General features: G+C 43.8%; 4 protein-coding genes across 5 annotated transcripts; 1 reads left to right on the top strand and 3 right to left on the bottom strand.

The window, feature by feature from the left end:
- Positions 1–18870: 18870 nt before the first annotated feature.
- Positions 18871–25509, bottom strand: LOC147862266 (uncharacterized). Its single transcript, XM_087322523.1, has 7 exons — positions 25339–25509; positions 20587–20637; positions 20409–20500; positions 20203–20316; positions 19505–19572; positions 19313–19424; positions 18871–19222 (listed from the first exon to the last, which is right to left on the bottom strand). Exons 1-7 carry the CDS (start codon positions 25436–25438, stop codon positions 19127–19129), a joined length of 633 nt encoding a protein of 210 aa, XP_087178649.1. The 5' UTR covers positions 25439–25509; the 3' UTR covers positions 18871–19126.
- A 1814-nt stretch (positions 25510–27323) lies between these two features.
- Positions 27324–30657, bottom strand: LOC147862267 (pentatricopeptide repeat-containing protein At5g27110-like). The gene has a single exon (XM_087322834.1). The coding sequence runs from the start codon at positions 30428–30430 to the stop codon at positions 27446–27448; it is 2985 nt and encodes a 994-aa protein (XP_087178960.1). The 5' UTR covers positions 30431–30657; the 3' UTR covers positions 27324–27445.
- A 3314-nt stretch (positions 30658–33971) lies between these two features.
- On the top strand, positions 33972–35996 carry LOC147862268 (pentatricopeptide repeat-containing protein At2g13600-like). Of its 2 annotated transcripts, none has more exons than XM_087322209.1 (2): positions 33972–34259; positions 34337–35996. In XM_087322209.1, the coding sequence occupies exons 1-2, from the start codon at positions 34188–34190 to the stop codon at positions 35834–35836; spliced, it is 1572 nt and encodes a 523-aa protein (XP_087178335.1). In that variant the 5' UTR covers positions 33972–34187; the 3' UTR covers positions 35837–35996. The 2 variants fall into 2 exon arrangements, with proteins under 2 accessions (XP_087178335.1, XP_087178336.1); XM_087322210.1 differs by having other exon boundaries at positions 34349–35996.
- Positions 35997–37438: 1442 nt separating this feature from the next.
- Positions 37439–41323, bottom strand: LOC147862269 (uncharacterized). Its single transcript, XM_087322211.1, has 8 exons — positions 41045–41323; positions 40279–40359; positions 39547–39635; positions 39382–39456; positions 39215–39279; positions 38811–38885; positions 38522–38728; positions 37439–37854 (listed from the first exon to the last, which is right to left on the bottom strand). Exons 1-8 carry the CDS (start codon positions 41165–41167, stop codon positions 37754–37756), a joined length of 816 nt encoding a protein of 271 aa, XP_087178337.1. The 5' UTR covers positions 41168–41323; the 3' UTR covers positions 37439–37753.
- Between the last annotated feature and the right edge of the window lie 30766 nt (positions 41324–72089).

The following is a 72089-nucleotide window of genomic DNA, read 5'->3' on the forward strand; positions in this document are numbered from 1 at the left end:
GAGAAGTGTGATCATCGCCGTTTTGTTTTCGGACTTCATCTCCTTGGCGATGTGTACCGGTTTTGCATCATCCGTAGTCCCTAGGTTCACCTCTTCCAGTTGCAACGCTTTTACGCACTGTGAAACGACCATTTCCCGTTCCAACGCTTCCTGCGCTTGCCGTAACTCCCGGATTGCGTCTTTATCCGGTTCTGCTTCAGCCTCTTCCGGTTGTAGTAAGTATGGTGCTACTGCTTCGGCAATGTCAACTTCGAAGAGGGGTATGATCTTCGGGTTTTCTTGCAAGTACTGAGCTTCTTCTTCATCAGCTAACCCTTCTAGCATGTTGACGCACTCTGTATACAACGGTGTACATTCCTTGCCAGTGCTCGTCCTTGGTTGTGTTGGTACCCGTACCTTGGCTTTTCCTCGCCGGAAGGTAATTATATTTTTCCTCCAATTCTGTTTGATATGTGCCGTTTTCAACCACGGCCGCCCCAGCAATAGCGGGTATGCGCCTTGTGCCTGTAATTGTAGCACTACGGCCGAGATGTGAAATGTATGACTGCCCACGGTGACTTCTAATTTCCGTATTAATCCTGTCAGCCGCACTGAGCTTGTATCGGTCATCCGCAACCATAACGGACACGGCTCCCAGTCGTGGATTCCTAGGGCATCACACGTCCGGAGGCTTATTACATTCACCCCAGAGCCTCCGTCTATAACTGTGACGGGAAGTTCTTTCCCTTTTACAATGGCAGTGATTACCGGACTGTTGGTGTCCACCACCGTTGGTCCCTCCTCCGGATTCGAGAATAGTACCGGTGTCGGTGATGATTCTCCTGCCGTCATGGCCGTCTTCAGTTCTTCCGTGAATCTTGGCACGAGTTGTAGGAGTCTTCCTAGTGGCAGCGTAATCTGGCATTCTTGCAACGCCTGCCATGTCTCGTTCTCGGAGTGACTGCCGCCGGCAAGCCCTACGGTGTTCTCCTTTTGCCGCTGTAAGTCTGTGACATTCTACTTGTTTGCTTTCTTCACCCATTCCGTCGCTTGTTTCCGGATGGTCTCCTGCATCTCCCATTCCTTGGCCATGCCCTTCGACCTCGTGGTCACCTGCTGCAGATCTACCACCTCAGGGACTACCATATTTACCGCCAGTCGTTTTTCATAACTCTTCACCGGGCATTGATTACTATAATGGCCTTCCTGTCGGCAGTAGTAGCAGTAGGCTTTCCGGGTATTGCTGGATTCGGCATTGTCTGTTGTACCCGAGGCAGGTCCTGTGGTACGCGCGGGGTTTTGGGCCGGTTGGCTGCTTGAAGCTCCTTGTTCCGGATCCCTTGGGTAGCCGCCTTTTTTAAAATGCCGTTTTTTGGTATAGCTCTTCTTATTGCGGTACTCTTGACGAGGTTGCCCGTTATATCTGCCGTATTCCTCCCGTTGCTGACGATACCCAGGGGAGTGCTCCCGGTCGTAATGTTCGTATCGTCTATTGTAATCCTGGTACCGATCCTGTCGGTCATAGTTATCCCGTCGATCACCGTACCGGACATCATTCTCCCGTCGATCGCCATACCGGACATCCTGTGTCCGTCGGTCGCGGTCCATTCGCCGCCAGCGTTCCTCTTCTTCATCCTGGTTGCTACGTGGCTCAATTTGTCGGACGGGCGGTGCTCGCCGGTTCAATAGATTATACTTGCACCTATCCATCGTATGGCCCTTGGATTGACAGATTACACATTGCGTCCTCATAGTGCATTCTAGAGCCGAGTGTCCGGAATTCAAGCAGGTTGTGCACTGTATTGCTTGCCGAAACCGGAGGTCTTCATCGGATGGCAACGCCCGTTGGAGTGCTCCCAGTGTGAGCCAGGAGCTTGTCTTTTCCATCTCTCTCACCCGGTCAATGACCTGGTCGATGGTACTTGTGCGGAAGTCAATTACCGTGCAAACCGTGCGTAGGGGTTCCCGGAGCGCGTCTAGGAATATAGTCCATAATTCCTCCTCCGGGGGTGCTCGGGCAAGCTGACTATGCATCCGTTGAAACCGGATGACAAACTAGGGAATGCTCTCCCCTGCCTCCTGTTAGATGGTATAAAATAAGCCTACCATTACGGTCTGGTCCACGTCCTTTTGGAAAAAATGCAAGAATTTAGCTTTTAAATCTGCAAAGGTGTTGATGGTAGACGGGTCCTGCGTCCAGCGCCATCTTGTTGCCGGTCCCTCCAATGTGACGCCAAATTCCGCTATCTTAGAGCGTTCCTCTTCATCGGGGGTCAATCGTTGGGACACATGGTTGGCTTCCCATGTCTGTTCAAAGGCGTGCACATGAGCTTCAGCGTCCGGATCATCTCTATACTTGGAGTACTGGAACCGCATGTCGTCGTCCGGTATCGGTGCGCGGGCTGGCAGTGTTGGTGCTCGTTCCAGGATTTTCTCCGGCGTCGGTGGTCTTTCCCGATTTGTTTCCGGCGTCGGTGGTCTTTCCTCTTCTTTTGGTGACGGAGGCCTCTCCTCTTCAACTTCCGGTGTCGGAGGTCGCTCTTCCTCTGCTGGTTCCGGGGGTTCCAGCGTTAGCACTTCCGGTTTCGGTGTCGGTAAGGTATCCGATCCTTCATCCTCCGGTCTACCTGGGGTTTCGTTGCTGCTACGGTAGTTCGTGTGCACGATGTATTCCCCTTCGAAGTCCGATTCATACGCTAAAAAGGCTTCTGCTTCGCCTTCTCCGTTTGCCAACGCCTGGAGAAGGGATTCGGTTTCCCGGAGGCTGCTTAGGCTGCTGCCGTTGTCCGGGTGTGATGTTTGTTGTAACTAGAGGGAGTCCTCCGCTACTCTCCGGATTACGTTGGAAAACGAGCGATCCGCTCTAATTTCCTATGCCGCTTGCTGGAAAGCCTCACGTCTCCTTTGCCTTTCGGCAAGGCGTCGAGTTCGATCTGTAACCAGGTCGTGCATTGATCTAGTCATCCATCCGTGTCGTCGTTCGTTGCAAAAACAGGAATCATGGTCGCCAAAAACTGTGTTAACTCTTAGGGCCGGACAATGGCCTAACACAAGGTGTCTACGGAAGACACTTCACCAAAGGGGTGTTACGGCAACAGGATTAGACTCAACGATTAATCCGACTTAATTAGGTTACTTAGCATGATTGTCTTTAATAATCACACACGTAAGATATAACAATGAATGCTTTATTAATTAACCGTTATTCATTACATTGTATCCGGGCCTTTAAATAGGTTTCCGGTCTGTATTACAAAACGGTGCCATCCGCACCTGTTCGGGATCGGTCCGGATCCGGAATGGCATACCGATTCCGGTCCGTCCGTCCACACTCATAGCTTACTTACAACCATTCCTACTAATTAAATAACTCCCAATTTCACACTCTGGACTCCTTTGCCGGCCGGTAACACTTCAGGTTCCCCCAAGCCTCCTTCGGCGTCTTGGCGTCTCGAATGTGGCTCAGCAGCTGGTCTCCGACACTGGACGCGAAGCAGTACATCACTTTGCTTGCCGATTGTTCCCACACTGGGAAGTCCTTATGTGCCGCATCAGGTGTTGTTTCATTGGCACCTTCGACAAAACTCCAGTAGCCATGCCCAAGCAGGTACTGGTGCATCTTATATGACCAAGATGCATAGTTGGAACTGTCGAGTTTCTCCACATGGAGCGAGCTAGCCATCCCTCTATCCATCACTTCTCTGTCAACTGTTTTATGACCTGTTAGGGTTTGCTTTCAAGTGCTTGTCGGCTGCAGAGGAGGTTCTCAACCCTCGCGCTCTAATACCATGTAAAGGATTACTTGCGGAAGCGTTAGAAAACAGAGAAAGTAGGGAATACATAGAGTACACAAGAGAGACAAAGAGAGAGCAGAAGATAAAAACTATATTCAAAAACGATATAGTCACTCTGTACATACAACTATGCTCAGTAGCATTATTTATACACGTCCTCATGGGACTGACAGAAGTACCGCGTACTTCAATGCTCACACGGGCATCTAACACTTACTACGAGACTATAATTGCCTAGTAGTCTACACTAATACTAGGCTTCCGGTTACTGATTGGATTCGGCTAACCGGCTCTCCAATTCACCGGCTCTGATGCTTGCCGGCTCGGTTGCTCACAGCTTACTGATCCGTCTCGCTTGCCGGCTCAGGCTTAATCAGCCGATCCGGCTCCAGTTGAGCTTGTCGCTCAACAATCCCCGGGTCCTTATCTTTGTTCTCTTTCCATTTGTGTGTGCGTTTCGGAGTACACGAGCCCGTGAGCTCTTCGCTACCATCCGGCACCTAGTCCAGAACAATACTCGGTTCTAAGCCCGTGCACTCACTATCCGGCATCCTGACATCGATCCGTAGTGGATACATGGCCGGAAAACGTTCTAGACAACCTTCTTCTCACACCGGCTACTTGGTACGAGACCTCGGTGGTCCCGACCCATGTCAACCCAAACCCGCAGATATTTGTGACAGCATAATGCCATACAATACGTATGAGGGGCAATATCCCAACTTCAACGAAACAGAAGGAATGTTGCTTGGAATGTTGAATGTAAACTACAAACGAATCACAAGAGAAAAAATTTCTCATCCAATTGGGTAGTTGACATAAAAAATGGTTCAAAATATGGGATGTCGAAGATCTCCCAGAGTTTTCAAGTGTCGCTATGTGTTAGGATTTCGGTCCCTCCAGATGGGATGATGAAGGCCTGGTGAGAACCAGATGATGAGTACCCGGTAAGGAAGACCCGGTGAGAACTAGATGACGCAGGCCCGGTGAGAACCTCTCACTGGATGAAGGGACATATATGTAAATATGTTTCTGTTAGCCCATTGTGGCTATGTTTGTAAATAGCCCGAAAGTCATATTAGTATAAATATGACCTAGGGCAAACAGTGTGTGTATCATTGTGTTGTCATTATTTTGTATAGAGTTATTGGTGTAACTGTTGTATAGAGCGTAACAGAGAGCGAGAGAGAGAAACAGAGTAAGTCTCTGTTGTAACCGCCGCCAAGCGAAGAGTGTGAAGACGAGGTCATTGCCTCTGTGTTCTTCATTGTATTCTCCAGTATGGCGGAGGACATGAATGCCTTCCAAGGACTGATTCACCAAGAAAACTCGCTAGAAGTACCTCTTGCCGATGAGGTACTTGCTCTACTCCTGCTTGGTTCCCTCCTGGACAGCTGGGAGACGTTAGTTGTCACGTTGGGTAACGTCGGGCCAGAAGGAAAACGGTTATCCCTAGCAAAATTAAAGTCGAGCTTGCTAGATGAGGAGGTGTGTCGGAAAGACAAGGATACGAGCTCCAACTCCAAAGCGCTCCTTACCAAATCGGAATGCGAAAGACAAAGGAATCGGAGTTCCCAGAAGCGGGAAAAGTCAAGGACACGGTCAAAGTCAAGGGGGAGGCCCACTTGCTTCTATTGCAACAAGCCGGGGCACTTCTAGAAGAACTGTTGGCATTTCCAGAAAGACAAGGGAACCAACAGTACTGATTCGAAGAAGTCACTGGACCGAAACAGTTCGGATCGGCGAGGACCAGACCGGAAGGGAACGATGGCAATCGCGGGAAGTGAAGAAGAGTTGATGCTCATCACTGAGGAGAGTGAGTTGAACCTTGTCGTTGACGAGACAACGTGGGTTGTCGACTCCGGAGCGTCCAGTTGGTGAGTACGGTTGTGTCTGGATGGGGAATGAAGGGACATGCCGAACCATCGGCATAGGAGATGTGTTGTTGACGACATCAACCAGATGCAAGTTGTTGTTGAAGGATGTCTGACACGTTCCAGAGGTTCGACTAAACCTGATATCAGCCGGTCAGCTAGATGATGAAGGCTACACCGGTAGCATCCCGAACGGTGTCATGAAGTTTTGAAAAGGGAGCCTGATAGTGGCTCGGGCCCGGAAAGTCCACACGTTGTACCTGATGAATGCCCGGTTATGCTAGGAAGAAGTGAATGTTGCATCCGACACTGCCGGTGAGTTGTGGCACAAGAGACTGTGTCACATGAGCGTGAAGGGGATGAAGAGGCTTGCCGATGACAACCTCATTCCGGTGAAAGACATGCATCTTGAGAAGTGCACCGACTGCCTGGCTGGTAAGAAAAACCGGACCGCCTTCTTATCAAGGCCACCGATGAGACGTAATGCACCAATGGAGCTGGTGCATACCGATGTGTGTCAAGTGTACACAAAGTCACATGCCGGATCAAAGTACTTCGTGACGTTCATAGATGACCACAGCCGGAAGCTGTGGGCCACACCGTTGAAGACGAAGGATCAGGTATTATCCGTCTTCAAGGAGGTCCACGCGCGAGTGGAAAGAGAAACCGGCTGGAAGCTAAAGGCGGTTCGAACAGATAACATAGGAGAATATCGGGGGCAGTTCGAGGAGTACTACCGCTCGAAGGGAATCCCACTCGAATTTACTGTGCCGAAGATGCCGAAACTAAACGGGCTCGCCGAGAGGATGAACTGGACCATAATGGAGAGGATTCGGTGACAGGAACTGCACACTCCCTATGCGCAACGCTCGGCCACAACCGAGCTTAGAATCATACACAGAAAAAACAGGTAATGAATGCACGACACAATGGAGAGAAAGAGAACACAGGAACTGCACACTCCCTATGCGCAACGCTCGGCCACGGCAGCCCACAGACTGCAAACTATCACTATGTCAGAATGTACAAATGGTAAAGCACCGAAGCAACGACCTCGAGCTTTCTATCTTCGCCACAAGTGGCGGTTACAACAGAGGCAACGACCTCTTCCTCTCTCTCACTCTCTGTACACTGTTACACACTCTCAAATCTTGCACCAACAAGAATGACAACTACTCTACAAAAGAGTTTGCCCTAAGTCATATTTATTCTAATATGACTTTTCGGCTATTTACACATATAGCCCCGATGGACTCTCAGAAACATATTTACGAATATGTCCCTTCATCCGGTGAGCACTCCTCACCGAGCCTGCATCATCCGGTGCTTGCCGGGTACTCGTCATCCGGTTCTCACCGGGTCTGCACCATCCGGCTCATGCCGGGTACTCCACATCCGGTTTCGGCCTCGGCCAAGTTTGCTCATCAGTACTGTTCTTCTCACTTCCCATCCGGAGGGACCTGTTTCCTAACATTCAGAGTATGATAGCACATGCAAGGTTACCCAAGACATTTTGGGTTGAGGCGCTAGCAACAGCGACGTACGTGATAAACAGATCACCCTCAATGCCCTTGGACGGGGACACGCCGCAGAGAGCGTGGACCAGTAAGGAAGTGTCTTACTGGCATTTGAAGGTGTTCGGGTGTCTCGCTTACGTGCATGTTGCAAAGGACCAGAGAGCAAAGTTGGATCCAAAGTCCCGGCCTTGCATATTCCTCGGATACGGCGATGATGAGTTCAGCTACCAAGTGTGGGATCTGATCGACAAGAAGGTTTTCCGGAGTCGAGATATTATCTTCATTAAGGACAAGACCCTTGTCGACTGGGAGTCAGAGAAGAAGATAATGAACTCCGAGTTGACCAGTAAGGATCGGTTCGATGAGATTCGGACCTACCCGGCTAAGAGCCGGTTGACACTTGAAGAACCGGCCGGTTATGGTGAGGATACCGAACCGGCAGAAGAAGAAGTAGTAGAAACCGAAACCGGCCAAGACCCCGAATCGGATTCAGATGAAGAACAAATAGAGGAGCCGGTTGCCAAAAGCCAAAGATGGAGATATCCTCTCAAAGAGAAAAGGCCCCCCCAGAGATTTCCGGATCCAGAGCATGTGTTGCTAACCGATCAAGGGGAGCCAGAAAGCTTCGAAGAAGCAAAGGAGGACACCCACAACCGCAAGTGGTTGAGTACCATGCAGGACGAGATAGATTCCCTACATGAGAACCATGTTAGGAAACAGGTCCCTCCGGATGGGAAGTCAGAAGAACAATACTGATGAGCAAACTCGGCCGAGGCCGAAACCGGATGTGGAGTACCCGGCATGAGCCGGATGGTGCAGACCCGGTGAGAACCGGATGACGAGTACTCGGCTACGGAGAGCCGGATGGTGCAGACCCGGTGAGAACCGGATGAGGAGTACCCGGAAACAGAAGACCCGGTGAGAACCGGATGACAATTACCCGGCAAGCGATGCAGGCCCGGTGAGGAGTGCTCACCGGATGAAGAGACATATTCGTAAATATGTTTCTAAGAGTCCATCGTGGCTCTATTTGTAAATAGCCGAAAAGTCATATTAGTATAAATATGACTTAGGGCAAACTTTTTGTGTGACAGTGTGAGAGAGTTGTTGTCAGTTCTTGTTGGCACAAATTAGAGCGCACAACTGTGTACAGAGAAAGTGAGAGAGAGGAAGAGGTCGTTGCCTCTGATTGTAACTGCCGCCTGTGGCGAACATAGCAAGCTCGAGGTCGTGGCCTCGGTGCTTGCTTATTGTACATTCTGACATAGTGATAGTTTGCAGTCTATGGGTTGCCGTGGTTTTTCCCGATTTTGGGTTTTCCACGTAAACATCATGTCTACTCTTCTCTCTATCGTGTTGTGTTTCATTCCCTGTTTTCTGTGTTTTATTCTAGGCTCGGTTGTGGCTGAGCGTTGTTCAAAGGGAGCGTGTAGTTCTTGTCAAAGTGGTATCAGAGCAAAACGACACAGAAAATGGATGATTCGTTCGGAGGCATGTTCAAGCTCACCGGCTCCAACTATTCGGTGTGGAAGTCGAAGATGAGGGACATGCTCGTGGTTAAAGATCTTTGGTTGCCAGTTCAGTTTGGGGACAAGAGACCGGACAAAATCGGCGCCACGATATGGGAGGTGATGCACATGAAGACAACAGCGTACATACGGTGCTTCATCGACATGAGCCTATACAACAACTTCAATGAAGAGAGCAAGGCTCATGAGCTCTGGGAGAAGATCGGTGTTATGTTTCAAAACAAAAATGATATTAATCAGGTTTCGGTATTCCGAAAGCTAGTAAGACTCCGGTACCAAGATGGCTCCAGCATGGCGGAGCACATGAATGCCTTCCAGGGGCTGATCCACCAAGAAACATCATTGGAAGTACCTCTCGCCGACGAGGTACTAGCACTACTCTTGCTCGGTTCCCTCCCAGATAGCTGGGAGACGTTGGTTGTCACCTTGGGCAACGCCGGGCCGAAAGGGAAACGGTTATCCCTAGCAAGAGTGAAATCGAGCTTGCTAGATGAGGAGGCGCGTCGAAAAGATAAGGATACGAGCTCCAACTCCAAAGCGCTCCTTATCGAATCAGAACGTAGAAGACAAAGGAACCGTAGTCCCCAGAACCGGGAAATGTCGGGGATGCGGTCAAAGTCAAGGGGGAGGCCTACTTGCTTCTATTGCGGCAAGCCAAGGCACTTCCAAAAGAAATGTCGGCATTTCCGGAAAGACAAGGAAACTGATGGTACCGATTCGAAGCGGACACCGGACCGGAATGGTAAAGATCGGAGGGGAACGGACAGGAAGGGAATGACGGCAATCATGGCAAGTGAAGAAGAGTTGATGCTCATCACCGAGGAAAGTTAGCTAAACCTTGCCGGCGACGAGATGACCTGGGTGGTCGACTCCGAAGCGTCGTTCCACCTTACCCCGGACCGGAAATGCTTCTCATCCTACTCAGCCGTTGATCACGGTTGTGTCCGGATGGGGAATGAAGGTACATGCCGAATTGTCGGCATAGGAGACGTGTGGTTGTCAACACCAACCGGATGCAAGATGCTGTTGAAGGATGTTCGACACGTTCCGGAGGTTCATCTGAACCTGATATTAGTCGATCGGCTAGATGATGAAGGCTACACGGGTAGCATCCGGAACGGTGTTATAAAGTTCAGCAAAGGGAGCCTGATTGTGGCTCGGGCCCGGAAGGTAAACACACTGTACCTGATGAATGCCCGGTTATGTCCGGAGGAAGTGAACGTGGCATCCGACACTGCCGGTGAGCTGTGGCACAAGAGGCTATGTCACATGAGCGAGAAGGGGATGAAGAGGCTTGCTGACGACAACCTCATTCCAGTGAAGAATGTGCACTTGGAGAAGTGCACTGATTGTCTAGCCGGTAAACAAAACCGAACCTCCTTCTGATCAAGGCTACCGATGAGACGTAATGCGCCACTGGAGTTGGTGCATACGAATGTGTGTCAAGTGGACATGAAGTCACATGCAGGATCGTAGTACTTCGTGACGTTCATAGATGACCACAGCCGGAAGCTGTGGGCCACACCGTTGAAGACGAAGGATTAGGTGCTATCCTTCTTCAAAGAGCTCCATGCGAGAGTGGAAATAGAAACCGGCCGGAAGCTGAAGGCGGTTCGAGCAGATAACGAAGGTGAATACCAGGGGCAATTCGAGGAGTACTGCCGCTCGAAGGGAATCCGGCTCGAATTTACCGTGCCGAAGACGCTAGAACTAAATGGACTGGCCGAGAGGATGAACCGGACCGTAATGGAGAGGGTCCGGAGTATGCTGGTGCATGCAAAGCTACCCAAGAAGTTTTGGGTTGAGGCATTGTCGACGGCGACATATGTGATAAACAAATCACCCTCAGTACCCTTGGACGAAGACACGCCACAGAGAGTATGGACCGGTAAGGAAGTATCCTACCAGCATCTGAAGGTATTTGGGTGTCTTGCATATGTTCATGTAGCTAAGGACCGGAGAGGAAAACTAGATCCGAAGACCCGGGCATGCATATTCCTCGGTTACGGCGACGATGAGTTCGGCTACCGAGTGTGGGACTTGGTCGACAAGAAGGTATTCCGGAGACGAGATATTATCTTCATGGAGGACAAGACGCTCGCCGACTGGGAGTCGGAGAAGAAGGTAAAGAACTCTGAGTCGACCGGTAAGGATCGATTTTACGATGAGCAAACCCAACTGGCAAGGGACCGGTTAGCACTCGAGGAGCCAGCCGATTACGGTGAGGATACCGAACCGGCAGAAGAAGAAGTAGAGGAAGCTGAAACCGGAACCGGCCTAGACCCCGAATCAGATTCGGATGAAGAGCAAATGGAGGAGCCGGTTACCGAAGCCCAGAGACGGAGATATCCTCTCAGAGAGAGAAGGCCCCCCCGGAGATTTCCGGATGCAGAGCATGTGCTGCTAACCGATGAGGGGGAGCTAGAAAGCTTCGAAGAAGTGAAGGATGACACCCACAGCCGCAAATGGTTAAGTGCCATGCAGGATGAGATGGATTCCCTGCATGAGAACCATACGTACGAATTGGTGGAGTTGCCGAAAGGAAAGCGGGCACTCCGAAATAAGTGGGTGTACAAGTTGAAACCGGGAGATGCCGGCAACCCCCCGAGATACAAAGCCAGGATCGTGGTGAAGGGGTTCCAGTAGAAGAAGGGCGTGGACTTCGACGAGATATTTGCCCCGGTAGTAAAGATGACCTCCATCTGGACGGTGCGGAGTATAGCGGCAAGCATGGACCTCGAGGTAGAGCACCTGGACGTGAAGACGGCATTCCTTCACGGCGACCTCGAAGAGGAGATCTACATGCAGCAACCGGAAGGATTCATGGAGAAAGGGAAGGAGCACCTGGTATGTCGGTTGAAGAAGAGCCTGTACGGACTGAAACAGGCTCCCCGACAATGGTACCGGAAGTTCGACTCCTTCATGACTGATCAAGGGTACCACAAGACGCAGGCCGATCACTGCGTGTTTGTGAAGAAGTTCGAAAGAGGCGACTTCCTGATACTCCTTCTATACGTGGACGACATGTTGATCATCAAACGGGACCAAGCCAAAATACGGATGCTGAAGAAGGCTCTCAACCGGACCTTCTCAATGAAAGACTTGGGTCCGGCAAGACAGATGTTGGGGATGCATATCATCCAGAACCGGCCAATGAAGTAATTGTGGCTATCACAGGAGAAATACGTGACAAAGGTGCTTCAGTGGTTCAACATGTTAGAAGCGAAACCGGTCGGATCGACACTCTCGGCAAACTGCAGATTATCCGATAAGCAAAGCCCGAAGACTAAAACAGAGAAGGCTGATATGACAAAGGTTCCATATGCCTCTGCCGTCGGGAGCTTAATGTATGCAATGGTGTGTACCCGACCGGATATAGGATACGCAGTCGGAGTGGTGAGCCGATTCATGAGCAATCCTGGCAAGGAGCACCGGAACGCGGTCAAATGGATACTCCGGTATTTGAAGGGCACTTCAAATATGTGTCTCCGATTCGGTTCCGGAAAACCTCAACTTGACGGTTTTACCGATTCGGACATGTCGGCTGATGTGGATACCAGCCAGTCTACATCCGGGTATGTAATGACATATGTAGGGGGAGCCGTCTCATGGCAGTCGAGGCTACAGAAGATGGTTGCGTTGTCAACCACGGAGGCGGAGTATATGGCGGTTGTGGAAGCCGGCAAGGAAATATTATGGATGAAGGACTTCATCGGAGAGCTCGGTATCCGGCAAGATGAATACCGGCTCTATTGTGACAGTCAAAGTGCCATCCACCTTGCTAAGAATGCGGCCTACCATTCCCGGACGAAGCATATCCAACGGAGGTATCACTGGATCCGGGAAAGAGTAGATGACCAGGAGTTTGTGATGACGAAGAACCACACGGCCGAGAACGGGTCAGATATGCTGACCAAAGTACTGATACCCGACAAGTTGGATACATGCAGGAAGCGGATCGGACTAGTAAGACATCCCATGCCGGAGTGAAGGGGGAGTTTGTTAGGAAACAGGTCCCTCCACATGGGAAGTCAAAAGAACAGTACTGATGAGCAAACTCGGTCGAGGCCGAAACCGGATGAGGATTACCCGGCTACGGAGAGCCGGATGTTGCAGACCCGGTGAGAACCGGATGACGAGTACCTGGCTACGGAGAGCCGGATGGTGCAGACCCGGTGAGAACTGGATGACGAGTACCCGGAAATGGAAGACCCGGTGAGAACCGGATGATGAGTACCCGGCAAGCGCCGGATGATGCAAGCCCGGTGAGGAGTGCTCACCGGATGAAGAGACATATTCGTAAATATGTTTCTAAGAGTCCATCGTGGCTCTATTTGTAAATAGCCGAAAAGTCATATTAGTATAAATATGATGACTTAGGGCAAACTTTTTTGTGTGACAATGCGAGAGAGTTGTTGTCAGTTCTTGTTGGCGCAAGATTAGAGCGCGCAACTGTGTACAGAGAAAGTGAGAGAGAGGAAGAGTTCGTTACCTCTGATTGTAACTGCCGCCTGTGGCGAAGATAGCAAGCTCGAGGTCGTGGCCTCGGTGCTTTCTTATTGTACATTCTAACATAGTGATAGTTTGCGGTCTGTGGGCTGCCGTGGTTTTTCCCGATTTTGGGTTTTCCACGTAAACATCTTGTGTACTCTTCTCTCTATCGTGTTGTGTTTCATTCCCTGTTTTCTGTGTTTTATTCTAGACTCGGTTGTGGCCGAGCGTTGTTCAAAGGGAGTGTGTAGTTCTTGTCAAACCACACGTATGAACTGGTGGAGTTGCCGAAAGGAAAGCAGGCACTCCGGAATAAGTGGGTGTACAAGTTGAATCCGGGAGATGCCGGCAACCCCCCAAGATACAAAGCTAGGATCGTGGTGAAGGGGTTCCAGTAGAAGAAGGGCGTGGACTTCGACGAGATATTTGCCCCGGTAGTAAAGATGACTTCCATCCGAACGGTGCTGAGCATAGCAGCAAGCATGAACCTCGAGGTAGAGTAGTTAGACGTGAAGACGGCGTTCCTCCACAGCGACCTCGAAGAGGAGATCTACATGTAGCAACCGGAGGGATTTGTGAAGAAAGGGAAGGAGCACTTAGTTTGCCGGTTGAAGAAGAGCCTCTACGGTTTGAAGCAGGCTCCCCAGCAATGGTACCGGAAGTTCGACTCCTTCATGACCGATCAAGGATACCACAAGACGCAGGCCGATCACTGCGTATTTGTGAAGAAGTTCGAAGTGGAGACTTCCTGATACTCCTCCTACACGTGGACGACATGTTGATCGTCGGACGAGACCAAGTCAAGATACGGATGCTGAAGAAGGCTCTGAATCCAGACCTTCTCAATGAAAGACTTGGGTCCGGTAAGACAGATACTGGGGATGCATATCATCCGGGACCGGTCAAAGAAGCAATAGTGGCTATCACAGGAGAAATACGTGACAAAGGTGCTTCAGCGGTTCAACATGTCAAATGTGAAACCGGTCGGATCGACACTCCCAGCAAACTGCAAGTTATCCGGTAAGCAAAGCCCGAAGACGAAGGCAGAGAAGGCGGATATGATGAAGATACCATATGCCTCTGCCATCGAGAGCTTAATGTACGCAATGGTGTGTACCCGACTGGATATCGGATACGCAGTCGGAGTGGTGAGCTGGTTTATGAGCAATCCTGGCAAGGAGCACTAGAATGCGGTAAAATGGATACTCCGGTACTTGAAAGGCACCTCAAGTATGTGTCTCCAATTCGGCTCCGATAAAACCCAACTTGACGGTTTCACCGATTCGGATATGTTGGTTGATGTGGATACCACCCAGTCAACATCGGGATATGTTATGACATATGCAGGGGGAGCTATTTCATGGCAGTCGAGGCTGCAGAAGACGGTTGCGTTGTCAACCACAAAGGCGGAGTACATGGCAGTCGTGGAAGCCGGCAAGGAAATATTATGGATGAAGGACTTCATCGAAGAGCTAGGGATCCGGCAAGAGGAATACCGGCTCTATTGCGACAGTCAAAGTGTCATCCACCTTGCGAAGAATGTGGCATATCATTCCAAGACGAAGCACATCCAGCGGAGGTACCACTGGATCCGGGAGCGAGTGGAAGATCAAGAGTTCGTGCTGACAAAGATCCACACGGAGGAGAATGGGTCAGATATGTTGACCAAGGTGTTGACGCCCAACAAGTTGGACGCATGCCAGAAGTGAATTGGACTAACCAGACATCCCATGCCGGAGTGAAGGGGGAGTTTGTTAGGATTTCAATCCCTCCGGATGGGATGATGAAGGCCCGATGAGAACCGAATGATAAGTACCCGGTAAGGAAGACCCAGTGAGAACTAGATGACGCAGGCCCGGTGAGAACCTCTCACCGGATGAAGGGACATATATGTAAATATGTTTCTGTTAGCCCATTGTGGCTATGTTTGTAAATAGACCGAAAGTCATATTAGTATAAATATGACCTAGGGCAAACAGTGTCTATATCATTGTGTTGTCATTATTTTGTATAGAGTTATTGGTGTAATTGTTGTACAGAGCGTAACAGAGAGCGAGAGAGGGAAACAGAGTAAGTCTCTGTTGTCACCGCTGCCAAGCGAAGAGTGTGAAGACGAGGTCGTTGCCTCTGTGTTCTTCATTGTATTCTCCTCACATAGTGATAGTTTAGAGTTTGTGGGCTCCCGTGGTTTTTTCCCGTTTAGGGTTTTCCACGTTAACATCCTGTGCATTCTCTTCTGTTTGTGTACTTACTTCCATTTCTCATCTTTCTGTGTTTCATTATCATTAAGTGATCTAAGTCTCGATTGTGGCCAAAGATTATTCCGCGTATTCTCTTCACTATGAAACATGTAGTTATTGAGGAAAGATTAAATGATCCACTAAGGAAGAAATGGAAATATGCTACAAGGAGAAAATTAGAATATTACATTGCAAACATCAATCCTGAATGTTGGGTTCTATATAAGGCAAGAAGGCCTATTGATCGTATTCAACTACCTCATTACTAACATGAGTATTAAATCTCGTAGAGCCCTAACACTCCACACTCTATCACACAACCTAGGTGTTGAAGTTGCATTATGGAATCAAAATCAGCCAAATATAAAGACATGTAAGATATACAAGGAAAGCCTGGTAGAGGATGAATATCACTTGCTTTTAACATACTCTACATATAGTGTAGTTTGTGAAAGCTATGATGATATATTAGGATGGGGTGATGACTTGAGTATCATACTAAAAAGAACCTAGGAGGTTGAGCTCATATGTGTATGCCGTATTCATACATTGTGACTTGGTGCTTCAAATTATCAATATCCCTTCTTAGGAAGGAGACACACATCAAGGTAAGTTTTGTACTTTGGTCCTATGGGTCAATATTGACCTCTCCATGGACGCTAAAATAAATCTATCTATGTATCTATCTAGTCTATGCATCAATAAGCTTGAAGAAATAGTACACAAGGTTGCAAAAGAAAATGGATTGGATAGTTCAACGTCCATGCATGGGTTTATTTTTATACTCCTATATTTTGATGAAGTTGTTTTATTCTCATATAATGTGGATGAAATGCAACAATTACTTGATGTATTGGACACAACTTGTCAAAAAAGTGGGCTAATTGTTAACGTGGACAAAACAAAAATGATAGCAATAAAAGCAAGGCATTTCCCCATGTTTACATACAAGGGAGAACGAATACAAGTGGTGCAAAGTTTCAAATATCTTGGTATTAATGTGCCATCGACAAATAGGTGGAATGGAGGTTATGAGTCTCAATTGCAATCAAGTTGGAATAGTTATTATATGTTTGAGAATTAATGCAACCAAAGCAACACTTGAGGATGAGACGTGAGATTGATGTTATTCAATGCTATGGTGGTCCAAATGTTGCTTTATGGAGTAGAAATGTGGGGTGACGCTACTTCACTTAGTGCATGGAATGAAACTGAGAAAATCCAAAAAATGTTCTTAGGTATAATACTTGGGGGCAAAATCCTCAACATCCTATCCTATCATGCTATTAGAAATAGATGCTCAGCCCATCGAGGTATTAGCCATGCAAAGAGTATACAAGAATATCACAAAACTCAAGAATATGTCTAATCATAGATTGACCAAACAAGCTTGGAACATATGATGTGTAGTACAAAAAGTCAATAAGAGCAAAATCTTCCCATCTAGTCAGGTGCTTGGCATTATGGAATGGTTTCATTTATGGGGAGTAAAATATCGATTGGAGCTCTCACGTGAAGCTATGAAGTATGTGCTAGGATAGATTACTAGAGGCATCAAGGATGAAGTGGTAATATGCTAAAATGTCAAAATTGGAATATTACACTTCAAATATTAATTCCCAATACAAGGAAAAAAAATGCTAGACATATCCAATCTCATTTCACTACCCCCATGAGGATCTTGGAGAGCCTTAACACTTGTTTGAACTCGCTCACACAAGTTAGGTGTTGAGGTAACATTATGACATCATCACACAAACATGAAGATATGCAAAGTATGCAATGAAAACCTAGTGGAGAATGAATGAATATCATTTACTTATCGCATGCTTAGGTTATATGGTAATTGTTAAAGTCTAACTAATTAATTAGGCAAAACATAAGGAATTATACACCAAAGAAAGGAAAGAGGGGTGCCAAAACCACCTGACCACCCCCTAGCAACGGCGTGAGACCGACTTGAACCTCCTCGATGTTCCATACCATCGAGGGTTGATGCGAGTCGTACCTTGGGTTATGCAAGGATCATACATGATTGGCTAAAAAGAGTCATAGCCACATTGTCATGGTCTCAACATAAGTCAAGCCTCCTTTGGTAAGGACATGCATCTATTTGCATAGACAAGGTGCATACCTTCAATGTGAAAGAGTTTACCAAAGTGAGATGGATACTTTGGCAAAGCTGGCAAATGTTAGTGCGCAACTCAAGATGAAGGGGCATTTTCCATTTCTAGATTAGAAAGTTCCATTCAAGAACCTATGGCATAAATAAACAATATGTGGCTAAGGTCAGCATGATCATTGAGTTGTAATTTATAAAGAAGATTGACAATCATTAAGTTGGACTATCCACCATCACATATCATTAACATTGACGATCATTAAGTTGGTCTATCCCCATTGTTAATGACCCTTCGATTGTATGAGCACTGCAACTATCAAGAGGAGCATTTATGGTCTCACTGTTATCATGATTATGATACCATGATCCCTGCTACTCCAATGCTTTGGGGGAGAAAGTGAATGATATGACAACAAATGCCATCTCAATGATTACGAATAACTCAGTAGTTACGTTATTCATAAAATTATATTTTTTTCATTATATTCCTAGTCTCAAAATGGCCCTTAAAAAATGAACAAAGACTCAGGGCAGGTAGGAAATAATACATACAATTGAGCCATGTCAAAGACTGATGCCCCAATTACCCCCTTTTGAATCTTGGCATTTTTTGTCCGCATGCATATTTTATAATCCTGTCTCTTTAGCCTTACAACTTACAAGACCTACTTCAAATAACTTCACTGAATAGAGGGGAAAGGATAGGAGTGACCCTCCATAGCAGAACATAGATTCTCCAGAATCAGTGTAAATAAACTTATCCATGAGGTGCAGAAAGCATGTGATTAAGTTTGTCTTTAACTACATGAATGTAACCTGCTGATTAAAAAGACAAAATAGAAAACTGTTAAATGTGCTAACTCTTATAATATGAACAGAATTAAGCAATACCAAAAAGATGTTGTCTTTATAAATTACCTCCAACTATCAATGAGGATGGGTGCAAACACTTTTATAGTGATAGAAGCCAGTTTTATGGTTCCTAAAATCAACTACCAAATTGAACCTTGAGGTGAGCTTCCTTTCATCAGTTTTCAAGAACAGTAATGTGAGTGGCCCATCACATAGAAAGGATAGTTTGACATCAGTGCCTCTTTATGTTTTACCAGAGAAATAGAAAGAATAAAAAAACACCTAGTTTGGGATTAATATTAAAGTTATAGTGCAGCAAGAGTTGATAAATAGTTACAGCAGCAAGTGTTGATAGATAGTTTACAGCACAAGTTACATCTATCCATGTTTGAGGACTTCACAATGGAGACACTTTTCCCTGGCCAATAACAGCTTTGGTCTTGCAAGAAATAAATCTCTTCATGCAATCCTATAACATGAAGACAGTTTCTCTATTATTCAGATGATGTTCCAATTTCCACATAACATCATGAAGAGATTGTGAAAACATAACAGATAATCATAACCTAAATCCCTAGACACCATGAAGCGGTGAAAATTTTGCAACAAAGATGTAGTGTAAAAAATTCCTGACGATGGCAGCTTTTTTATGGTACGTGATAACAGTATACACATTTTTTATAGAACATTCTTGATAGAATTATGCCCTGAAACGTCAAGACAGGAGTTCATCGATATAAACTCTCAGAATTAATATTCGCTGCAATCTCTGTCTCCCATTTATCCCCATTCTCAAGCAGTTTCTCCTTGTCATAGAGGAGTTCCTAAAATATCCACATTTGGCCAACCTCAGAAAAACAAAACTGATGTTATTGATATCCAGAATTATCTACTTAGGCATGAAGTCGGCATACCTCATGAGTCTCCGTCGCAAATTCAAAATTTGGTCCTTCTACAATAGCATCAACTGGGCAAGCTTCTTGGCAAAAACCACAATATATGCACTTCGTCATATCAATATCATACCTGCAGTTCAACATACATAACCATTAACATAGATCACAAACAGCTAAGCATTCCTTAAATTATGTCTTGTGTCTTAATACCTTGTTGTTCTACGGCTTCCATCCTCTCGCTCCTCTGCTTCAATCGTAATGGCTTGGGCTGGGCATATCTGCAAATTTATTGAAGCAAGCAGCATTACATAATAAGATAGGGATATGAAGATTGTGAAAAGATTGACATGTACAAGATTACACACGTTTGGATGGTGTGCCCAATTAAGACAATCATGTGATGACTGGTTGGCAGCATATCAAAGTTTCTTACTAAAGTAATTTGAGGAGCATATTTCAATCTGGTGACGATTGGCAAAGAGTATGTCAAAGTTTCTCGCTGAGATGTTTTCAATGAGATTTAAGAACAATGCAAAGGGCATGTATCAGTGTCCATTAAAGTACCCTGGCATGTACACACTTTTGTTGCAAACATATTGAATGTGTTCATCCCTATTCCTTTTTCTTTCCTATTTACAAGACCAATGGGCCCACTCAGGTGGATTGGTGATCTCTTGATCTTTGTATCTATTTTTTTACTTTTAGCCGTATAAGGTGTTGATTCCTAAATCTCAACATTTTATTCAAAAAATCAACCAACTCTCAGTCACTTAGAAAAAGTGTAGTTCTCCAATCTACTGTTAAGATTCTAGTATATAAAACACTACAAATTTAGCATATAGTCTAAGAAAAGGATCACCAAGGTATTCGTAATTGGTAAGCCAATCAAGAAGATAGAATATACTAACCGCTTCACATAATTTGCAGGCAATGCAGCGTTCCTCACCCGTTGGGTACCTCCTAAGAGCATGCTCTCCTCGAAATCGAGGACTCAATGGACCTTTCTCAAATGGATAATTTATCTGCATCAAAAGAATAGCAAAAGATTTCCTTCACAAACAGAGCTCCAGATCTAAAACAAAAAAATAAACAAGGACATTAATGAGCAACTTACAGTTACTTTCTTGTCAAAGAAATATTTCAATGTCAGACCCATGCCTCGGAAAAGCTCAGACAAGAATAACGTGTTCATACTCTTGTCTAAAACTGGAATCACATGAATTAAGAATTTTAAATGTGTAGCAATCTTCCTTAACACTTCATTGAGGAGAATTAGTGAACAAGTTGAGTACCAGTACTCCAGTCCTTTGAATACTCATCAACTGCTGATGGAGTAGGTGCAGCTGCATCACACAAGACCAACCATTCATGCATTATAATAAGCTCTAGTTTTTGCTAATTCTATTACCAAATTTAATATCATTTTTTAAGTAAATGCAGAAATATTGTATGCATATTATTTTTTTGTCATTGTGAAAGAAACAAAGTTCTTATCTTGAAAATTTTGCGAAACAAATTAACATTGTGTTTTAACTTTGTTTTTCAATATAGCAAAAATAGCAGTTGCAGTGCCTATATCAGTCCTACATAGTGCAGCCTCCTACTTCACTTTATACCTCTTTTTCATTCCAATTAATCATTGCCAGTTTTTAAACAGCTTTTACAGTGGCCATTCTCACCACCATCCTACATAAATGTAATCTCCCTCTTTTTCATTCTTACCTTTCCTGCTTTGCAATTTTCACATGGATTGGCCAGCCTCCCTACCATCCTACACAGTGGAACGCCTTCTCCATAACTCTTAAATGTTTCTTTGAAATTTCCCGCAGTTAACCTGATTCCTCCTATCACCTAATTTCTAACATGCTTTTCTTCTGTTTTCCAATGACATATATACAATAAAGTTCCTATTGTTTGATGATTTAAATTGCATCTATGTTTATCGTAATTTTTTTCCCAAGAAAGATACTACATTAGTCTTAAGAAACGCCCTAAGGCTGTACATGAAATACATACATATAGGTAATGACCCCCGTGCTAAGTTCTAATTATAGGCTTAAATAAATACTTAGGCATAGAGTAGAACCACTCCATCCAATGACATATATACAATAAAGTTCCTATTGTTTGATGATTTAAATTGTATCTATGTTGACGGTAAATTTTTTTCCCAAGAAAGATACTACATTAGTATTAAGAAACGCCGTAAGGCTGTACATTAAATACATACATATAGGTAATGAACCCTGTGCTAAGTTCTAATTATAGGATTAAATAAATACTTAGGCATAGAGTAGAACCACTCCATCTTGCCAGAAATTCACCTATAAAATATTCCTTTGTCCCATATGGCATGAAACTCCAATCATTGTAAGTCTGCCTGTTGCGTATTACATTTTATGATCCAAAGAACCTCTGAGATTATGCACAATCTGTCCAAATCCCAGTAATTATCTGGGCGGGTCTTTCGGTCACATTTTGAAATACCTTCAAACATCTGGCCTTCCAAATATACCAAATAGTGACACTACTTACCAATTGCCGTATTTCAGGTTTTCCAGTCTCTATTTATGGATTCATAGGTATAATTGTTTTTTGCATCAGACCATGTCTCATAGAAAGAACATCTACAACATCCCCATAATACCATCCCCTTATATACACTGCTCGAGATATGGTGGGATCAACAGCATTACGATTCTTTTCCATATTTCCATCACAAAATCACATCTCCACAAACAATGCTTAGCAGTCTCCACTATATTCGTACAAAACGGACACATATTGTCTACATTCTCCCTTTTTTGCCAACGATTAACTGGTATAGCTCTCTGAATCAACAACCATCGAAAATACACAAATTTCCTATTAACTTTTATACCCCACAACCATTTCCAAATTTCTGCATGTTTTCAAGATGCATGTTTTGATTTAGGCTCAATGTTCACAATAATATATTTCCACATGTTTTACACTCTACATCATTTTCCTGTACCCTTTCTTGAGGGAACTCTGAAACACCATTTCCCACTGTTCCCATTTTTTTGTCTCCCTACTCTATTATTTGCATGTATGGAGCATTTATGTTTCTGGATATTAGATATGGGTGGACATATGTAGAACTTGGATATTAAAGGTATTGACCAGGGTATCTAGCATATTGAAAATAACTATAATTCACATGATTGCACATACAAGTAATGTTCAATCAACAGATATTCAGACACATTATACACTCAATTCTGCACTTTAATATATTGTTCAATGCCTCTCTAGTTGATAGTGAAGTGATGATTTATCTGACTCCTAGTTTCTCAAACACTTAGTGTGATGAAAGCCTTTTGTATCTCAGAGCCATTTCCCTCTACCTTAAATCTTACATTTAATTGCTCTGCCTTGCCATTTTTTTTAAAAATTCCCAGACTAATTTATTAAGCTTCTGCTTTGAGCCCCCTACTCTCTTCCTTGACCATATCATCTGTGTTGTTGGTCAACTGAGAGGGAATTGTTAGTGTTGAGTACTATGCTGCACAAAACAAAGAATAGCAAAGGCTCAAGATTTTGACAGTTTTTTGGAAGCTTGAACTCAACTTTCAATTTTGAATGAGTGTAAGATTGGCAAAAAAGTAGGAATGTTACATCACAAGAAAGTAGATCAAGATCCACCCTGTACTATCACTCTATGCATACCATGTCATTCTCCATCAATAGAGAAGTCTTGCTTTTTCAGCTTTTCACAGTTCCAAGCTATAAAGTGACTGCTATTATTGTGATGTATGCTTCATATGCTGGTATGTCCATCCTAGTTATCTACTGTAATGGAGTGAAACATCCAAGATAAACTTCCAAAAGAACTGTTATGATCAATAACTAAGAACTTTGGCAACATATGGTACAGAATGCATGACATTATTAGACTATATATAAAATGGAGTTCACAGCATATCTATTCACTAAACGCTAGGTTGATACTTTTAGGTATTGCTGAATTTTTTAAATACCTTATTCTAAATTTCTTCCACAACCCAAAATTTTTTATATAGAAAGATTGTTGAGAATTTCCTTTGTTCCATGACTTTCAATCTCTGAGGAAGAATGGCCAAGTGATTTGAAGTGCAGCACATTCAATATCGTCTAAGTTTTGCAGAATTTCTGGTATTTCAGGAATGCTTAAGATGTACCCCCTATTTACCTCCTAACAGACATTATTATCAAATGTCCTTGAAATTCCAGAGAAGGATGGAGGAAAGTAAACGAAAACGAGCAAATAAGGAAAGAATCATCCGATCTGTTTGTCTCTACCAATTCCTGCCTCCAATGACACTGATATACCAACTCAATATAGTTACCCATATTTTTTAAATTTTATTACAATTGAATGAACCTAAATTCACTAATTTTCTTTTCAGAAATTATCTTGTAGTTTAAGATAATGCTTGGCCAGCCATCCATGATTGTGTAATCCAATTCACAGAAAGTTTACTCCCAAATAGTGAATCCAAACCAAAAAAAATCCAATAGAAGCTACCGTGGCAGGTCCTCCCTTTCCCCAACAGCAAAAAAATCCAATAGATGGTGCTGTGGCAGGTCATTCCCTTCCCCAACATTAGGAGTAGCACAAAGGATCAGAGTAAAAATCCACAATTGTTTTGTCCATTGTTCGACTATTCGGACTATGAAAAATATTTTGATATCACTGCAGTGGATGAAGATTTTGGTATCAAATTCATGAGGAGCCAGTAGGGAAGAGATCCCCATGTCTGATTTCGTATGAGATGGAAAGATTTCATTCCCATCGACTGTAACCCCAAACTAACCAATTGTGGTAATCAATTTTCTTTTTGAAAGTTTGCTCTCCAAGCTCTTGAACCAGCGTGGATTACAGCAAGAAAAAAAAGAAACAGGAAGATGGGTGATAATGAGATATGCTCACTGTGACCATAAGACCCACTGAAACACACATGGGGATCAGGCAAAGGATCTCCAGAGTATTGGGTCTCCATATCAAGCCCAAAAAAACAACCAACTTATCTCTCGCAGCAGAAATCTGTTTCAAATCTCATTTTTTATACTTAAAGAGCAGAGTTTTCCACACATCTAATCAGAGCATGTTGTCAAATATTTCAGTCTACTTAAAGATTTCTAGCCTAGTAATGAGGAGTTCTAGTACCACGGATCATCTGAATTCCGAACCTATGAGCCATCTCCTCATTCCCGTCATTAAGAAATGGAGAACTTTTAATAGATGGCGCAGCGGTCGCTGAAGGAAAGTCAGCTTTGGGTATAAACATTTGGTGAATTACATGCCGTGGGAGGGGTATAACTTTGAGGGTGCAGCATTGATCAGCGAGCATTCAATATACAAAGATATTTCCACATTCATTCGCATCAAGAGACACAAGATTGAGGTTCGTGTGACAAACAAAGTTCCAGAAAGGGTTACTAAAGAAATACTTCAGTTCATTAGTTATGCACCTCAACATCTAGATAAAAATGGGGTTGTAAACTTATGATCCTGGAGAGAGACAGGAGATGTTATGGTAGGTCAATTGACATCTCAGAGAGGAGAGCAGGTTTGCCACACACACCCAAAGGAAGGTTATTACAAGTTCATCCTTACATCCATATATACATCGATAAGTGTAATCCACCTATACATGCATACATACATCAATACGTATAGTACAAACATACATACATACATACATACATGTCCGTCCATATCCATACATACATACATGTCCGTCTATATCCATACATACACACACACACATACATTACATACATACATACATACATACATACATACATACATACACACACACACATACACACACATACACACACACACATACACACACACACATACATACATACATACATACAAAGTTTCACCCATACATCCATCCATCCATCCTATCCTTACATGCATATATACCATCTATATAGACATACAGCCATAAGAATGAAGTGAAACAGAACCTGAGGATGCGAGAGCGAATAAAGGAAGCAAGCAATCGAAGGTTTTTGATTCAAGCACGTACCTGTTGGTTTGGAGGTGTGGATCGGGCGGGAATAATTGGCGGTCCTATGCGCGATGGCACCATAGCCGAGGAGACAACGGGAGCTGGCGCGCCTCAACATTCTCTCTCGAGTAGGAAATCGGAAGCAGGGGACCAAAGACAACGTCTTCGACAGAATCTCTCTCTCTCTATCTCTCTCTCTCTCTCTCTCTCTCCTCTGTTTCTCTTTCTCTGTCTCTGTCTCTTTCTCTTTCTGTTCTGAAGAAGAAGAAGAAGAAGAAGAAGAAGAAAAACAATTTGTATTGATTGATCAAAGGGAGCCCTCTTCTTCTCTGAATTTACATATCTGGCCTGCCATGGCCCTTCCTTGCACTTCTTTAGTTTGGGTAACTTTGTTCCTTAACATGTTTACCAATACTCTCTACTAAGAAGAAAAACAAGAACACACCCACCAAGGCCTTTCTCGATACCTCCCATGCGTAGAGCAAATGTGGCATGATCGAAAGTACCCAGCCCATGATATCGCCCATGATTCCATTGGGCTCTCTCAATCATCTGTTTGTCCACAGCCTCGTGCTTCGTTTCGTGTGTCTCGGTCGAATCCGAACAAAATAGTCATAGCTCCAGAAAATGTGTATCTACAGACCCCACAATCCAAGGAACCCGCATTTCCACATGTAACCCCCCCATTCATTCACGCTCTTAATTGATGATTCGCACACACACACACCCCTCATGCTTTGGCGTCGTGCTTAAGTGTGATTGAAAATCTAGCCCCCCCTAGAAATGATAGAAACTCAACATTGTTTGTGATGTGACAGTCAACTGTATAAGGAATCCAATTCACGTGTAATCATGCTTGTATGAAACGTATCGAAATGGCGAAGATCTCTTGCCATTCACATTACTTGACGACTAATGTTTATTATCAAGGAAAAGGGACTATGTAGCCAATTGTTAAATGAGGTCTCAAAATCTCCCCAAAATATATGTTTATGATATCAAACAAGACTCTATGAACAAATACCTTCTCTCCCATTGATATTTTTTTAACTCGTTTGGAGAGTCTTTCCTGAACGAATTTTTTCCCCAGTGTTGTCTTTCTCTGGATGATTGTGAGTTTAGAAACTTATTGGTCTAATAGATTTTTAAATATGTATGAAGTGATGATGTGTCAATTTATTTGAAACTTTTAATATGAGGCTTATTATAGTGAAGTAAGAAGTTACTCGTGCATATATCAAGTAGGTGATTGATGGCCTTTTTGAAGGCCGTATTTTCACTTTCAAACTTATGTGCAACCAGTAACTATGTTTAAGTCTTTTATGTGATGTTTAATGGCAATGTGTTATGTGACGTTTGATAATATGGAAGTACATATAGAGGTTATTACCAACATAAGTAATGGTTGTATTGAGGTTTGTGAGTTACTAGAACAATAAGGGCACATTGATTTTCATGAGACAATTTTTTGAGAGAGGATGTTAAGATCATATGAAGATTTCTAAATCATATGTATAAATCTACAAACAATCTAATTTTCACAATCACCCATGATATGAAGAAACTATAAGAACTTTGTTCTATGGAAGCTTGTGGTTGGCATTGTTGTTTTGCACACCGGTAGTTGATTGCCTTTTAATTTATTGTTTATAGATGTCCCTCATTGTCATTGATTTGAACTGATTTTAGAGGTGCATATCAGTAGTATCTTGAATGCCAAGGTCAAGATTAAGGGTTCTTGCAAGTATAAGAAGATCATCATCACAAATTATATGTACATCAGATTTACAATGCAAAAGACATTGTTTGCTTATATGTTATGAGGATTTATTTGGCAAGGCTTTGTTTTCAACCCACAGAATATACTACACAATGATTAGGATTTATTACATTTGCTATAATGATTCCAATTTTCTTATTTGCCTTCCATCAATTTGTAAAATCTAAGTATAGACAGCTCATATGGAAGACACGGTCGATGATATATACAATTGGCAGAGAGATTAGCGCAATTACAATGGAACTAATTAGTAAAGAGTACTAGTAATGTACATTTGTAATAATTGCCTTAATTATGTATAGTGATACTAATTAGGCATTAATCACATAGCTCATCGGGCACTTGTTAAACTGGGCAAAACATTTCAGGGACATTCGAATCCACAATCCCTTTCAATTTTTTTGCATCCTCTTTCATACCAGAAGCTACAAAAATATTAGCCATCAGTACATATGCAGTGGCAATACAACCACCATGGCTACTACTGACTTGCACCACCTGATCAAAGACCAATCTCCCAAGTTCTAAAGTTGCCCATTTTCTACAAGCACCCAATAGTGCAAGCCAAATTGAAGTATTATGAAGAGATGGCATAATATTAATCATTGATATTGCCTCATCAAAGTGACCACCATGCCCAAACACCATCACCATGCATGTATGATGCTTTATATCAGGAATGAGGCCATAATTTTCAGTCATATTCCAGAAAAGAATACAGGCATCACTCATTAGGCCCGAGTGAGAACACGCACTCAAAACACTTAGCAATGTGACCTTGTCAGGCATGAATCCCTCACTTTGCATGTGTACAAAACATTTCAATGATTTATGTCCTTGCCCTTGTTGAGCATACCCAGAGATTAGTGTTGACCAAGTGATCACATCGCGAATTGGAAGTTCTTCTAGCACTTGCTCAGCTTTCATAAACATATCACATTTCAAGTACATTTCCATCAATGTGGTACCGAGCAAAGCATCTTTCTTTAGCAAACCTCTTCTCACAATCTCGTCATGAATTTCTTCGCCTTTCACTATGGCTCCTATGCTTCCACATGCTTTCAAGGTGCAAATAAATGTGACGATATCTAGACTATGACCCTCAACTTGCATTTGTTCATAGGAATTCAATGCCTCATGGCCTTGGCCTTGATGGACATACCCTGTGATTAATGCATTCCAAGAGACTACATTCCGAAGAGGAAGCTCCCAAAACACTTCCTCGGCCTTCTCAAGAAAACCATATTTGGCATACATATCCACCAATGCAGTGCCGAGTACAATATCCTTGTCAAGCAAGCCCATACAAATAATTTTGCTGTGAACTTGTTTCCCTTTGTTAATAGTGCATTCGCTATTACCACAGGCCCTCAAGATGCAAATGAATGTAAAATCATCTGGCAGAAGGCCTTCTGATTGTATTCGGTCAAGACAGTCTAGTGCTTGATGACCTTGTCCTTGATTGGCATATCCTTCAATCAATGCATTCCATGATATTATATCTCTATCAAGAAGCTCTTCTAGCAATTGCTTTGCATTCACAAGCACACCACATTTTGCATACATATCTATCAAAGCATTGGCAAGAGAAATATCGTCATTCAACAAGCCCCTTCTCACAACCTCCTTATGTATATATTTTCCCTTTTCTATAGCTCCTGTCTTGCCACATGCATGCAAGATGCAAATGAAAGTGATGGAATTTGGAGAGAGCCCCTCTCTTTGCATTCTTTCAAAGCAATCCATTGCTTCATGATCTTGCCCTTGTTGAGCATATCCAGCAATAATCGCGGACCAAGTCACTACATCTCTGAGAGAAAGGTCTTCAAGCACTTGGTGTGCTTTTTCAAGAACACCACATTTCACATACATATCCACTACAGCACTGCCAACTATAGTATCATTCTCTACTAAAAAGCCCCTACTCAAAACCTCAACATGAAGGTATTTTCCCTTCTCTATAGCTTTTGTGCTACCACATGCCTTGAAGGTAGAAATAAATGTGGGTGCATCTGGAGATAAGCCCTCATTTCGCATGCATTCAAAACACTTCAAAGCTTCATAATCTAAACCTTGGTGGACATAACCAGAAATTAATGCATTCCAAGAGACCACATTTGGGATTGGAAGCTCTTCTAGCCCTTTATGTGCTTTTTCAAATTCACCACATTTGGCATACATATCAATCAAAGCATTTCCTATTACTATATCCTTCTCGAGCAACCTCAAACTCAATACCTTTTCATGGATTTCTTGGCCTTTTTCTATAGCCCCAGACTTTGCACAAGCATTCAAAATGCAAATGTAAGTGATTCGATCCGGAGAGAGGCCTTCTCTTTTCATACTTTCATAGCAAATCATTGCTTCATGGTATTGGCCTTGTTGCACATATTTGGAAATTATCACATTCCAAGAGATTTTGTCCCGGAAAGGAAGGTCTTCAAGTAGATCCCTTGCTTTAGCAAGCATACCACATTTAGCATACATATTCACTAAAGCATTGCCTACTGTAATATCCTTATACAAAATACCCCTATTCACTATCTCCTCATAAATCTCTTCACCTTTCTCTATACATCCTATGTTTCCACAAGATTTCAATATGCAAATGAATGTGACTTCATTAGGGGAGAGGCCCTCCTTTTGCATTCTCTCGAAACAGTTCATAGCTTGATGATCGAGGCCTTGATGAACATACCCCGTGATGAGCGCATTCCAAGTGACAACATTCCGGAAACAAAGTCCTTCTAGAACCTTTTCTGCTTCGTCAACCACACCACATTTCACATACATACCTACCAATGATGTCCCAACCATAACAACATCTTCCTTCTTGTTCATAATACAAGTATTTAAAGTAGGCGCATCCGAAGTACGTGCATCCAGAATACATGTATTCAAAATACTTTCATGAATTTGTTTACCTTTTTCCAGAGTTCGTATGCTACCACAAGCTTTCAATATGCATACGAAAGTGATCACATTTGGAGATATACCTTCACATTGCATTCTTTGGTAACAATCCAAAGCTTCGAAACCTTGTTGAGAATTTTGGGCATATCCCGAAATAAGAGCATTCCAAATAACCACATCTCTCACGAGAAGATCTTCAAGAACTTTGTGAGCTTTTGAAACCACAGCACATTTGGCATACATGTAGATCAAAGTAGAAGCCAAATAAAGATTCGATCCTTCCATTAGCAACCCTTTCTTCACTATAGTCATATGCAATTTAGTACCTCTCTCAATGTCTTTTTTCTTGGCACAAGCCTTGAGTAAGGCCACAAAGGTAAGATTTTCCTCTTCCAGTTTAATGTTTTTGTGGAACATATTGGTAGTATTACAAGAGTGGCTGCTCCTCCTCCACCTCCTCTCCTTCTCCTTCTTTTTCTTATTCTTCTTCTTAGAGACCCAGAGATATCATCACCCATTGACTTTGACATAAGGATTAGTCGTCCTCTCTCTGTGTATGTTTAATCTGCGCTCCCGTGTATGAATTTCCTAGAATGACAAAATGGGTTGCTCTGTTTCCTCTCCATTGATAAAGTATTGTTAAGACTGAGGGGGGTATTGGCCTGTAAATTTAAAAGAATGAGAGGGGTATCCTGTAATTTCTAAAAGTAATCATTCATTCATTGGTGTTTTTTTCATGCATATATATATAATAGGAAAAGTACCAGGATACCCCTGGAAGTTCGTCTATTTACCAGAATGCCCCTGGAAATTCCAAATTTACCAAACTACCCCTATGTCCAAAAAAATACACTTTATAAAGTAATTATACACTCAAATCTACAAGCCCTATTTACCAGAATACCCTTAAACCTAAACTTACTTACCATAATGCCACTATATATCTATTTTAACCAATTTATACCACTTTTATTTTTCAAAATACATCATAAATCAAACTAAATTATCAAAAATTTCAATTGAAAGGTCACCATAAAATCCAATTCTATGAATTTACACCAAGTTATACTGGCATAATCCCATAAACCCAAAATTTGTGATTGAAGTGACCAAAATTAAATCTTAAAACCAAAACATTTGATCGCACACCAAATTTTACCATTGGGATGCCATTTTGAAGCCAACTTCCATGAATTTGCGGTAAATTTGGAACTTCCAGGGGCATTCTGGTAAATAGACGAACTTCTAGGGGTATCCTGGTACTTTTCCCTATATAATATGACTTCAAGAGTCACTTAATCCATGGCTTTATTCACATACTACTTACTAAACTACTTAGTTTAATCCATACATTTATATCATATCTAAAAAATTGCAACAATTGGGCACTTCCTACACTCGTGGGTCTGGCAATTCCCATTGAGATCCCATCAGTTCCTAAGGGCACTTTAGTGGATTAGTGTAAGACAACTTGCTATGCATTACATGTTACTTGTATAGGCTCAAACAAGCCCCATAGTACTTATTTCTTGGCCTCGGGCCACTAGTCATTTTCAACCCCTCATCGAATGCGGTGTGATGGGGCCTCCGCTAAAGTTCCATGAGGAGTTTAAGTGAACGCATAAGCTTTGAGATAAAAAAGTGTCTACTGTTTGAATCGAAGGGATTCTTAAAGCTTGAGGTCCGAGCATACCCACTTTTGGACTTTGACCTAAAGTTCTAACTGTGACCAACATTGAGTAGATAAACAAAGGTCCACTAGCCCCACCTTGAAAAAAATTTAGATAATTGAGTCTTTAATCTCGTTAAGTTTAAGGTAAATATATGCACACATGTATCAATATATGTTGCTTGTCTACATGTTTATATTGGGGGAGTTATGCATGTATGTAGGTATGTTGTATCTTGTGCGTGTTTGTATTGCAAGGAGTTACACCTACATTGTATGCAGTTCTAGGAGAATGGTATGATCCAAGCCTTCATGGCATGGTGGTTGGGATCCATAGAAGAGGAAGAACAAAGGAACTTACTTGGATGTCCACAAGGGGTGTGTCGAGTGTGTGTGTGTGTGTGTATTTGTGTATGTGTTGGAGAGGAGTTAGTCACGCATGCATTTATGTATATATGTATGTTGCTTTGTGTGTGTTAGTATATGGAGAGTTACGTACGTACGTACGTACGCATGTATGTATGTATGTATGTATGTATGTATGAATGTATCAAACTTATTGTGTAGAGAGAAAAAGAATATGTCATGCTTGAATACATCCAATCACTTGTCTCTTTACTCCAGACAACCATGGAAGGCTTGATGGCTTCTTAAGGTTAACTAGAGTTAATACACATCTAATCATTACAATAATTTAGAATATGGGTTTCTCAATTAAATAGATTGCTAGATTTGAAATATGGATGTCTTAATTAATTAGAGTGGAAAAGAAATATAGAGGAAAATGGTTGCTCATGGTGGAGATAGTCGAGAGAGGATGATGAGTCACGACCATAAGGTAACTCCAAGGTTTGATCATTATGAGTCTTTTTACTACTAGAGCTCTTGCCCTTTTATACATGCCGGAAACCCTGGAGGCTTCTTTTCACATGACAAACACATTGTGTATTGCCATTGTCACCCAATAAAGGGTATTGAGTAACCTCCCAAACGTCCAATATATAGCCATTTCCCCTTATGTCATTGCTTAATTTATAGGTACTATAAATTGATTAACTCATAAGTGCTCTTATATGTGTATGATTGCCATGTTGGGGTTGAGGCCATCATCATCATCATCATCATCATCATGTAATGAGTGTAGATTTCCCCGCCGGTTTTATTATTATTATAGTTTCAACATGACATTCTATTGATGCATGCAAATATATAGCACAAAGCTTTCCTTTCTCTTAGAGACCGATGCAAACTTTCGCTCTTCAGAAGTGGGTAGAGTACTTTAGAAAACAAGCAGAAGTTGCCTACAAAAAAGTCTCACATTTTGTACCATATTCGTTCATAACAAATCAAGTGTCTAATGGAGCCACAAGAACCAATCTTCCATGGTCCCTTCTTTAGCCACGAAACTGTAAACATTAGCAACCCCAAACGTTGTCAAGCTATCTTGCTCAATGTCTAGCTAGCTTGTTGTGTTGGTCATGATTCTCAATCCCATGGCTATATATAATTAACAATCAGCAATGGTTCTATTAGAGAGTGTCAAACCCAAATCAAACCACAAAACAATGTAAACCAAAATCATTTAAACGGAACCATTACAAAAAATTCAAGATCAAACCTAAGGGTTTTAGAGACTTTCAAACCTTTAAACCGTTAAAACCATAGTTTTGCGGTTCGGTTTTGCTTTTCACGTTAGGTCAAATTTCAAAATATCACATTTTAATTTAAAAAATTTAAAAAATTTCAACAAAATTAGGCTTAAAATGTTCAAAAAATATTTAAAAAAATTATCAAGTGCCAATAATAAACCATCAGATAGTTTAAACCAAAAACTGTTAAACCAATAAAGGTTCGAACCGAACCAGTAAACCCCAAAATTGGACTGAACCGAAGCCAAACCATTTACAAAAACCTAAACTTAAACCGAACCGAGTCAAAATGTTTAAACCATTATGCCATTATGCCGTTAAGCCATCAAATAGTTTAAACCGAAAACTGTTAAATTGATAAAGGTTCGAACTGAACCAGTAAACCCACAAATTGGACTGAACCAAAGCCAAACCATTTACAAAAACCTAAACTTAAACAGAACCGAAATCGAACTGTTTAAACCATTATGCCATTATACTGTTAAGCCGTGGTTTCGTGGTTAGGTTTGGTTCAAACCGAACCGTTGCCGATTGCTACATATAACCACAGCCATTCTCTTAGTGGTAGGTCCTCTGCCTTGGGGGTGGTCCAATACTGTTATTGTCCGTCCTCAGCTGCCCTCTGCCCAGTGGCCTAACCAGTTACTCTTATTTAATGAGAACCTTTGTGCTTGCTTATGCATACACTGCACCACTGTTTGTGTATGCATCTGTTTGGAGAAGCTTTCTTTGAGATTTCATTCCTGATTCATCTATGTTGGGCTCCTGCAGACTAAGGCTACACCATGGAAAGTATTTATATGGGAGGTGAATTGAGAGGAGATGGAGGTTGAAGAAGAAGAATAGCTCTTTAGACATGGGATCCTTGTTGTGGAAGGAGTATTTCAGAAACCCACCTCAGAAATGGTGTAAAAATCAGAATAACCAGGTAAAGAACTACTTCTCACAAATTCAATTTTTGCTCTCCTTTTTTGGGTTCCACCTCCAAAGTTTTGATGGCCAAAGGTTTTCAAACAGTCGTTAGGGGTTGTTCGGTACTCGGATAATCTGCAATGGGTCCTAGAAGAGCTGAAAAGAAGACGCCTAGAAGATGTAGATTTGGATGATGGAAGAAATAAAATTCAAGGTAAGGTAGAGGAGGAAGACCCTCTCAAGGTTGTAGCTTTGCTCAAGGCTTGTGGCAAACAAAAGGATTTGGGCAGAGGTACCCAAATACATGCCTTTATCATTGAGAAAGGGCTACTTCAATCTAATGTATATGTTGGGAACTCATTGGTTAGTATGTATGCAAAATGTGGGGCAATGAAGAAAGCTCAAGAGGTATTTCACATGCTCCCTAGTCAGGATGTTGTTTCTTGGAACTCATTGATTTCTGGATATGCCCGTCAAGGGAGACATGCCGAGGAAGCATTGGAAGCTTATAAAAGAATGCAAATGGATGGGATATCACCTGATGAGGCCACCTTTATTTGTGTTTTGAAAGCTTGTGCCAATGCTAAAGCTCTTAAGAAAGGGAAAGAAATACATGATGATATTATTAGGGAGGGTTGGTTAGAGAAACATATCTCAGTCGGAACTTCACTCGTTGACATGTATGCCAAATGTGGTGCATTATCAAGGGCTCGTGAGGCTTTCAATGGGCTTCCTTTTCGGGATGCGATCTCTTGGAATGCATTAATTGCCGGATACGCACAACATGGCCATGGTGAAGAAGCATTGAAATGTTACCAAGAGATGCAATGCCAAGGATTCTCTCCAACCCCGACCACTTTTGTTTGCACATTAAAAGCTTGTGGCAACATGGGATCCATGGATGTAGGTTGTGAAATACATTCTGAACTCATTAAAGAAGGTCTGCTGAAAATCAATATATTGGTTGGTACCACTTTGGTTGATATGTATGCTAAATGTGGTGCTCTTGCCAAAGCGCAAGAAGTGTTTGATGATCTTGTCTCTCGGGATTTAGTTGCATGGAATGCACTTCTTGCTGGTTATGCTCAACTCGGGCAATGTGAAGTTGTATTTGATTCATTGAACAAAATGATTGGAGAAGGTTCAAGTCCAGATGGCTTCACATTCACTATTTTGCTAAATACATGCAGTCATTCAGGTCTTCTAGAAGGGGGCCAAATGTATTTTGAGTATATGGAACCTTACTATGGGGTTATTCCAACTTTAGAGCACTATACCTGCATAGTTGATCTCTTCTGTCGAGCAGGCTGCTTTGAAAAATCCATTGCTGTCATAATAGATATGCCATATTATGCCGATTTGACAGTTTGGCTTACTCTATTGGGTGCTTGTAAAAAATGGGGAAATGTGAATCTTGGGGTATCAACATTTGAAAAAGCAGTTAAATTGGATGAGAAGGATGCATCAGCTTATCTTCTTATGAGCTCTATTTATAAAGGTGCTGGCATGCATGAGCATGCAAGGAACATCGAAACCATGAGAGTGGAAAAAGAAGCATGGAAGATGGTTAAGCATTGTTCATGGGATGTATAATTGGTTATGTCAGTTTAGAATTCTTAAGCAGACATTGGCCAGAACCTAATAGTGTATAGTTAAAAAAGGTGGTAAGGGGATGGTGTTATTGTGGGCCAATGTTTATAAGTACTATTCTGGAATAAATTAAACCATAATTATGGAATACGGTTTGAGTGGACATTAAACTTTGATTTGTAGGATCAAACTTTAGTGCAGACAACTAACTAAAGATAGAGGTCTCTTCACGAAGACAATTTCCAAGGCCAAACTTTGTGACAGCTAACAAATGCACTCCCTCCCTCCATAATGATATACCTGATATTTGGTACAATTGTCTATCCCATTGATCTTTCACAAAGCATTATTTTGGTACATTACTTTTGTGATGTATGACATAGGTGCATTTATATCGAATACTGTAACTTGTACAATTCCTTGTACATGATACTCATCAACAATGATATATGCCAGATACCTATAACAGCTTCCTAACAACCAAGGACAGGGTGTTTCATAAACACCATTTTGATGGATTTCTTTGATGATAAGCCTAGGTGTATCAATATCCAACATATATTTGCTATCCCATTGCTTTTACATGGTGTGAATGGTTTCTCACAAGCACTATTTTGCTAATGTGAGTTGTGCTTAAATGTATCAAATATTGAACATTATCTCGCAATTCCAATGCTTGCAAGTGCACCAAATTATTTGTGCTGTCATCTTTAGTGACATGCAATACCTGGTACAGTTTGCCAACCAAGAAGTTCTCAAACACTATTTTAGAAAATTACTTGGGTGATTTGTGACTTGCCAGCCAAGAAGTTTTCAACAAACACTTTTAAGTAAATTACGTGGGTGATTTGTGCCATCAATGTACCCAGATATCTCACACACTCAAGATCCCACTGCTAACTAACAGTTCATAGGAGCAGTTCTCACTAATGAATGAGGGTTTTGATCCATTAGTATAGCACAAATAGTAGACATTATTCAGCCTTTTGAGATTTGCTGTGAGAATCATCTGAATTAATTTCCTACAGGAATTAATGCCTGAAGCCTAGTTTGAAACAAATTAGAACACAGCTCAGCACTCAGCTTGACACTAGATTCAAATTCACAGTTGCACAAATGCCAACAAAGTAATAAATGAACTTGTAAGGAACAAAAGTAAATTAGATTATTTTCAAAACTTGTTAAAATTTGTGTGGTCATAAGTCAAGGATCCCAATCACATGGAACATACTAGCATGCTAGTCATAACTGGTCAACATAAGCTTAAACACATTCTCAGGAACCTATCCACACTCATGCATGGACCCAAAAACCATCTACGTTTATGAGCATAGTTGAAACTTGAGATACCCATCTACGTCATATTTACAGGCTTGCGATGTGCATATGTATTCATGTACATACTTGAGAAACCCAATGCACAAAAAAAGGAACTAACCCAGACATACTTGTTGCAACACCTAGACCTCAAGCTGCAAAGCTATGTATACATTCATGCCACTACAAGAGAACCAACACATAATAGATGAGATCGAAACCATGCTATTTGTAAAAGCCCTATAAGTTTGAAGGATAGTATAGACAGATATTTGAAGCAAAACAATTCTAAAATAAATGAGACCATTTGATGTTATATCTGTTTTAAAAAAGATACAAAAGAAATGAATGACACAAGTACATTCAATTCCTTCAATAATAATAAAAACCTTTCACAAGCATAAATGAGATGGGCTTTGTAGAGAAACACACACTACAAAAATAGGCAGCTCTTGCTGCCACTTTCGGAATTTACTAACTAAAACTCACTGCAAATTACATAGAAAGAAAGAAAAAGAAAAATCCTAAATCTGTTACATGGACATCCTAACCTATGTCAGGGTGAAAACAATGAATTAGTTAGCTTCTATAGCGCTTGTTAGTTCATGGTTCACCTTGAAATGCACGGCCTTGTGGTTCCCCTTGAAATCCGCGGCCTTGGCCTTGCCCACGTCCACGACCCCTTCCTCTTCCACGGCCACGGCCTGTTACCATCCTCCAGAAGTCAAAACATAGATACACCAAAATGATTGATATGAAAATCTCATATGATATAATGACATTGAAACTAACCTGTTGTTTTTTTAATGATATTGACATTGATGTCATGCCTATGCATACAGGTATAAATTTACATGTGTACATGCAAGTTACATATACATACATGTATATATAATATGTTGTATAAATGTACTCTATAGACAGATGTGTCATATCAATAATAGACATGTCAAATATATCCACACTAATGCAAACTATTAACATGTATGATATATCAACATTGATGTAACCAATAAATATCACACATGCACATGCAATATAACACGAAATAATTCACCTCGGACACAGAAAAACTACATGTGTATAATATAATGACATTAAAACTAACCTGTTGTTTTTTAATGCTATTGACATTGATGTCATGCGTATGTATGTAGGTATAAATTTTCATGTGTACATGCAAGTTACATATACATACATGTATATATAATATGTTATATAAATGTACCCTGTAGACAGATGTGACAAATCAATAGTTGTGCCAAATATATCCACACTAATGCAAACTACAAACATGTATGATATATCAACATTGATGCAACCAATATATATAACACACATGCACATGCAATATAACACATAATAATTCACCTCGACCACGGAAAAAACCATCAGGAGGAGGTGCCAGATTTGCATCATCATATCCACCACCACCATCTTGTGTTGTATCTGCTCCACCACCAAATCCTCGGCCACGCCCTCTTAATCCATACCCCCTTCCTCGACCTCGACCCCGGCCACGATTGTTGTAGCCACCATCAAAACCACCATATTCTTCACTAGCATCATATCCACCACCTAGAAACATAATATCGTCAGCATATGCATGATGAATATAATGCAGACATTTTTTTGACTGCTTTTCAATTATGCAATTTACCCCTGCCTCTTCCCCTTCCACGTCCTCTACCACGTCCTCGACCACGCCCACGAGCACCTTCGGGTGAACCAGCTTCTGTAGCAATCATAGTCATAGTTAAAAAATAGAATTTTCCTTCATGCTCTAGTTTGAGGGATTGATAACCTTCATAAGTTCACATCCCAATAAATTACCATCTTTTCAGCATTAATAAAAAAAAAAAGCAAAATGTTTCAAGTATTTTTATCATATAAGATGAGCACCATATGGCATTTGCAGGTTGGGGTAAAACCCATATTTAAAGCTATGTGGAGGTTTTGAACTACATTGCATTGAATTATTAAATTAGATGGTTCTCAAAGCTTACAATATTCACTATGCGCAAAATCCAAATTATACACCATATAAACATGAGAAGCACATACCACCACCTTCCTCGTCAAAGTCTGCCAAAGGCTTCACAAGCTCTGCAGGAAGAGGTGGTTGGTAACTGCAACCAAAAAGTTGCTCAATGTCAAATATTCCCAAAAATGTATTCATTTAATAATCCATGAAATAAAAAAACAATAAAAATGTGTGAAAAGATAGATACCCAGCAGCCGTGGTATCTAATTCTTTGACTGAGAGAACTATTGAGATCATTGAAACATGGCGGGTTTGTTCTAACCTGTATTGTATCATGGATTATGCTCAAACTTTCAAGAACTCAAATAGATTTGAACTATAATTTTGCATACTTCCAATTTTCTATACTTACGGAAGAAGTCCTTCCTCAAGAGGCTCCCAAACATCAATAATATCAGTAGATCCAATGGTTGTGATTTGGTGAAGACCCACAACCCTTCTCTGAAGAAACACGATTCCACATAAATACAATCATCAGAGAAGAACTCAAAACAGAACCAAACTCACTGCATCACGTTCATCGCCAGAGGCAAAACAAAAAAAGTGGGTTGAAAATGGAAATGTTTTGAGTCATTTCATATTAAAAAAATTGCATTTTACTTCCAACAAACATTTCAAATTATTTTCCAGTTTATTTTCCTGTCACCTGCTTTTCTCTAAATCCTACGACCATCAGGTACAAACTACATTTCGAGAGAACTATATAAAACTTCTGAGATTTCAGAGATTGCAACATCAAAATATACTTGAGTATTATTATTGCAAACTCCAGATTTTTTAAGAAGGATGTCCAAAATTAATCATACATGCCTAAGTGATACCATACATAGATATAATATATAAAATAAAAAGCTTTATAAGTTTTCAGGAAATATAACAAAGTTCCCCTAAATTTCACAGATTTCTCAAAATATTAATCATCTTTTAGAAATGTCCCTCTGTTTCGAAAGTTCTCGAATAACTCTTCCCTGTAGTATGACCGTTTCCTTATATTTATGAAACAAAACAGCTTTCAAAGACAAATGCGCTTCTTCTGACGCTCATATTCATACATGTGATAGATAAGAGAGGTTTTGGAATATACCTTCACAATCTCTGCAATGTTCACGGTCTTGTTGATTGCACGGCCCATAGCCTTAAAAACAATGTCCGGTGTTCCTTTGTCCTGGAGAGAAAAAGAACACCCAGATTGAATAGCAAAACTTTGGTGGAGGGCAACAAGAAATCCAAATTGACATGTAGCAAAAATTAACTCCACAAAAAGTGAACCAAGTCTCTTGTTTACTACAACTTCAGTCAGGTTGTAAGAACTTATATCAATTTGGAAAATTTATAGAGAGAACAACCAAACATTGAGGAATTCCAGCTAAATTTATATAAATTCGTAGTATTTTTCCCATGATTTCCTTTTGTTTCAAGCATGAAAAGAAGACTGCCAGGCAGTAAGGCAGAGAGATATTTTTAGCTTTTTTGGGGGGTGAAACAGAGAAGAGGAACTCTTCTTCAGACTATAAAAGATGAAAGCCTTTCAATAGCACCTAGCACAAAAGCACTGAAGGGATTTCAAAATAACAATTGCGCAACCCATTTGTGTTTCAACACTTGGATTTTGTTGAGAAAAAATAGAGCTCTTTCTGAAGTATTCTAAAGAAATACAAATAAATAAGCAAAGGAACAACGAAAAGGAGAAGCAAAGAATGAAACAGACAAAGAAACAAATGGGATCAAAAGGCAAAAAAGACACGGCAAAACAAGGAAACAATGCAATAGGTGAAAAGAAAGAAAAGAAAGGACAGAGAAAAGAAAGCGGAAAGAGCAGAAAACAAAGGAGATAGAAGGGGAGGCCGCACCTGGAAGAGAGAGATGGCGTAGGTGATGTAATTCCTCATCTTTCCCTGAGTAGTGATGCGAATCTCATTCTCGTTGATGGGGGTCTCTGAGCGAGGCTTCTCCACTCGTTGGTAGCGATCCATGCCTGCTCTGCAGCCGTTCCTTTCTTATCTATCTGGGTGTCTCTTTCTTCTTCTAATCCTTCTTTTCTTCTCCTCCTTCTGCTACCACTAAGATTTGGGCAAGGTAGAAGAAAAAAGAAGAGGAGGAGCAGAAGCAGGGGCAGAAGCAGAAGCAGGAGGAGCAGGAAGATGGAGGAGAAGGGCAGGCCTCTGTTTCTGGTTCTGGTTCTGTTTTCTGTGTGTATCTAGCTTTGATGGGTTGTCTTGTGTTTTGTTATTTGGGGGGGGCCCAAAGCCAACCCTTAGGGTTTGGTTTAGATGATGATGATGAGCATGTGTATGTGTGTGTGTGAGAGAGAAAGAAGAAAGAAGAAAGAAAGAAAGAGAGAATGTGTATGTGTGTGTGTTGTGTGTGTGAGAGAGAGAGAGAGAGAAAGAGAGAATGTGTGTGTGTGTGTGTGAGAGAGAGAGAGAAAGTGTGGTGTGTGTGTGTGTGTGTGAGAGAGAGAGAAAGTGTGGTGTGTGTGTGTGAGAGAGAGAGAGAAAGTGTGGTGTGTGTGTGTGAGAGAGAGTGAGAGAGAGAGAGAGAATGTGTGTGTGTGAGAGAGAGAGAGAGAGAATGTGTGTGTGTGAGAGAGAGTGAGAGAGAGAGAGAGAGAGAATGTGTGTGTGTGTGTGAGAGTGAGAGAGAGAGAAAGTGTGTGTGTGAGAGAGAGAGAGAGAGAGAGAAAGTGTGTGTGAGAGAGAGATAGAGAGAAAACGTGTGTGTGAGAGAGAGAGAGAGAAAGTGTGTGTGTGTAGAGAGAGAGAGAGAGAAAGAAAGAAGAAAGAAAGATATATTAACGTCTTCTAAGGCCAAAATTGGCCCATGAGACAAATGGTTTACAAAAAAATGGAATATTTACTCATTCATCGAGAGAGAGAGAGAGAGAGAGAGAGAGAGAATGTGTGTGTGAGAGGTATTCTTGACTTTTCCTCTTGTATTCACAGGCGTCTCTCTCTCTCTCTCTCTCTCTCTCTCTCTCTCTCTCTCTCTCCATCTCTATATATTTGCTCTCGCTATGCAAATGTGTATGCAATCTTGATATGTAAATGTGTTTATATTTGCCATCGGGTATAGGTGTATGCGTATAAATCTGTATCTGTATATGTGTTCTTGTTGCCCTCAACCACACATACGCTCGTGTTCGTATGCCATCCATCAAGTATATTTGGGTATTGCCTGCCTGTGTTATGTCTCACTTGCGAACTCCTCCAATCATGGATCGTCGATCTTCCCCATCATACATATCATTACGATTTGCTTGATCCTATTGCTAATTGGCTTCCTGACAATGCTTGCCTTCAAATCCATCTCATGCGTGTTCGCAAAACCACCGCCTCCTTTTGGTTGAAGCGATGGCATGCCCTAAATTTCCCACGACATTAAGACAGTTGATTGTTTCTACAACCTTGTCAATCGCCCTTCCCAAACTGCCCATGTCTTTCCATTCGAAAAACATTTGTTCGACGTCCATCATCATCGTTGTTGTTTTTTATTGATCAACCACCTCTCCTTACTGCTTCATCTCATGTCGAATTCGCCAAAAGTAGTTTTGTCTAAAAGTAGAATTCTACATGCCAATGAGGAACCACTTGGGTTACAATGCGAGAAACATAAACAAGCAAAGGTGGATTATCATCATGGTCAGGCAAGGCGAGTGCGTTAATAAGACACAGAGTAAAGATTCAAAAGTTTGAATTCTCGGTTATAGATAGGATAATTAGAAAGGACAATTAACTTCTATGAGTTAAGTGACTTTGGATAATGAAATTAGGTTGAATCCTTCATTATATTGTCAATTACAATCATCCATATGGAGCAAAGAAGAAGAAGATGATGAAAGCACAAAAGGAGACCAACAAGTATCATTAAGACATCAATAACGAGGGAGGTTGAATCTCTACGCATGTGAGAATAACAAGAAGAAGATAAAGTGAATGCTTTGTTGCATGATTGTGCTAGGGAAAACAACTAAAATATAGATGATTTTAATGAAAAGGACATTGTTTGGGTGGACATTGAGACAAAATATATATTATAGTCTTTTCCAAATTTGTACAAAATAAGGTTTTGGGGACAAGCAATGGAAACAAGGAATCAACGAAGAGGAATATGTTAATCTTGAATGTTAAAGTTTCTAGAACTTGTTGAGGACCTGTGATTGAGTCAAACAAGAAAACACAGATAATTAGAAAGAAAAATATTTGTGTACTATTATAGAGGAGAACAAGAAGAACATATAGTTCTACAAATTAGCTCAAAGTATATTCATGTACATTTCCCTCCAAAACTCTCTCTTTACAATGGTTCAATGTAAATGAGAGGCATAGGTGATGTTGTGCAACGTAAATGAACTGTGTGTGTGTGCAAGTGTGTTACCGATTAGGAACACTGTCTACGCTCAATCCTTCGAGGTAGACCTCAAGGTGACCGTGTTACAAGGAATGGAACTGTCCTATCGTAAATCATAATAACATATCTTCTTGACTTTCGCCGAAATCTTCTAGTAGCTACGCGAGTTCCTCGAAGTGCTGGTCCTCGAGCGCGCGATAGTCTTGTGCGAGCTCCTCTCGTACTGCCGCGATGCTGTCGTCATTGACCTTGTAGAAGCCTCAACCTTCCTTTCACCGTTTTCCCAATCCGCCTGATATGTATGAAGTTTTACTGCTTGCGTGCGCTACCCATGGCGTCCATCCTTTGTCTAGCGCCATTTTTAGTTGCGCCGTAAACTTCTCCCGATTTGTTTGGAGAAGTATGCGCACATTGTCCATAATTACTTGGGAGCGGTTTTGTGCTTCGTCCAGTGCCTTCTTGAGGTTTTCAATTTTACGCTTGTTGACCGCGGCCGCCTCCTCATAGTGGCTCTTCATCTTTGCCCATATTTGGGATTCTTTTAAATGTAGCTCCTCCATCCGACCCATTTCGTTTTTCAGGCGGACTTCTTGTAGAGAAATGCACGGAATATCGCTCAGCCACAACAGAGTAATAAATCACTTCTCAAAGAATCAAACACAAAAATGGGAAGTAGAGAGTACACAAGAAACACAAGAAAATGACACAGGATGTTTACGTGGAAAACCCTAATAGGGAAAAACCACGGGAGCCCACAGACTTCGAACTATCACTATGAAGAGAAGGGGTACAATCAGAGACTCGGAGGCAACAACCTCGAGCTCAGTTTCTTCGCACAGTGGTGGTTACAACAGAGTATCGCTCTGTAACTCTCTCTCCCTCTCTCCCTCTCTCTTTGTACCACAGTTACAACAATATGACTACAACACATAACGACCATCCTAAAGTGATTGCCCTAAGTCATATTTATACTTATAGGAATTTAGGGCTATTTACAAATATAGCCTCAATGGGCTTACTCAGAAACATATTTACAGATATGTCTTCTACATCCGGTTCTCAAGATCCCATCCGGAGGGACCGAAATCCCAACAATCTCCCCCTTCACTCTGGCATGGGATGTTTCGTCAGCCCGATCCGCGTTCGACATGCGTCCAGCTTGTCGGGTGTCACCACTTTGGTCAGCATGTCCGACCTGTTCTCCTCTGTGTGGATCTTCGTTAGCATGAACTCTTGATCTTCTACTCTCTCCCGGATCCAGTGGTACCTCCGTTGGATATGTTTTGTTTGGGAATGGTAGGCCGCGTTCTTTGCAAGATGGATGGCACTCTGACTATCGCAGTAGAGCCGGTATTCCTCCTGTTGGATCCCTAGCTCACCAATGAAGTCCTTTATCCAGATTATTTCCTTGCCGGCTTCCACGGCTGCCATGTACTCCGCTCCGTGGTTGACAACGCAACCGTCTTCTACAACCTCGACTGCCACGAGACAACTCCCCCTGAATAGGTCATGACATATCCGGATGTAGACCGGCTGGTATCCGCATCAGCCAACATATCTAAATCCGTGAATCCGTCAAAATGGGGTTTACCGGAGCCGAATTGGAGGCACATGCTCGAGGTGCCTTTCAAATACCGGAGTATCCACTTGACCACGTTCTAGTGCTCTCTTCCGGGATTGCTCATGAACCGGCTCACCACTCTGACTGCATATCTGATATCCGACCGAGTACACACCATTGCGTACATCAAGATCCCGATTGCAGAGGCATATGGTATCTTCATCATATTCGCCTTCTTTGCCTTTGTCCTCAAGCTCTGCTTTCCGGATAGCTTGCAGTTTGCCGGAAGTGTCGATATGACCGGTTTCGCATCTGACATGTTGAACCGCTGAAGCACCTTCGTCAAGTACTTTTCCTGTGACAGCCACAATAACTTCTTCGACCAGTCTCGGATGATGTGCATCCCCAATATCTGTTTTGCCGGACCCAAGTCTTTCATTGAGAAAGTCCGGTTCAGGGCCTTCTTCAGCATCCATATTTTGACTTGGTCTCGTCTGACGATCAACATATCATCCACATATAGGAGCAATATCAGGAAATCTCCTCCATCAAATGTCTTCACAGACATGTTGAACCGCTGAAGCACCTTCGTCAAGTACTTTTCCTGTGACAACCACAATAACTTCTTCGACCAGTCTCAGATGATGTGCATCCCCAATATCTGTTTTGCCGGACCCAAGTCTTTCATTGAGAAAGTCCGGTTCAGGGCCTTCTTCAGCATCCATATTTTGACTTGGTCTCATCTGACGATCAACATATCATCCACATATAGGAGCAATATCAGGAAATCTCCTCCATCAAATGTTTTCACAGACATGTTGAACCGCTGAAGCACCTTTGTCAAGTACTTTTCCTGTGACAGCCACAATAACTTCTTCGACCAGTCTCAGATGATGTGCATCCCCAATATCTGTTTTGCCGGACCCAAGTCTTTCATTGAGAAAGTCTGGTTCAGGGCCTTCTTCAGCATCCGTATTTTGACTTGGTCTCGTCTGACGATCAACATATCATCCACATATAGGAGCAATATCAGGAAATCTCCTCCATCAAATGTCTTCACAAACACGCAGTGATCGGCCTACGTCTTGCGGTACCCTTGATCGGTCATGAAGGAGTCAAACTTTTGGTACCATTGCCGGGGAGCTTGCTTTAGTCCGTATAAGCTCTTCTTCAATCGGCACACCGGGTGCTCCTTCCCTTTCTTCTCAAATCCTTCTGGTTGATGCATGTAGATCTCTTCTTCGAGGTCTCCGTGTAAGAATGTTGTCTTGACGTCCAATTGCTCTACCTCAGGTCCATGCTTGCCGCTATGCCCAATATCGTCCGGATGGATGTGATCTTTACTACAGGGGCAAAGATCTCATCGAACTCCACTCCTTTCTTCTGCTGGAAGCCCTTCACCACGATTCAGGCCTTATACCTTGGTGGATTTCCGGCGTCTCCCGGTTTTAGCTTGTACACCCACTTGTTTCGAAGTGCCCTCTTTCCTTTCGGTAACTCCACCAATTCGTATGTGTGGTTCTCATGCAGGGAATCCATTTCATCCTACATGGCACTCAACCACTTGCGGCTGTGGGTGTCTCCCCTTGCTTCTTCAAAGCTTTCCGGCTCCCCATCATCGGTTAGCAATACATGCTCTGCATCCAGGAATCTTCGGGGGCCTCTTCTCTCCCGGAGAGGATACCTCCGTCCTTGGTTTCTGACTACCGGTTCCTCCGTCTGTTCCTTATCCGAATCCGATTCAGGCTCTTATCTGGTTCCAGTGTCTTCTTCTTTCGTCGGTTCGGTTTCTTGTCCGAATCCGGCCGGTTCGTCGAGTGTCATCCCGTTGCCGGCTAATATCCGGTTTTCAACCGGGTATATCCTTTTGTCCTCAAGCCGGTTTTCAATGGATGATCCGGAGTTCGTTACCTTCTTCTCCGACTCCCAGTCGGCAATGGTCCTGTCTTCCCTGAAGACTATGTCCCGATTCCGGAACACCTTTCTGTCGACCAGAACCCACACTCGGTAACCGAACTCATCATCGCCATATCCAAGGAATATGCATGGTGGGACTTTGGATCCAGATTTGCTCTCTTGTCCTTCGCCACATGCACGTATGCGAGACACCCGGACACCTTCAGATACCGGTAAGACACATCCTTACCGGTCCATACTTTCTGCGGTGAGTCTCCGTCCAAGGGTACTGCGGGTGATTTGTTTATCACATAGGTTGTTGTCGTCAGCGCCTCAGCCCAAAACGTCTTGGGTAACTTGGCATGTGCGAGCATGCTCCAGACTCTCTCCATTATGGTCCGGTTCATCCTTTCGGCCAACCCGTTTAGTTTTGGCGTCTTCGGCACGGTGAATTCGAGCCGGATTCCCCTCGACCGACAGTACTCCTCGAACTACCCTCGGTATTCTCCTCCGTTATCTGCTCGAACTGCCTTCAACTTCCGGCTGGTTTCTCTTTCCACTCTCGCGTGGAGCTCCTTGAAGACAGATAACACTTGATCCTTCATCTTCAACGGCGAGATCCACAGCTTCCGGCTATGGTCATCTATGAACATCACGAAGTACTGCGATCCGGCATGTGCCTTCGTGTCCACTTGACACACATCGGTATGCACCAGCTCTAGTGGTGCATTCCGTCTCATCGGTGGTCTTGATCGGAAGGAGGTTCGGTTTTGCTTACCGGCCAGGCAATCAGTGCACTTCTCAAGATGCACGTCTTTCACCAGAATGAGGTTGTCTTTGGCAAGCCTCCTTATCCCCTTCTCACTCATGTGACACAGTCTCTTGTGCCACAGCTCACCGATAGTGTCAGATGCTACGTTCACTTCTTCCCGGCATATCCGGGCATTCATCAAATACAATGTGTTGACCTTCCAGGCTTGAGCCACTATTAAGCTCCCTTTACAGAACTTCATGACACCGTTTCGGATGCTACCTGTGTAGCCTTCATCATCTAGCCTACCGACTGATATCAGGTTCAATCGAACCTCCGGAACGTGTCAGACATCCTTCAACAGCAACTTGTATCCGGTTGATGTCGTCAACATCACATCTCCTATGCCGATTGGCCTGTCCCTTCATTCCCCATTCGGATACAACTGTGCTCATTGGCTGTGTAGGATGAGAAGCATTTCCGATCCGAGGTAAGGTGGAACGACGCTCTGGAATCGACAACCCACGTTGTCTCGTCGACGGCAAGGTTCAACTCACTTCTCCTCGGTGATAAGCATTAGTTCTTCTTCACTTGCCGCGATCGCCGTCGTTCCCTTCCAGTCCGGGTCTCACTGATCCGAACCGTTTCAGTCCGGTGACTTCTTCAAATCAGTACTGTCAGTTCCCTTGTCCTTCCAGAAATGCCAATAGTTCTTCTGGAAGTGCCCCGACTTGCCGCAATAGAAGCAAGTGGGCCTCCCCCTTGACTTTGACCGTGTCCTTGACTTTTTCCAGTTCTGGGGACTCCGATTCCTTTGTCTTCCACATTTCGATTCGGTAAGGAGGGCTTTGGCGTCGGAGATCACCTCCTTGTCTTTCCAATGCGCCTCCTCATCTAACAAGCTTGACTCGGCTCTTGCTAGGGATAGTTGTTTTCCTTCCGGCCCGGCGTTGCCCAACGTGACAACTAATGTCTCCCAGCTATCCGGGAGGGAACCGAGCAAAAGTAGAGCAAGTACCTCATCGGCAAGAGTTACTTCCAACGAGGTTGCTTGGTGTATCAGCCCCTGGAAGGCATTCATGTGCTCCACCATACTGGAGCCGTCTTGGTACTGGATCCTCACTAGCTTCCAGAATACCGAAACCCGATTAACAACATTTTTGTTCTGAAACATAATGCCGATCTTCTCCCAGAGCTCATGAGCCTTGCTCTCTTCATTGAAGTTGTTGTACAAGCTCATGTCGATGAAGCACCAGATGTATGCCGTTGTCTTCATGTGCATCACCTCCCACACCGTGTCGTCGATCTTGTCTGGTCTCTTGTCCCCGAACTGAACTGGCAACCAAAGATCTTTAACCACCAGCATGTCCCTCATCTTCAACTTCCACACTAAGTAGTTGGAGCTGGTGAGCTTGAACATGCCGCCGAAAGATTCTTCCATTTTCTTTGTTGTTCACTCTGATACCAGTTTGTAGAGAAATGCATGGAATATCGCTCGGCCACAACCGAGTAGTAAATCACTTCTCAAAGAATCAAACACAGAAATGGGAAGTAGAGAGTACACAAGAAAATGACACAGGATGTTTACGTGGAAAACCCTAATAGGGAAAAACCACGGGAGCCCACAGACCCCGAACTATCACTATGAAGAGAAGGGGTACAATTAGAGACTCGGAGGCAACAACCTCGAGCTCAGTTTCTTCGCACAATGGCGGTTACAACAGAGTATCGCTCTTGTAGCTCTCTCTCCCTCCCTCCCTCTCTCTTTGTACCACAATTACAACAATATGACTACAACACATAACGACCGTCCTAAAGTGATTGCCCTAAGTCATATTTATACTTATATGAACTTAGGGCTATTTACAAATATAGCCTGAATGGGCTTACTCAGAAGAACATATTTACAGATATGTCTTCTACATCCGGTTCTCAAGATCCCATCCGGAGGGACCAAAATCCCAACACTTCTATCTGATGTGTCGCCTCCTGTTCTAGTACAAGTTGCTCGTCGTACCATACTTTCTTCTTTTCCAACAGCTCTCGGAGTCCTCTGTTCACCCCCTCCATCTTGTTGACTTCCTCCCGTAGTTTGCTATTTTCTTCTTTGGTGACGATGTGAGCTGTTGTTTCCGCTCCGAGCTTCTCTACCAGTGCTTTTATTGCCTTACGCCCCTTGGCTCGGATGTCCGTTTCTCTGTCAGAAGATTGGTGGAGTTATGCACAGAGGCGGTCTATCTCGGATTCTGTCAGTTGGGTAGCCCTTTTTGCTTTTGTGGCAATGGCAATCTGTGCATCAATCTCCTCCCTTAGGGATTGCGATGCGGAATTGTTGTCCGTCGATCCAGATTTCCGTTGTGCCGTAGTTATGTCGCACTCCAACTCTGCGATGCGTTCGTTGGCCTTTTGCAGCTCCGCTTGGGTCTGCTTGACCGCCTTCCAGACGTTTTTGTTTTTAATCGCCATGTCTTTGGCGCCCATACTGACCTTCGCCAGTTCTCTGTGTACTTCAATGAGGGCCGCATTTAGTGGGGGTAACTCAATACCTACGTGGCGGACTCTCGCGTTTCGCTTCCTGCCAACTTTGGCGAGGGGCCCTTCATCCTCACTTTCTGTTATGCGTGTGAGCACACGCTCAATCATCTATTGTTTTGCGTGCTCCTCCGTGTCACAGATAGATCATAAGCTCAAGAGACAAGAAAGAAGATAGACAAATGGATGAGTAGTATTAACGGAAAGACTCCATAACTGGTGTTGTTCACCTTGAATTCCTTCAAGGTGAACTCCTCTATTTATACTACATGGCATGCATACTTGTTGCACGCATGTGAATCTACAATAGAGCATGTAGGTATGCATGCATGTGCCAAGTGTAAATACTACAAGGGAGCAACTATGCACATGATGCTAGCAAAACAATAAGGACCAATTACATACATAATTGTGTACTAGATATATTGGTTAACCCATGATACTAGATTATAACATGGTCGTGTCAAGAGTTGGAATCTTGACATTATCCCCCCTCCTACGCCGCCTTCCCAAATCGGCCGATGGTTTGTGGGGATATCAGTGATGAATATCTTGGACGACCTTTGGGGAATTTTGTAAATTTTCCGATGATTCCCACGTGACCCCTCCATAGGACAAGGTATTGCAAGTGTCGACGGTGCCAATGCGAGTTAAGGATTTGGTCGACCTTGTATTCCTCCCCTGTCGTCAATTGCACATGTGGTGGTGGTGGGGCCTGACATCCTGGGAGTTGTGAAGCATAATGGGGTTCGAGGAGGGAGACATGAAAAACATCATGAATCCAGAAGTGGGATGGAAGGGCAAGCTGGAAGGAGACGGGATTGATGCACTCGATTATACGGAATGGTCCCAACTTCTTGTAATCAAGTTTCGCACATGGACGAGTAGTAGAGATCTGTTGACGTAACAACCAGACCATGTCTCCAATGACTAAGTGTGGAGTGGCAGATCGATGGCGATCAACCTGCTTCTTGTATCGTTAACTAACAAGACTAAGGTCCAAGGATAAATCATGATGTAGTTCTTCCAAAATGTGGGTGTGATCCTCCGCCGAAGGGTTCACGGAAGTGGTAGGAAGGGAAATGTTGAAGCGAGGATGTAAACCATAGTTGGCAAAGAAGGGAGTGACGCCAATCGATGCATGGAGAGAATTATTGTAGGCGAATTCCGCGAGCGAAAGTAAGTTGACCCAATCATCTTGTGGTAACTAACAGAGCACCGAAGATACTGCTCAAGGATTTGGTTGACACGCTCTGTTTGCCCATTAGTTTGGGGGTGATAAGTGGATGACAACTTGATAGAGATGCCTAAAGTTTGTAGTAGGTGTTGCCAGAAGTGAGAGACAAACTGGGGTCCGCGATCGGAGATGACATCATCGGGGAGTCCATGCAAGCGTACCACATTGTTGAGTAGTAGATGCACCATTCCTTCTCCGGAAATGGTTTTGGAGCATGGAGTGAAGTGAGCCATCTTCGTAAACCGATTGACAATGACCAACACCGAGTCATAGCTATTGACCAAGGGTAGACCAGTTATCAGGTCCATAGAGATAGAGGCCCAGGGACAACGAGGACATGGAAGCGGCTGTAGTGAGCCGTATGGCCGATGATGAATGGCTTCGGAGTGAGCACAAACCTCACAACTCTTTATGTATTCTTTGACCAACTTCCATGGTTGTGGTCACCAATACCCCCGAGAGATTAGCTCGAGGGTTTTCGCGACCCCGAAATGACCTACAAGTGGGTCATCGTGGCATTCCCGCAACACCCGGGTGCAACATGGGCCCTCTGGGACGTATAAGAGATGATCTCGGAACAACAAACCCTCTTGTATGGTGAAGGTGTCAAGATCCTTCCTTTTGGTCGCCTTGGAGGGGTTTTGCAGACTATCTCGAATCTCATTGGTGAATGCATCGGTCTTGGATGCATCAATGATCTGTTGGAGTAATGAATCATCCTGCAACATACAAGTGGCAAAAAGATGCAATTGGTCGGGTTTCAACAAACGTCTAGATTGTTGAGCATAAGCAACATCCCCAGGGTGGAGTGCAAGGTCAGCTTGGCGAGAAAGGGCATCGGCCTTCCCATTTTGGCCACCAAGTCGAAATGCGATCTCAAAATCGTAGTCGACGAGAAATGTCGACCAACAGGCCTGCCTTCGATTCAAAGTACGAGTGGTGGAAAAATAAACTAAATTTTTATGATCAGTCACTACCTGGACACGATGTTGTGCGACGGCCAAGTAGGGTCGCCATTCTTCAAAGGCAACAATGATAACAACAAGCTCCTTGTCGTATATGGGATAATTGATTTCCGGGAGTAGTAAGCCACTAGGTGCATTAGGTTGGTGTCGTTTGCCTGGGATAAGATGGCGCCAATGGCGAAGTCAGAGGCATCGGTTTTGACTTGGAAGGGTTTTGTGGGGTCGCCATGTAGCAGCACCGGGGCAGTGATGAATGCGTGTTTGAGTGAGTCAAACGCATTTTGCACCTCCGAGGTCCATAAAAATGGAGTGCCTTTACGGGTGAGAGTGATAAGAGGTTGTGCTAGGGTGGAAAAACCCTTGATGAAGCGACGGTAAAAATTTGCGAAGCCGAGGAAGGATTGCACATCTTTAAGTCGCCTTGGAGTCGCCCACGCCTGAATGACAGAGACGTCTTCATATCCATGGTGATGCCAGTGGGTGAGATGATGTAGCCCAGAAATTCGATCGAGGTACGGTCGAACTCACATTTCTCGCCTTTGGCATAAAGGCCATGCTCGCGAAATTTGGCAAGAACTAATCGGACTTGGCAAGTGTGCTCCACGTTTGGCGAGAAAATGAGAATATCATCGAGGTAAATGACAACAAAATGATCAAGATATTCCTGGAATATATTGTTCATCATATGTTGAAAAACTGTTGGAGCGTTAGTAAGACCAAAAGGCATTACCTTGTATTCGAAATGCCCATATCGTGTTCGAAATGCGGTTTTCCATTCATCCCCCGACTTGATGCGTACTAGATTGTACGCTCCATATAGATCAACTTTGGAGAAGACATGCGCAACTCAGAGCTGATCAAGGAGTTCGGGGATCAGAGGTAGCGGATAGTGGTTGCGCACAGTGAGTTTGTTGAGACCTCGGTAGTCGACGCATAAGCGTAGAGAGCCGTCCTTCTTCTTCACAAATAAAATGGGGGCCCCGGTTGGTGACTTGGAAGGTTGAATAAATCCTTTCTCGAGGTTCTCATCGAGATACACACGAAGGGCCTTCAACTCTGGCGCAGACAACGCATATAGAGGACCAAAGGGTGGACACGCACCTTCTTGAAGATCTATCGGACAGTCGTAGAGCCGATGTTCAGGCAAACGGTCAACATTACATTTTTCAAATACGTTGGAGAAGTGTTGGTATTTTTCGGGAATAACATGGAGTGTGTTAGAAACGGCGCCACAAACAAACCCATCCTGGACCGATGATGGGGTAGGCAAATCGGAATCAACCTTCTCCGAAGGATTGGAAACTGAATTTACCTTCATACTTTTGCACGAGCATCCTGGCTTGCGAAATGTGATCGAGCGGTTGCACCAATCCACTATTGGATTGTGCGCCTCCAACCACGTTAGTCCTAAGATGATCGGATGTCGAGGAGATGCAATGAGGTAAAAGGCGAGCTCCTCCTGGTGTGAGCCCACACAAAGCCCTAATGGGATTGTAGCTTGAGTAATTGCACTTGACGAGGGGACGCACCCGTCGATGGCTTAAACGGGAATGGGTTTTGAGAGGCCAACGACAGGTAGGCCATGTGCTTGGGCAAATGCGGTGTCGATGAAGCAAGAAGATGCCCCAGAATCAAGTAAAGCAACAGAATGAACGGAACTAGAGTTAAACGAAAGCCATACCTCCAATGTGAAATTGCCTGATGGTCTGACAATGGAACCAAGAGAATGTGGGCGATGGGAGATGTCCAGTTGCATGGCTCCTACTGTAACTGAACGATGTCGTTTTCTGGATGTTGGGGTCCGTTAGCTCGATGGAATTGTGGGCGATTACTCCTAGGACAATGGTGCACGACATGACCAGAGGCGCCACAATACATGCAAAACCCATTAGCCCGTCGAAATTGTCGTTCGACATTAGTTAATGGCCGAAATCGGGCTTGATCAATTTCCATGGGGACAGGAGCATCTGCCAAAGTAGGGGAGTGTGATGCAGTCGGTGGGAGGGATGGCTGGGGTTGTATGACCGGGGCATGTTGTGGAAGTGAATGAGGTGGAACCCAAGTTCGGCGCTCTTCCTGGCGAAATTCGAAAAGACGATTGTCACAATGGTTTGCTTGTGAAATCGCTTGGGATAATGAGGTGGGCTCCGGAAAGTTTAAGAGAAGATTCTTGACATTGCTTCGAAGGCCGCACCGAAAGTGATAAGCTAAAGCTTGATCATCCCAATTGACGTCGCATGCTAGTTGTCGAAATTCTGAAGCATAGACCGAAGCTGCACGCGAACCTTGTTCGAGTGCATAAATCTTGTTAAGATCTGTACGTCGTTAGTTTGTCTCTCCAAATGTGGCCTTTAACTCGGCGAGGGAGGCATGAAAGTCCTCCAATAGAGGTGACAAGGTTTCTACCAATGGTGCAAACCAAGCTTGGGCCGGATCGGAGAGAAGGGTGCCCACAAGGCCGACTTGTCGAAGACCATCTCCATAACGTTGAGGTTGTAGCCGAATGATAAGTCGAACTTGGTTGATGAACCCTTAGAAACGCGACCTCGTTCCATCAATTTATTTTTGGAGGCTAACCTTAGGCTCAAGAAAATGCGATGAAGCTAGACTAGATGTTGGTAGAAGATCGGGCTCTAGGCTAGGTTGCTGTGGGAGACTAGGCTTCAGGGGTTGTGAGGATAGGGAGACACCGACTTGAAGTTCTTGTAAAGAATTTCGAAGAGCTTCATTTTCAAGCTGGAGTTGTCGTAAGGCTACCATTATTTGGCCTAAGTCACTAGTTGAGTCGGACATAGCTATGGCTTATGAGAAGGAGAGCTATGAGGATGGGAAAGTGAACAAACTATCATGGATAGATCATAAGCTCAAGAGACAAGAAAGAAGATAGACAAATGGATGAGTAGTATTAACGGAAAGACTCCATAACTGGTGTTGTTCACCTTGAATTCCTTCAAGGTGAACTCCTCTATTTATACTACATGGCATGCATACTTGTTGCACGCATGTGAATCTACAATAGAGCATGTAGGTATGCATGCATGTGCCAAGTGTAAATACTACAAGGGAGCAACTATGCACATGATGCTAGCAAAACAATAAGGACCAATTACATACATAATTGTGTACTAGATATATTGGTTAACCCATGATACTAGATTATAACATGGTCGTGTCAAGAGTTTGAATCTTGACACTCCGCCATTCTCTGCGATACCTTAATTTGTTGCATTGCCAAAAATTCCATGAGTTCGTAAGTTGTCCCAAATTGTAGTAGCGCATCGAACTCATGGGCTGTATCCGGGATATCCGGGTACTTTAGGACTTCGCTTTCCGCCGTGAGTATGCCTTTCCCACGTTGCGACTGGGCCGTAATGATCGGATGTGATTCCCAGATTATTTCTAAAGTGGTGTTGGGCTCCGTAGCTGCGGAACTGTCGACCAAGGCGGTCGTGTCCGTGTCTGCGGTTGTGTCTTTGACAAGTCCGCGCCCATCTTTTCGGTCCAACCTACGACATTTTGGCCTCGGGCTTTCTTGGCGTTGCTCGGCTTCCTGCTCATGCATGGCTTTCTCCCTGCTTGCCGGCCATTCTTCCTACGTTGTTTGCGTGATGGGCTGGGAAGGTTGTGGTTCGTCTTCCCATTCCGTGGTAGCCAACTCTACTAACTGCCGTTTCGCGGAACGTGGCGGCGACGTAGGTTTATTGGGCTGTGGTGCAGGCAGACCTCGGGGTGGGAATAGTATCGTCAGATACTGTTGTATGATTGGCCTTAGCTTCTTGTTGCACTTAATTATGTCGTGAAGATCCGTCACTACGTGTGGATCGTGAGGCGGAACCGCCGGGGTTCTGGACCGGAAGGACTCGAAGTTTGCATTAGCTTTAGCGAGAAAGGAATTAAGATAGATTAAAAGAGAGAGATATTGAGATAAGATAGAATGATTGCCTTTAGATTGAGAGAGATTAAGATTGAACTCTTGACTTTAGATTTCAAGAACAAGATTGATACATCAATTGGATAATGAGTTTCTTACTTTTAATTTCTTGATTAATACATCGCTCCCGTTTTTCTTCTTCATCCACTCTTTTATTGACGCCCCCATGCATATGATGCATGTGAGGGTACAAGACATGCATACAATGCATGGAATGCATGTTTGCCATTTGGCGCTCATGCATTACATGTGATGCATGATAACCATGTCACTCAATCAAGCTCTAATATGAGAATTTATATGTCAAAGTATAATGATATTAAAAACTTTTTTAAGGAAATGACTAAGCCTAGTGGTAATTCTATTGCCTCCTACCTCTTGGAGGTGCAAGGTTCAAGCCTTGCTTGCATCCCTATGGTTACAAATTTCTAATAGGTTTTTTAGTATAGATGATTTTGTTCGTTTCACACCGAAATCATCGCGATCAACCTATCCGATCGATCCATCTATCCGGTCCGCTTCCAACCCGGTGATCCGGTCTATCCGGTCCGGTTCCGATGCTGGTGCCAGTTCCGGTTTGATCGCAGTCCCCGTCCGGTTCCGGTTTCGTCACCGTCCGATCACCCAAAACCATTACGAGCAATTAAGCCAGAGTTTAACCCAAGAACATTTTGTGCTCCACTCATAGACAGAAATTTATAAGTTCTGGCTCAGGTTATATACTGTGGGATCCTGATTTGTCCTATGTATGTGGGATATCTCATAGTTTTGTTTTTCTTTTCTTCTTCTCAAACTTCACATTCGCATAACTTGACATTTATTTATCCGTTTCAAATGTAGTAAAGTACATTCGGAAGCTCTTGAGGACCTCCATCTTCTGTACCAAGATATTAAGCTAATCTAAAATACTATCTTCACTATCATTGTTTCATGTCTTGTGTGAAGAACCACACTCGATTTTGGACATTCCTCGCAATTTTCACACCATTGCCAAAAATCTTCACGATAACGCGTCCAGGCCTTCCCGTAAAGCTAGTCCCGCGACCACGTGCCCTTCGAAGGTATCAATGATGATGCCTACCTTCTGCTTTGGCATCCCATAGGCATTTACGTGCACGCATCCTACCTCCAGCAAGAACTTGGCTATTTCTCAAAAGAAGGGGTCTGGGATTTCCTTCATCCTGTATGCTTTGGTGGACACCCTTCGAAGGTCTCAATGATGATGCATGCGTTCTGCTTTGGCATCCCATAGGCATTTACGTGCACGCATCCTACCTCCAACAAGAACTTGGCTATTTCTCGAAAGAAGGGGTCTGGGATTTCCTTTGTCTTGTATGCTTTGGCGGACACCGAATATTCCCCGAAATATTTCTACAAGGTTTCTGTAGGAGGGATGTCGAAATGTTTCTCCCCGATCGATGATAAGTCAAGCTTCTTCCGGATGGTAGCATTGGTGATCGTGTCTATGTTGAGCTTCTTGGTAATTTCCAAGGCTTTAGGGTGAGCAGGTGCCTCGACGACTTTGATGTATCCATCTAGTCTCTTTTCGAGGAGCCATCTGTGCAAGGCGGCGGAAATAGTGATCGGCATCGTAGGTGGATGAGACTCGTGGGTAGTGGGTTATGTTTGCTGGCTATGGCGGACGTGGGCTCTGTGGTATGATGGGGAGTGAGGAGAGAGATGAGAGCGAGGAGGGCTAAGGGTTGAAGATTGTTTTCTGTACTATGTAGAAAACCTTATGCTTTCCTCTTTTTGTGGCCTAGGGTTCATTGGGCCGTGTGCCATCATGGTGCCGCGTGTTCTTGCTCTAGAAGTTTGTGCATGCATCAAGTCCTTTTAATAACGTCACTATCTTCTCCTTTTTTTCTTCTTCTTCTTGTGACGGTTAAGTACAATATTACTCTTACACTATAATACTGGTGGGTCCCTTTAATTAATCCGTGGATTCTTTGGTCGTGTCTTTTACGGCGTGGAACGAGTTTGGTGGCACAAGTCCCAGGTAGGGTTTCAATCGAAACCCATTCACCTTTTGTCATAACACTTCTCCGGCCAGGGTGCCTAATTGAAACGTGCCGTTTTCTGCTCCAACTATCCAGTACGGCCCCATCTAGCGGAATCTTAATTTACTTGGCATTTGCCCCATCCATGTTTGAAAGACCAAGACTGCTTTGCCGACCGCAAAATCTTTTTCACACGCATTTCGATGCTGGTCCATAAATGCTTTACGCCTACGCTACTCTTGTTCCAGTACGACCATGCTGCGTAACAGTGTCTCGCCTAGTTTGAGCATCTGTTGTAGTCGTATTTGTTCGGACTTGTCTTCTGATAGCCGGTCCGGTACCTGAATCCGCAAACTAGGTACCTGAAATTCGACTGGCATTACGGCCTCCAGCCCAAATGCTAGCCGGAAAGGCGTGGATTGTATGCTAGTCTTATAGCTGGTTCGGTACGCCCATAATGCGCTGTGTAATTTGGTATCCCAGTCTGTTTTGTTCTCATTGATGACCTTTTTTAGTATGGTTTGTAACGTTTTGTTCGTGGATTTTGCTAAACCATTCACCTATGGATAATACGACGTGCTCTTCTTGTGGACAACGGCATAATGTTGTGTCAGTTCCTAGATGACCGTATTCAGAAAGTGGCTTCCTTGGTCGCTGATGAGCTTGATAGGGCAGCCAAAACGACACTAGATGTACTCATAAAGAAATTTCGCCGTCGTTGCCGTGGTATTTTCTCGTAGTGCTTTCGCTTCCACCCACTTTGTGCAATAATCAGTAGCCAACAATATATATTTATTGCCAGTCCGTGCTGCCGCCGGTGTTAACAACCCCACGAAATCGAGCCCCCATTTCTGGAATGGATCCAACGGCAACACTGGTTGATGTGGCATCCTTGCGACCTCCGTGGGCTTGCCCATCCATTGACACAGATCACATTGTTTGCAATATTCATAAGCATCCTTTTGCGTAGTCGGCCACCATAGGCTTGCTTGCCAGACTTTACAAGCCATAACATCGCCCGCGTAGTGTCCTCCTGCCGTACCACAGTGAGCTTCGCATAAAACTACTTCCTTCTCATCCTGGCGTATTCGCGTTGCCAGATTCCGTCGCTGCCTTTGTGATACAGGACCCCTTTGACCAAACAGAAGTTACGACTTTGGACAGCCAGTCGTTTCTTCTCGTCCGTCCTTAATTGCGGTGGTGGTAATCTGTGGTAAAAAAGTATGTCATCTCCATCAACCAACGATCTAGAAAAGTTTTTTCTGTTCGTGTCACTATAGTTGCGATCCGCAAGATGTCCGCATCAGGAAAGTCGTCGTCATCCTTTCGCACCATTTCTCCATTATCTATCCTGCTTAAGAAATCTGCTATAGCGTGTTGCGTACCATGTCGATGTTGTATAACAAAGTCGAACTCCTGGAGCAATAACATCGATCTAGCTAATTTTCCTGTCAGTGCCTGCTTCCCCACCATGTATAGCAACGTCATATGGTCCACGTGAAACGTAAATTTCCGCCCCAACAGATAATGTCGGAATTTATTGATGCTGTATATCATACCCAACGCTTCTGGTTCCATTGTGGAGTAGTTACACTCAGCCTTTGATAGCTTCCTATTGGCGTAGTACATTGGCCTATACCAATTTGGCTCAGTGAGCTGCATCAACGCACTCCCTATTGCTATATCTAAGGCGTCCACAAAAATGTGAAATGGTTTCCCCCAATCTGGTGGTTGTACGACTGGTGCTTGAGTCAGCATTATTTTAAGTGCGTCGTACGCTTTTTCTTCAGTTGCCGTCCATTTGAAAGGTGTATGGTGGACGACGGCGTGTAAAGGCGTTCTGAAATCCGCCAAATATCATAACATACGACTATGCCAACGTATTTGTCCCAGGAAATGGCTGAATGCTTTGGCAGTTGTCAGCGTTTTTGCTTGAATGATTGCGGGAATTTTATTATGATCCACCGCTGTCCCCTCCTTGCTGACGACGTGGCCGAGGAGGGCTCTGCTTGTGACGTCGAACGTGAATTTGGCTAGATTCAGGCTTAAGCGTGAAGCCCGACAACGCTCCAGACATAGCCGTAAATGATTTAGATGTTGGGATGTTGTCCCATACACTGCGAAATTGTCCAGAAAGACTTGCATGAAGGCAGGTATGTATTCCCCAAAAATTTACCTAATTGTTCGTTGGAATGTAGCAGGTGCCGTCTTTAACCCGAACATCATGACTACCGCGACATAAACTCCCAGTCGGTGACAAACGCCGTCTTCTCTTGGTCGTGAGGATGCATGCGTACTTGATTGTATCCACTAAAGCCATCTAGAAAACTATACATGTCATGCCCTGCGATTGCATCCAGTACGCTATCGGTGAAAGGTAAAGGAAATGCATCTGTAATAGTTATAACGTTCAATTTCCGATAGTCTACGCAAACGCGGATTTTTCCATTTTTCTTCGGTACTATGACTATCGGGCTCAGCCACATAGCTTGATTGACTAGTCGAATGAATCCAGCCTTGAGAAGTTTGTCAATTTCCTCTTTTACGCGAGTCGCGTAATTCGGATTCATTCGGTATCGACGCGGCTGAACAAGTTTCACGTCAGTAGCTAAGTTGATCTTATGCTGGTAGAATTTTGGATCCAATCCCTTCATGTCTTTGTGGGACCAAGCGAACACATCTTTATATTCCTTGAGCAGAGCTAACATTGCCTCTTTCTGATCCGGTAGTAAGTCTTTTGCGATGGAGAGTAATTGGGGATCCGTTGTCGTTCCTACGTTAACTTCTTCCAATGCTAAGGCAATGACTCGTCGTGAAATTTCCATTTTTTTCTCGAACACGGCCTGTGCTCGGCTTAATTCCATTATCGACTCTGGGTTCGGTTCATAAGCCTCTTCTTGAAGTGTAGTGGGAGTAGCGTAATCCGCCACGGTTTCTATTACGTCAAGTTTGAATAACGGGATGATTCGTGGGTGCTCATCCAGGTATGCTTCCAACTCTATATCATCCACTCCTTCCAACATATTTATGTCTTCCGCGTACAATGGTGTCATTCCTTTGGGTTGCGCTGTCATTTCTTCTACAGGTACGCGAACTTTGCTGCATCCTCGTCGGAAACTGATACAATTATGTTGCCGGCTCTGTTTGATGTTAGCCAAACGAAGCCAAGGTCTGCCAAGCAGTATTGGGTATGCTCCCGGAGCGTCGAGTGTGAGTACCACCGCTGAGCTGTCAAAGCGGTGACTGCCAATGACGATGCCTAGTTTTCAGATTAACCCTAAGGGCTTGACAGATCGGGTATCCGCCATGCGAAGCCAAAAGGGGCAAGCTTCCCATTCCGAAATTCCTAACTGTTCATATGTCTTTGCACTAATCACATTAACGCTAGACCCCCCGTCGATTATACAACCTGTTATTTCTTGCCCGTGTAGTACTAGCTTAATGGCTGGATTGTGGTGATCTACCACTGTTGGTCCGACGCTAGTTTCGGCAAAATTTGCTGAGATGTTTATACCAAGCCTGCCCGTTATGCGATCTTCTATGGCTTGCCAAAATTGTGGAACTAGTTGAAGGAGTTTTTCCATGGTCATTGTTATTTCGTAGCCTGCCAGTACTTGCCATATGGGATCCGGGGATATTATGTTTTCTTCTATCGGCCCAACATTGTTTGCGGACACCTGCCGCATACGCTCCGTATTGGCCGCATTTGCTTTTTCTACCCATGCTTGGGCTGCTTTGCGTACCTCATCTTGTGTAGCCCAGTCAACATTCTTTGTTTGTTGCCGTGTCATGACCTGCTGAACTTCCGCCGTAATCGTATTTACGGCTGGTCCTTTGCCCTTGCGCAACATTAAGTTGCGTAATGTCCAAGTTGTTGGCAGACAAAACAATGTACGCTGGACTCTCCTTTCTCTGTAGCTGGCGGCATATTCCTATCCCCAAGTGTCGCTTGCTCCTCCTGGTCTTGTTGCATTCTCCTAGAATTCCGGGGTGTTTGCGGTTGGTTCCTGCGTGACTCTTGGCGCCGGTCATCCTCCGAACTTTCGTCATAACGCCGTTGGTCCTTATCGTTGCATCGACAGTACAAGGAAAGCCCTTTATTATACTGGTGGTTGCCCCGATATTCTTCGTCCTCCGGCTCCTCTTCATCGGAATCGTTGTTATTCCGGCTATTACGATAGTGCCAGTCATCGTGTGGATTTCGATCCGTATATCGGGGTCGTTCCTCTTGGCGCCTTTGATCATTTCGACAAGGTGGTCCCTATGGTTCTACGTGTCGTACTGTGGTCGTAGGTCTGTTCAACATATTGTATTCACATTGGTTAACCGTGTGTGCCTTTGAGTGACAAATTGGGTAGTGAATTCGCATATTGCATTCCACCGCGGAATGCCCGGAATTGAGGAAAATCGTGCACTTAATAGCTTGACGAAAGTGGCATTCCTCGTCCTGAGGCAACGCCTATCGTAATGAGGACATGGAAAATCCTTCCTCCTCTTCGTCCAACTCAAGCTGTAACGCTCGCTTGATGACCATGTCATCTGTTTCCCCATTCACACTATGTGTGTTGAGCGTCGTCCTGATAGGTCACCGCAGGGCTGCCAAAAATGTCTCCCTAGCCTCGTCATCTATCGGGGCCCGTTCTAATTTCTGCCGTAGATTTTGGAAACGTAAGCTAAAGTCCGCGACAGATTCTGTTGGTAGCTGCTTGATTGTGTAGAATTGCCCGATGATTTCGCATTGAGGTACCCTTCGATGAAAAGTCGATGTGTTGATTGCTGGTAGATCCATCTACGAATGCCAAGACACAGCTCTACCATCCAGAGTTAAACCAAACTCTGTCATCTATGACTGGTGCGCTTCCTCTTTTGGAAGTCGTTGCGCCATGTGATTCGCATTCCAAACGTTCAAGAACAACCAGATGTGGCTTGGGGCGTCTGTTTCGCCATTAAAGCGTGGATAGGAGAAGGCCATTCCAGACGCTATGGTGGGTAGGGGAAGCTCACGGTACTCGTGTGGTGACAGAACTTCCTGCTTGACGTCACGGTGTTGGGTGAGCGTGGAGTTGACTTTGTGGTCCGGACAGATATCATTGAGGTGAGGTTTTTGCCTTGTGCGCTCCTCTGTCTGGCGTGTGATGGACCTCGTGAGTGGTCGGTCTTGTCGGGTCGGTTCTCTAGGCCGTCTATGGCTAGACATCCATCCCTTGCTGTTCGTCTGCGAGAAATCACAGATCACCAGGCGTGCCAAACGTTTTACCGATTAGGAACACTGTCTACGCTAAGTCCTTCGAGGTAGACCTCAAGGTGACCGTGTTACAAGGAATGGAACCGTCCTATCGTAAATCGTAATGGGATACCACCTCGTATCCTGGTAGTGTATAAGGGTGACGACTACAACCGAACTCCTTAGGAAGTGCACTAGTTTACGCACTTATGCTTACACACACTTACGATTAAACAATACGCAACAGAGAAACAATGGACTGTCACACAGATAGACATAGATATGCATAGAGATTAGAGAAGATAGGATTCTATTAGAAAACGTCCTGCACTCAAAATTACACGCTACCCTTTTCAGAGGGTTTTTGCCCCTTATATACACAAGGCTTTTAACCGGTTACGCTACTAGCGTGAACCGTTACATGCGCTTCTTAACGCTTTTACTATATTATAATATTTCTACGCTTCTGTCCGCCGGTTATGATTCCGGCGGACAACAAAGTGTATGTAAGACAAGCAGAGAGAGAGAGAGAGAGAGAGAGAGAGAGAGAGAGAGAGAGAGAGAGAGAGAGAGAGAGAGAGAGAGAGAGAGAGAGAGATCTTAGAACAAGAAGCTATATTAGTGAAAACTAGAATTACATCCAATAGTAACTAAGTTACAAAAGTTTGGTTTAAATACCAACTAGAGCCTAGTGTGTCCACTGCTAGTGTGAAATCACTTCATTGGGAAAGTTGAGTTTGATTCTTAACACGCCCCTTCGAACACAACTTTTGGACGCCGAAAAATTGATTCGGTTCGGTCTTCGAAATACTTCGATTCGGCTGAATCGGCTTCGACTTTCAAATTACCTCAGCTTTTGGCTATTTGTCTGAATGGTCAGTCAAGAAGGTTTCGACTGTTCGATTGCTTCATGCGCCTTGTTCAGCTCGATTGTCAACATCATACTTCGACTCCTCTAGTTGGGTTCGATCGACTAATCGGCTACTGCTATTATTTGGTACTCCCCCTCAAGCTCGGCAATGCAAATAGTGTGAGACCAAGGTCCGTTGTAAATTGCCTGAGCTTGTCAACTCCTAAGGCTTTTGTGAAGATGTCAGCAACCTAAAGGTTCGTGCTTATTTGTTGTAGGTCGACATCTCCATCCTGGGCGCGCTCTCGGATGAAGTGATAGTGCACTTCGATATGCTTCATGTGCGTATCAACATGGAACACTGGGTTTTGAGCTAGATAAATATTGTTCATGTTGTCACAGTATAGGCAAATTGGATCATTGATGGGAATGCCCAGATCCTTCAATATGGGTTTGAGCCAAATAGCTTCGCATGTGGAGACTGCCACACCCTTGTATTTGACCTCTATGCTCGACAATGCGACTATCAGCTGCTTTTTGCTACTCTAGAAGTTCGCTTGCTACCGAGGGAGAAGACGAAGCTTGACGTTGATCGTCTATCGGCCTTATAGCTGGCCCAATTTGCATCTGTGTACCCTTCAAGCCGAATGATCGTATCGTACTTATACATGATGCCATAGTCCATCATCCCACGGACATACCTAAGTACTCTCTCAGTGTAGTCGAGATGAACATTTCGAGGGTTCTACATGAATTGGCTATGTAGACCAACCGAACAGCTAAGGTCGGGTCGTGTGATGCTTAGATAGATTAAGTTGCCGATCAGTTGACAATACTAAGTTGGCTCGCAATCTTCTGTTCCTGAATTGACATTGAGTTTGATGTTTCGATCGAGAGGGGTAGACACAGGTTTGCACTTAGTCATCCCGAACTTGTAGAGCAAGTTGAGAATGTAGTGTCGTTGAGAGATCAACATCCTGAGTGGTGTCCGAATTACTTCAATACCGAGGAAGTAATGGTGCTCATGCATATCTTTCATTTCGAATTTGCCGGATAGGAGCGATTTAACCTTATTAATGTTGGCTAGATTCTTTCCTCCGATTTCCAGATCATCCACATACAGGATGATGACAATCGGGTTGTTCGACTCATTTTTGATGTACAGGGAGTTGTCCGATTTCGACATTCGGAAGCTGATTTGGTGAAGATGTTGGGTGATCTTCGAATGCCAACACGCGGTGATTGATTGAGTCTGTACAATGGTTTCTTGAGTTGACAAACTGTTGTCAGATGTTTGCTTGATTCGAAATCGGGTGGTTGAATAATGAAGACCTCCTCTTCTAATTCGCCTTGTAGGAAGGCGTTCTTTACATCCATTTGGTAGAGGCGTTCGATTTGAGGATGAACATTCGACCTTCTCTTCGATTGTGAGCTACTAGTCGGCCTTCTTTTTCAATAAAGCACCCGTCATTATTGAATCATACTTGCATTCCTTGTTTGACAATCTGGCCGACCGAGACCCGGTTTTTCGTGATGGTTGGGACACGCAAGATGTTCTTGAGGTAGGTTTGTTTGCCGTCATTTCTGAATGGAACATTTTCGATATGCTGAATCGGGTGAGTTGTGTCATCTCTGGCTTCGACATATCTGGGTCGATCGGGCTTTCTCAACTCTCGGAACCAATCTTCGTGAGACATCATGTGATTGGACGCTCTAGAGTCTACAAACCATACATTGTCTGTGGAAGAGGTGTTGGTCAAGCTTTGTGCCGACATCAAATGTGCTTTGTGCCTCATTACGAACATTCCGCCATGATCGTCATAGTCGAAATTCGTGGCATAGTTTGTGAGTTGTCAGCTAGTCAAAACCGACTTTCATTTCTTCTTTCGGCACTCCTCTTCGTAGTGGCCAAGTTTTCCACAATACCCGCATTTGATCGGGCTGTTTTGGTGGCTCGGTCCGGCAGGATGGCTCCCTCTTTTGCTGAACTCTCTAGGAGTGTTTCTGGCCTCTTGCCAATGATGGGAATTGCGTTCTCGGGTCGGTTGACCTTGTCGGCCTCTGTTTCCTCGGCTGAATCCTCTTCCATCATTTGATTGGAGTAGAGCATCTAACCATCATGTGCATTGCTCCTTTGTCGGGCATGATTTTCTTCAACCAACAATATCGATTGAAGGTCGAAAAAAGAGGGCGGATTCTCCCTTGCAAGAATTGTTGTAGATGCGGCCGTTTAGTGCGGAACAAAATCAACGTTCTTCTGGTAGAAGATCAATAAGCAGATACAATCAAGGTTGATTGATGGTAATAGAGACAAAAAACAATGATCCACTTAGAACGCAAGAGAGAGAGACGATTAGGCACAAGATGAACTATATTTCAACAACCACTTTCAACTAGGTTACAAGGTCAATTTATATATCGACTAACTTAGGGCAACTACCCTTCTCATTATTTACATAAATAGCCTAAACCTAGTGTTTACAAAGAGAAACAATGTGAATACGTCCATTAGAGACCCGCATACAACACTCCTCCGTAATGGGCATATACATCGAAAATATGTAAATCGAAATGAATGTACAATACAGATTGATACAAGGTTTTCAGGCAAATTGAAATTTCGTTTGAGTTGGTGAACTTCAAAAAACAAAAGGCCGAACTGGCTGAGGTTGTGGAAACTAAGGCCGAACTTCGAACGGTCGAAGTTGATTATTCAAAAACATCCTAAGTGTCTGACTTAATCTAGTGCCGACAGGATCTGAATCGATCCGCTGAAAGACACTTGGTCATCCCATCTGCGACATTATCGGTTGTAGATATTTTCTCGAGGCCAATTTTCCCTGAAATGACGCAGTCCTAAACAAAGTGATATCGATTGTCAATGTGCTTCGAGGCATTGTGATGAACTGGATTTTTTGACAGAGCGACAACGCCATGACTGTCACTGTAGACAACTGGAGCCGAGTCGGATTCAACTTGTTGAAATGTGCAAGCCAACTGACCGAGCCATAAGGCCTCTTTCACCACATCGAACGCAACTACGTATTTGGCCTCGGTCGTTGATGTGGCAATGCACTCCTGAAGTTTTGATTTCCACGAGATTGCTCCATTGGCGAACAAGCATTATCCGGTTGTCGATTTTCGACTATCCACACAACCGGCAAAGTCCGAGACGGTGTAGCCGACTATGCCTGAAGTGTCGTTTGAACCAAATAGAATGCTAAGGTCTTTTGTGCCCACCAGATATCTGAACACATGCTTTACTACGTTCGAGTGCGATCGGCCAGGCGTGAGCAATGTCAGGTCGTGTCGCGACCATCATGTACATCAAGGAGCCGATTGTAGGTGCATACGATACCGACTTCATAATGTCCCCCTCCGAACCGGATGTCAGGTAGTCTCGCTGCGACAGCCAAAGGCTAAAAGGGAGCAGGGTCGAAGCAGGTTTGGCCGATTGCATGTTGAAGCGTTCGAGGACACGGGTAATACAGTCGGATTGGGACAAAAACAATTGTCTTCGATTTTGATTTCGACTAATCTTCATACCGAGATATGTCTTGTCGGACCGAGGTCCTTCATGGAAAACTTTAACCACAGTTGCCGAACGAGTTCGGCCAGCTCTCCGGCTCGCCGACTAGAGATTAGCATGTCGTCTACGTAGATGATGAGGAAGATGGGTGACCCATCTCGAGCTGTTTTCGTGAAGAGATAGTGGTCCTCATCGCTCTTTGAGAATGTTACCGGTTAGGAACACAAGTTACCCTCAGTCCTTTGAGGTAACTTACAATGTGATTGTAGTGCAAGAGAATAGGGATGCGTAGTGCGTGATCAGTAGGACGTAAGGAGGAGACGGCTACAACCTAGCCTCCTTAGGGCGCAGTACCCAATGCATACTTACCTTGTGTTAACTATAACACAGTCTTGTACAGAGAACGAGACACAGAAACAAGACACTAATCAACCAATGGATAGGACACCAAGATCAGAGAAGGTAACTATATTAAAACGACAATCTCATAATACGCTAGCTCTTAACAATGGTCTCTCGCCCTTTATATACACAGGGCTTACAATAGGTAATGCTCCCTGCGTAATACCGTTACATGCGTTACTTTAACGCTCCTAATATAATACTCTATTCTCCATGCATTATGTTTGGCGGTTACAATTCCGACAGACAACACTTGGCACGCCTATGGGACAGTGCCATGGCACGTCGAACCCACATGCTTCCTATTCGTCGCCCAAAATGTTGAGGATGTTCAGCTCCGTTCGTTGGTCATGCCCGGCCGGTGCGTCGGCTTTTGTGTTGTTCTCATCACGTGGCTCCGTTAGTTCGCCATGCGCTGGAGACGACGTGATGTCTGTAGGTGCTTCGTCGTTCGGTTTGGCTGGCGTGTCTATCTCCGTGTTGACTTCTTCATGTGGTGTCGTTGTGGTAGGCTTCGTAGGTACGCTCTCCGGGACATTTCTTTGTGGCTCTGACGAGGGCTCTTCCAGGCGTGGGCAGGCGTTCGTAGGTACGCTCTCTGGGACATTTCCTTGTGGCTTCAACGAGGGCTCTTCCTGGCGTGGGAAGGCATCCAAGTGCTGCTTCTCTCCGCTCATAACGTCCGCGATGTTGCTCGGTGTAGTTATTTCCTCGGGTGCGTGAGTTGGGTTAGGCCGGGGCTCGTTTGGTTCGGCGGAGTCGCTGTCTGGTACTGTTATTGCCTCTGCCCTTTGACTCTTGTTGTTGAGCTCCATTAACTGGTGGAAGATGACTTCCTGACTTCCCTGAAATCGTCTAGTAGCTATGTGAGTTCTTCGGAGTGTTGGTTAGCGAGCGTTTGATAATCCTGTGTGAGGTCCTCTCGTACAGTCGCAATGCTTTCCTCATTTAGTTTGTAGAAGCCTCTGCCCTCTTTGCGGCGGTTTTCCCAGTCCGCCCGATAAGTGTGCAATTCCGCTGCTTGTGTAGTCCAAGCTACCCATCCTTTGTCTAACGCTGTTTTCAACTACATTGTAAACTGCTCACGATTTGTTTGCAGGAGTACGCGTACATTGTCCGTTATCGTTTGGACGTGGGCTTGCGCTGTCGTGATGTGGCATGTCTAGTGCGAGAAAAAGTCAAAAAATTGAGGATCCACACACATTTCACGAATACTTGTAAACATGGCATAGGTAAATCAGTAATAAATAAACCTAGGTCACAATGGCATTGAGTGCATGAAGAGGGCTGCAAGTAGGATTTGAACCTTGCACCTCTAAGATAAGAGGCAATTAACTTACCACTAAAGCTACTACTAAGTACTTTAGAATTTCTATATTTCTTTCTCATATTCAGTATTCCGTAGGAAACAAACGTACAAAACTGTGTACACAAAACCATGGTTTTTTGCATGTCACGAAGCAAAATTGTGTGCACAGAAACCATGTCTCCAAGCCCATGGTTTTGTGCATGGACAAACCTATAAAACCCATAGTACAACTTGTGTAAAGGGGGGGGCTCAATATGTGATATTATCATCATCACCATCACCATCAATATAATAATCTTCTTCTTATTATTCTTGTTTATCTTCTTCTCGAGTGTAAAACTTTCCGATCTTCTCAAGTGTAGTGCTCATTGTTTCCCCAAATCTTACATTCAAATTGTCCTCTTCTCAATAACTCCTCGGTCCAAGACCCTAGTGGTCTCGTTCAAGCGAAGCACGCACGCACATCTTCACGACATCTTTTGGTGAAGCCGACGTGAAGAGCGGCAGGGGAGGATGAAGATGGACGAGGAATATCTCATGAAGGCAATGTCGAAGATGATGATGGAATTTTCGAGAGAAGGTAAAAGACGAGATGCGGCCCAACAAGCCATCGAAAACGTGGTCGAGCGAGTCAGCTATTTCGACGGGGGCATAGTCCAAAATTTTCTAGACACCTACAATGCCGAGATGGATTCGAGACGTGTAAAAGAAGCTATGAGGCTGGAGTACTTTTGTCGGGTGGTGGCTGAACCGAACTACAAAGAGGTAAAAGAGCTTCAAGAAGCTCATGATTCGTGGGTGGCTTTCAAGGAGGCTCTATTGGAGGCATATGGCTACGAGAGACCGAAGGGACAAAGTTTGTACAAGTTCGACCAATGGGTGTCATCAATGAAGACCTACCAGAGTGCCATGGATGTGTTAATTGAGTAGAGTGTCGCTTTGCTCAACTTTCAGAGCGGCATCGAAGATTGGTAGGGGTGAATAAAGTTCCACTATTTGTAAAGTCAATCGATTGGAATGAAAGGAAGGCCATTGGAATCCAACTCGAGGATGACGATCGTGCAAATGGCCTCATCGAGGATTGGGACAAAGTGGAAAGGGTATGCCGACAACACGATGAGAGGAAGATGAGATTCTCGTCGACAACAACACGACCAATGAGGGATGTTCAAAGGAGAACGGGATGTAATACACCACCACCAAAGGAAGAAAACTCAAAGCGGGAAGACTCAATACTCAACATAGAAGCCTTAATGAGAGAAGCATTCAAGAACTTAAAGGTGCAAGGTGATGTTGAAGAGGAGCTTAAAATGGAGCGAAAACCGAGGAGAACGGTGATTGAGGAAAAAGAGACCTTCCAACAAATATGGGTTAATGAAGTGGCCGATACAAAGGCTCAAGTTTTTTATGACAATACCAAGAGAAAAGGTGCAAAACAAGTCACCTTCTCATATTGCAGAGAAACAAGGGTCAAGGATAAGGCCGAAGACTCGAGAGCAGGAAATGCCGTTCTAAGAGTGGACAAGCATTTCGGAACACACATTGTGTCTGAAATATCAAGTGATGAAGGTGCAAGCGTGAGCAAAGCTTGCGTGATCGAGGGAGATAAAGAGTGCAAGGTCGACGTGATTGAGGAGGTAGCCACGAGAAATGACATCAAGACAGAGATGGCTATGGACGTGTCGATGGCGGATGGTCGTGTCGAGACTTTCCCAACACTTGATCTAGAGACTTGGGCAGTTGCGTTCGAGAGCCAACATGAGACCCAAGAGACGGAAAGTGGTGGGGAAGCAAAGATTGAAGCCAATGGGAATGAAAACGTTGACGGAAAGATGGTTATGGATGAGAAGACAATGACTGATGGTGCCAAGGTTCTCCCCACAATTGTTCTTGAGACTTCGGCAGTTGTGCCAGAGAGCCAACATAAGACCGAAGATATGGAAGGTGGTGGCGAAGAGATGAGGGTTGAAGCCAATGCATACGAAGTAATGATGGCCAACAAGTAGGCCAAACACAAAGCTAAAACAAAGTTTGATAAAGAGACAAATAACAACAAGCAAGGAAGAACCAAAAAAAAATCTGGATGGAAGATGATGCGGTTGGTTTTCCGATCTGAACGAAAGCCAACCCAAATAGGAGTTGATCTACCGGGTCCTACCCAATCGAAACCCAATCCGGCCGAACTTGATCAGTCAGACCCGATCCAGAAGGGAGTAGACTCAGTTGAAGCCGATCGTGTGAGTCTGATTTGGCTGATTGCGAATTCGAACAAACCCGACCAAGCCAAAAGCTGATTGGTCAAGACCACTTTAGACAGAATTTGAGCTAGTTTGGCCGGAGGTCGAAGCAGACAAGACGTGA

This window comes from Azolla caroliniana, unplaced genomic scaffold, assembly GCF_043228905.1.
Source record: "Azolla caroliniana isolate FFs.n. ecotype wild unplaced genomic scaffold, voAzoCaro1.0.p SCAF_7, whole genome shotgun sequence".
NCBI lineage: Eukaryota > Viridiplantae > Streptophyta > Polypodiopsida > Salviniales > Salviniaceae > Azolla > Azolla caroliniana.

Coding starts and splice junctions, on each gene's coding strand:
- LOC147862269 (XM_087322211.1), bottom strand. CDS start 41,167: ATGGATCGCTACCAACGAGTGGAGAAGCCTCGCTCAGAGACCCCCATC. Junction 39,636..40,278: donor ACATTGCAGAGATTGTGAAG/GTATATTCCAAA, acceptor GTGTTTCTTCAG/AGAAGGGTTGTGGGTCTTCA. Junction 39,457..39,546: donor CTTGAGGAAGGACTTCTTCC/GTAAGTATAGAA, acceptor GATACAATACAG/GTTAGAACAAACCCGCCATG.
- LOC147862268 (XM_087322209.1), top strand. CDS start 34,188: ATGGGATCCTTGTTGTGGAAGGAGTATTTCAGAAACCCACCTCAGAAA. Junction 34,260..34,336: donor GTAAAAATCAGAATAACCAG/GTAAAGAACTAC, acceptor TGATGGCCAAAG/GTTTTCAAACAGTCGTTAGG.
- LOC147862267 (XM_087322834.1), bottom strand. CDS start 30,430: ATGTTCCACAAAAACATTAAACTGGAAGAGGAAAATCTTACCTTTGTG.
- LOC147862266 (XM_087322523.1), bottom strand. CDS start 25,438: ATGTTGAGGCGCGCCAGCTCCCGTTGTCTCCTCGGCTATGGTGCCATC. Junction 20,501..20,586: donor TTCAAAGGACTGGAGTACTG/GTACTCAACTTG, acceptor ATGTGATTCCAG/TTTTAGACAAGAGTATGAAC. Junction 20,317..20,408: donor TCTTTGACAAGAAAGTAACT/GTAAGTTGCTCA, acceptor CTTTTGATGCAG/ATAAATTATCCATTTGAGAA.